Here is a 72089-nt window from a genome sequence, read left to right as displayed (position 1 = left end):
GCCTCGATTCTGACCAAAAGTACACCAGACGCTAAAAGCCGGCAACACGCTGCCAGAGGGCCGAATGTAGTAAATGCCAGATTGAGTTTCTCCTTGCTCGAAATAGTCTTGACAATCTGATAGATAATAAAGGAAACAAGTATGACAAGATTTGAACTCTAACACATGTCACTTTAGCAACATTCATTGCTTCACTAACTCACCAATTTATTCCTTCACCAATTCGTTCACTCACCAAATAATTCACTTACAATTTGAGTCACTCACCAATTCACTCACTCGTTGAATCATTTACGCATCACTTCACTCACTCACCAACTTATAAACTCAACAATTAATTCACTTTCCAACTCATTCACGCATTGGTTCACTTACCAATTCCTTCACTTTCCAATCTGTTTAACGTTTCAGTGCAAAATCGTCTGCGCATTCATTAATCATGAAATGATTTATTCAGTAAATTTTCTGTTTTTTCACTCAAACATAAACATACATTAAAAAATTCATTTTGTTTTTCATCAAGTCACTCATTTATTCATTTATTCACTCCTCTAGCTGTTCCTTTATTCATTCATTCGTTCATCTATTTATTCATTCATTAGTTCATCTATTTATTCATTCATTCGTTCATCTATTTATTCATTTATTCGTTCATCTATTTATTCATTCATTCGTTCATCTATTTATTCATTCATTCGTTCATCTATTCATTCATCCATTCGTTCATCTATTCATTCATCCATTTGTTCATCTATTTATTCTTTAGTAGTATGTAGAGAGCAGATCTACACAAAAAAGTGACGGATCCAGCGGGGGGATAGAAAAAGGGGGTTGCGAATTAAATTGGCTAGGGGTGTAGATTGAATTGCGTGGAGTTGAATGAGATGTTGGGGTTTGGGGGGAAATTGTGGTGTAGAGTAGGGGGTTGAATTCGAGGGGGTATGGATCCGCTCCCGGCGTAATCGGCGGATTATCTGTGGATGAGTCATCCGATTAGTGGGGGATGAGTCATCCGATTAAACGTGGATTATCGCGGGATTAGTCGGGGGAATCGTTGCGGATTAGTCGGCCGAATCGTCGCGGATTATCGGTGGATTAGTGGGGGGTGAATATCTGGGACATCGAGGGCTGGTTGGTTTTCCGGAGTGGATCTCGCGGATTATCGAGGAGAGCGAGAGATTACCGGATGAGTGAGGGGGTTAATATCTGGGACACCGAGGGGTTGATTTTCCGGAGATTGTTATATATTTGAAACATTGAATATATATGAGAAAGTGTTTATGTACAAAGTTATTTTTTGAAGATTTGATGATTTTGTAATGTTGAAGCTCTTGAATGGTTAAGAATTTTAAGGAATTTATTTTCGGTTTTTTTTGTATTTTTTTGTATGTAAGATTGAAATTTGTTGGAGAAATTAATATGTTGAATGAAAGATCAGTTTTATTACAAAATTATTCACTTTAAAAGATATATTTATATGTATTATTCATTATTTCCATCATCATTTTGTTTCAATAAAAATAAAATAGTTTATGTTTAACTTGAAATATATGAAAATGTTCAAGTAGATAGGACACAATAAAGATAATATAGTATAAATGAAACATTGAATATATACATAAGAAAATGTTCATGTACAATCTTTATAACGAAGTTTGTATCGAGTTGTTTATCATTCACTCATCGTCATCGGAAATATCTATGATAGCAGATTCCTTTTTGCATTGTGAACTCTCGTAAAATCTGCTTGCTTCTTCATGTCCCATGACTACTACATCGTAGTATTCGCGAGTATTGTGAGATGTTACTAGTCCCTTGTATATAATGATACCCGGATAATTTTCTTTCAACGAAAGGGCATATCTCGAAGGCATCGTTAAAGTTCCTTGAACTTCCTCTCCATCAACTTTGGTTGAAAATGCTACAGTTGGTACCACATTCACCTTGCCTTCAGCATCTTTGTATTCACTTGTTCCAACATTGTGATAGTAGAAAATAGATGGTGCTTTGAACTCCTTGAGATGACGAGTCTCGAAAAGTTGTATAAGTTTTTCAAGTCTCTTCGTTCTCAGATTGGCTAGAGTGCGTTTCATGTCCAAGGGAGTTGAGGTTCCTTCTGTTACTCGTCTTAAGTCATGGTAACTTCCCTGTCCATTACTCTTAGGTTTTAATCCAAGATATACCATAATACTTGGATAAGACAGCGATTCATCTAGAAATCGTTTTGGAGCAAATACAACAGTAGATTTAGTAATCCCATTTTCCACATAGTTGAAGTGAATGATACAGCACGCTCCATGGATCGAATGAGCTTCTTCCGTTTTTGTCACCTCCATAATCAATCCTACTGAAAGGTCTGTCATTTTCTGCAGTGATTTTGCCTCCATTAAAGTATCCTTACTTAATGTTCTTAACTTGTCTGCCACATCTTTTGCCCTTTGCTCCAAATTCGTTTCGATTTGGTTGGATTTCTTCTTCTTCGTTGAAGGAGTCGTGTTAGAAAGAGTTACAGGTGAAATTCTCTTTTTCGTCATCTTCACTGAACTATTCGATCCAGGTTTTATCACTCCAGATTGAGTATTATCCTCCATAGTTGTGTAGTGTGTTAATTCTCTGAGTTTGAATGAAGAACTGATATCGTTTTAGTAAAATTCTGCTGGTTATATACAATTCTCCTCATCAAATGATTAATGAGTTTTGATAAATTTAGCTGCATCATCCATGATATCAGAAGACTTTTCGCGAAATTGAAAATCGCGAAATTCAATTTCGCGAAAGTTGACTATATAATATATATAATGTGTAATTTCGCGAAATCCAATTTCGCGAAATTCACTTTCGCGAAATTCAATTTCGCGAAAGTTGACTATATAATATATATGTGTAATTTCGCGAAATTGGATTTCGCGAAATTCACTTTTCGCGAAATTCAATTTCGCGAAAGTTGACTATATAATATATAATGTGTAATTTCGCGAAATCCAATTTCGTGAAATTCAATTTCGCGAAAGTTGACTATATAATATATATAATGTGTAATTTCGCGAAATCCAATTTCGCGAAATTCACTTTCGCGAAACTCAATTTCGCGAAAGTAGACTATATAATATATAATTTCGTGAAATCCAATTTCGCGAAATTCACTTTTCGCGAAATTCACTTTCACGAAATTCAATTTTCGCGAAAGTTGAGTGAGACAAGATGGATTAGAAGTGATTTATAGCTTTTGTCCGGGTTCCACCTCCTTGAACTTGACTAGTATAAATACAGCCAAGTTTGATGGGCTCACCATTATCGAGACTTTTTTTTTTCCTGGAGTTATTATACATGAAATTCTCAGAACTTCGAACTATTTCTATACCTAACTGGATTATATATCTCACAAAAGTTTGGATTAATTCTACAATTTGGATATCTACGTATAATCTTCTCTCAGAACTTTGGATTATCTCTGTTTCACCGGATTATATATCTCCGAAATTTGAATACAACAAGGAAATGTATCCGGCATCTTCCCATTCAGAAGGAGACTGGAGCAAATCTGATGAGGTAAGTGGATTTACAATAATTGGTGGAAAAAAATTTTTAATGAATGAATAAATGTAGAGAGAATAGTAAAATGAGATTTTTAATTCTTGGCAGCTGGAAATCTTCCTCAAAGATGTTCAAGCTTTCACGAGAGCATAATTTAATTTCATCGGAAAATTCTACTCCTTCCACTTCAATTGATAATAGAGAAAGAAGCAGAAGTAGGGAAAGAAGTGCATCATCCGTTTCAGCTAATAAATATATCTGCTTAGAATGTTCGACTTCATTTAACACCACTTCATGGAATAATTCTCAATATACTGATTACTCATGATGATCCCTCACACTACATGGAACTAGCAAGTCTACTAGTTTAATCTATTTAAAGGATCCATGGGTGCTTTACCACTTCATGGAATAATTCTCAATATACTGATTACTCATGATGATCCCTCACAGTGCATGGAACTAGCAAGTCTACTAGTTTAATCTATTTAAAGGATCCATGGGTGCTTTACCACTTCATGGAATAATTCTCAATATACTGATTACTCATGATGATCTCTCACAGTGCATGGAACTAGCAAGTCTACTAGTTTAATCTAATTAAAGGATCTATGGGTGCTTTACCACTTCATGGAATAATTCTCAATATACTGATTACTCATGATGATCTCTCACGGTGCATGGAACTAGCAAGTCTACTAGTTTAATCTAATTAAAGGATCCATGGGTGATTTACCACTTCATGGAAAAATTCTCAATATACTGATTACTCTTGATGATCTCTCACGGTGCATGGAACTAGCGAGTCTACTAGTTTAATCTAATTAAAGGATCCATGGGTGCTTTACCACTTCATGGAATAATTCTCAATATACTGATTACTCATGATGATCTCTCACGGTGCATGGAACTAGCAAGTCTACTAGTTTAATCTAATTAAAGGATCCATGGGTGCTTTACCACTTCATGGAATAATTCTCAATATACTGATTACTCTTGATGATCTCTCACGGTGCATGGAACTAGCAAGTCTACTAGTTTAATCCAATTAAAGGATCTATGGGTGCTTTACCACTTCATGGAATAATTCTCAATATACTGATTACTCATGATGATCTCTCACAGTGCATGGAACTAGCAAGTCTACTAGTTTAATCCAATTAAAGGATCTATGGTGTTTTACCACTTCATGGAATAATTCTCAATATAATGATTACTCATGATGATCCCTCACATGGCATGGAACTAGCAAGTCTATTAGTTTAATCCAATTAAAGGATCTATGGGTGCTTTACTACTTCATGGAATAACTCTCAATATACTGATTACTCATGATGATCTTTCACAGTGCTTGAAACTAGCAAGTCTACTAGTTTAATCTAATTAAAGGAACTATGGGTGCTTTACCACTTCATGGAATAATTTTCAATATACTGATTACTCATGATGATCTCTCACGGTGCATGGAACTAGCAAGTCTACTAGTTTAATCTAATTAAAGGATCCATGGGTGCATTACCACTCCATGGAATAATTCTCAATATACTGATTACTCATGATGATCTCTCACGGTGCATGGAACTAGCGAGTCTACTAGTTTAATCTAATTAAAAGATCCATGGGTGCTTTACCACTTCATGGAATAGTTCTCAATATACTGATTACTCATGATGATCTCTCACGGTGCATGGAACTAGCAAGTCTACTAGTTTAATCCAATTAAAGGATCCATGGGTGCTTTACCACTTCATGGAATAATTCTCAATATACTGATTACTCATGATGATCTCTCACAGTGCATGGAACTAGCGAGTCTACTAGTTTAATCTAATTAAAAGATCTATGGGTGCTTTACCACTTCATGGAATAATTCTCAATATACTGATTACTCATGATGATCTCTCAACTTCGAAAATCAAAAAAAAATTGTGTTGTATATAGACTTCGTAGTGAGAGTAACTGAATCTTTTGTAAATTTATTCCAATCAACATTTTAAAACATTGAGAATTGTACAATCAACCGAATCTTTCTTAGATTCATCTCATGCGAAATTGCAAAATATTGTAAGTTATACAAAACTTATATTCGGTAAATCATCCGTTAATAGTAAATTCAATCCTGTACGATATAACAACATATAATCACTATAAAATTCAATCATATTAACAATTCCTTCACCAAAATTATATCACCGAACAGTTTCCTCAAGTAATCAATGTCTTGATATACAGAGATTGTAATCCTTGCTTATTTTCTCTCTAAATTCCTTCAGATTGCAGGCTCCATCAATCTTAAATAGTTTCAATTCTGAAGAAGACCTAGACTCCTTATAAATCTCATTTCGATCCAAGATCATGAGAGCTGGTACGCTCCATTGAAACGATGAGGAAATGTTATACATTTGAGGATTGATGATTGAACATAATGTCACACGCTCCCCCTTGCACTCGATAACGAATTACAAAGCAATCTCATTATTGTTATTTTTGTCAGTCTTATTTGCTTGTATTACTTCTAAAGAGGCTGGAATATCCAACTCTTTTAGATCAACCCATTTCCATGGTTCTTGCACGTTCTCGGTTTTAAAAACTGTTGAAGTGGGTGACGATGTTTTCTTCACACCTTCCGTATAACTATCCTCGGTTTCAAATAACCGCTTTACTACCGAACTTTTCCTGAGTGAACTTCGTAATAACATAGGTTTATTTGATCTAGACTTGGTTGGTCTTCTACATCGTCTTTGTTTTATATTCAATTGGGATATTCTTTCAGAAATATTGTCGAATTTCATAGTACGTGAAGTTGAGTCCTCGGAAGCTCCAATAACATTCAGCACTGACTAGTAACGTATCGTGAATTTATATATTTTCTTTTTAAAAAGTGGTGGATCCATAACAGTGGTGGATAATTTTCAGAAATTTATGAAGTTTACAATCGAAGTGAATAATAAGAGGTTCTCACTTTAACCGAATTATCTAATCCGTCTGTAAACCCTATCGAGAATATCGAGCTCCAACCGCGAAATTCAATTTCGCGAAATTACACATTATATATATTATATAGTCAACTTTCGCGAAATTACACATTATATGTTATATAGTCAACTTTCGCGAAAGTGAATTTCACATTTGAATTTTTTTGTAACATTTATAGTTTATATTTTATAATAAAAACTTATCTCTCATTCAACCAAATATATAACATTCTCCGGAAAATCAACCCCTCGGTGTCCCAGATATTAACCCCCTCACTCATCCGGTAATCTCTCACTCTCCTCGATAATCCGCGAGATCCACTCCGGAAAACCAACCAGCCCTCGATGTCCCAGATATTCACCCCACTAATCCACCGATAATCCGCGACGATTCGGCCGACTAATCCGCAACGATTCCCCCGACTAATCCCGCGATAATCCACGTTTAATCGGATGACTCATCCCCCACTAATCGGAGGACTCATCCACAGATAATCCGCCGATTACGCCGGGAGCGGATCCATACCCCCTCGAATTCAACCCCCTACTCTACACCACAATTTCCCCCCAAACCCCAACATCTCATTCAACTCCACGCAATTCAATCTACACCCCTAGCCAATTTAATTCGCAACTCCCTTTTTCTATCCCCCTGCTGGATCCGTCACTTTTTTGTGTAGATCTGCTCTCTACATACTACTTTCATTCATTCGTTCATCTATTTATTCATTCATTCGTTCATCTATTTATTCATTCATTCGTTCATCTATTCATTCATCCATTCGTTCATCTATTTATTCATTCATTCGTTCATCTATTTATTCATTCATTCGTTCATCTATTTATTCATTCTAAATTCATGCTAGTATTTCAGTTTTTCTTTTAATAATCTATGCATTCAGTATATCATTTTACCATACTTTCAATCATTATTTCATTCATTCATTCATTTGGTATCAATGCTTTATGCATCTTTAAGGCTTATGAATTGTCTCAAACAACCATCATATGTGTATGCGCTAAGGTGAATACCGCAATCATATGGCAAACATTTTTGCCTATGTCTGATATTCAGGGTCAAAGAGACGTTTGTATTATGCATTACAAAAATCTTTTGCTCAGAAAAACTATTTTTCACTTTTTGATTAAAGCTAAAGGGTGGTACACACTATATGTTTGTTTTGTATATGTTTTGTTATACTATTGTGTGTTGGTGCTGATCACACAATACTTCCGTGATCGTCTGCAATAACAATGTTTACGCTATCACAGACTCATTAGCATTTACATAAGCGAATAGTCTGCAAATATTGTTCGTACAACACAATACAGTCATGGAAATGATGGAATACTAGTCTTGCAGCCACTGTCATGAAAGAAATATAGATCGAGCAATCCGCGACGGCCAATTGTCACTGTATTTTGCCCAGACTGTCACGGATGCTCGGCGAATTACCGGGAAATTTGACAGCTGCACACTTTCTCGGCGTATCTCTACGATGCCATCAGTTACGAAGCACATATTCTATGAAGAATCACCAAAAAGACACCGCTGACTTACGGCGATATTGTGTGAATCAGCCTTAAAACTAGATTTTGATTCAGCCTACTTTCTTCCTCATAAAGTTTGCGCAATAAAACATTGAATTGCCTTTGGCTGCAACATTTCACAGCTGAGTGAGTCATACTCCAGCTCATTTTCTGTCCGAGTTAAATGAGATCTCAATGACCCAGCTACCATGCTGCACCCTAAGCATCACAAATCCAGCTGTAGTTCTTCCAATATGAATACTCCACTATTGCTACATGAAAACTGGTAAAAGACATACCTTTACCGACTGGGTCTTTTGGTGTGGTGGTTTGCTCAACTGGCCTATCACATTCCACGAGCTTGGCAAAGAGTTGTCTGTAGGTCTGTGATAGGCTGACATTAACGTCTGGGCATTTTGAAGCAATTAAAAGCGATATAATGGAAGTCTTCTGCTGGTCTAAAAATTTATCGTCTTTACCATAGTCCAGCACCACATCTCCGAAGGTTGAGATGTAAGCAACAGAAAGTAGTGCCACGAGGAGTAGAGAACGCATGTTGAGACAATAATGCCCTTGTCTTTAGCTTCCTCACGTAGATATTACTGCTAGACTGAGATTATAAGTTAAACGAAGGAGGGTTAACCAGAGCCTACATATAGTTGACAGTCTCTAGCTACACAACATGTTAGTTCTCAGAGGCTTGTAAGCAGTACAACACAGTGATGAAGGATTCTTGGTAATGAAATCCCAAAAGATTACGAAACGATGCAATCATATGCTGTTATTTTTGAAATAGTGACATACGGCTGCATTCAGTTGGCTTGTTACAAAGCCAACTCGCAATTTGCTCAATTTTTTGTTTATTTCCTGTAGCGCAGAGAACTCCAACATTTCCATAAATCACCAGAAAATTCAATGTTGCGAATTTGCAATGGTGAATCGCAACTCATTGCGAATCGTCTATTTATAGATGACTAGATGAATCCCCGGCATTGCTCAAGTAATACAATAGTGTTTTGCACAGAAAATTTACTTTTATTTAACAACAGTTACCATTTTAACCTTCCAACTTTATATCATGAAACAAGCGCTTTGTGCAGTTCAAATAAATTACAAGAAAAAATAAAACAACTGTAAAGGTGTTTAAATGTTAATGTGAAATAATAAGCACATAAAGACTAAATAAAGTTGGTTTTGTTTACAATTACAATAAAAGATTACTTGGTATATAAGTATTTATTTTTTCGTTTCAGTGTTGGCATCGTAAGGCGAAAATTTTGTAGAGTGGTAAAGAAATCCATAGTAATTATTTAATGCAAACACGCTCTGGTAAAATTCATCAAAATATTAAATACGTATTAAAAATTAGTAACAAAACAATATATTAACCTTAATAACTATGATTACCCATAGTAACTCTGGTGTATTTAACGGTTATGATCTGCAAGGAAATGTAATATTACAATGTAATACATGCAGTACGTGCTGTAGGGAGTTCTTAAATCCGAGACAGACGTTTAACATAAACGCTGAATTTAACCTAAATGAATTTAGCTTACTAAACACGTACTGAAAGCTAAGTTTCAGTGTGTATTTAACTAAACTGAAGTTCAACCCTGTCAGAAGCTAAAGCTTTATCACTTATCTGTTTTCGGTGTCGTTTTTGGTAACACTTATGATGAATAACATTGAACTGAGATATCAAGCATCGTATCTCTATCAGACATTGTGGGAGAGATTTCTTGTGAAGAGTAAATCAGCATTTTCGCTATTCTGTTGTAATCAGTACACCCACTGCCAAATTTTAATTTCGAGAGAAATTTTTGTTGATATAAAACGGAATATAGTTGACAGAAATGCGTCCTCAAATTCCAAGGACGAAACAACCTTTTGTTGTATACAGTAAGGCAAAAAATGGTATAACAGGGCCATCATAACGCGACGTCATCACGTATTAATTAATATTAAAAAATGCACATTTATAGTGTGTGCAATCGCAAAAGGATATATATACGATATATGATAAGCGCTTTAAGCCTGGTTTCCATATACGTCGCAAAGCACCGGCGACAGCACCGCAAACTATTAACGGTGAAATGGGAACCTACGCGCCGGGTACCGTAGAGGACCGCCGGTAGTTGCCTGCAGCAACACAACAGTATCACGCTTTCAAATTTCGCAAAAGGCCGCAGGCACAACCTTCTCGAATGCACTGTACAGATGAAGGTCACCATTATAAAAACGGCATGGCGATAATTTATTTGATTACGCGATTATGTTTAGTGATGCAGCTTTATATGTGAACATATGCCGGCGAGCCTAGCGTCGCAAGCGTTTTGCTGTGCAAGGTAACGTCGGAGTTTCGCAATTGATATGGGAACCAGGTGTTAGGTGTGATAAGAATCGCCTAGCCTTGTGGTTACGCATGCTTGTTAGTGGACTTGCGATCAAGTCTCATGAGTTCAAATCCCGCACTAAAGAGATTTTCCATGGCTAATACGTTATTGTTATAGCTGGACATATGAACGATGAATGAATGACCGACAAAAACTGAGGTTCAAGCATATAAATTGGCAACGTTACGAAATATTATTATTACGTAAAAAATCAAGTAAATTTTTGTTTATGTTAATTTGTACATTTTAACTTAAAAAAACAGTTTTGAGTTGGCGATAGTTATAAACATTTCATGAATGCCCTTGTGTGTGGAAAGCCATGGAACAAGCTTATTGTCATACTAGAAAGCCCATGCATTTTAGTTTCAGTATCACTCCCTCTCACTGCGGGCAGAAAAGTTGTAAACACAACTGCTAGCTGGCAGTAATAAAGGTCAAAAGTAGACCTTTATATTATTAGATGTTCCATATATAGTGGCTGCCATAAATGGTTATGCAATGAACTTTCAACCTCTCCATTGAATTGGCTAAAAACGTGTGTAAATCACTATGTTTACAAGATGCGCAGTACTTCGGAGTTGCGCCCTCTCCGAATCATGGAAAAGGCGTCTTCGCACTGAAATCACTGCGCACTGATCAGTGCGTAGCCAGTGCAAATTCGCAGCAAGGAAACAGCATTGTGCAGTGACTGCGCATAGCTCTCTTGCTGTGGAGGCCGATTCATCGAGGGCCATGAACTAGGACAGAAGTTATCCCGCTAATCTTGTTTTTTAATTCTTCCGATCTTCTTTCACCTAAATTTAATTATGGTTTGCACCCACGAGGATGATGAGGTGATTACTTTCCTAGACTTTGTTATCGATGCCAACACTTTTCGAAAAATAAAGTAAATGTTTAAATAATATATTACTTAAAAAATACTTATTAAAAATATATTACTTTGTAAAAATTGTGTTAAGGTTTGTAAAACCTTGTGAATGTGTATTGTAAATAAAAGTATAATGACGACAGAAGCATAAAGACTGTTTCTGATGTTCGGTATTCATGATCGATTCTATTTCTCCACCAGGCGATTTGATTTATACAATTTCTCTTTTCGGGCTAAATTACTGAAAACCACTGCCCAGCATGTAAACGTACGATCCCCTCGACTTCGGAAGAGGCTGCATCGCAGTACTGCGCATCATGGAAACATAGTGAATGTAAACAAACCCAAAATTAATGTAAACATCGAGGCATTGAGATCCAAACACACCAGGCGATTTTATAGCCTGCGTCATGAGGAAGGCGGAGATATTGCTAGGCTGCCTAAACACACTTGCGTGATTCACCAGCAAATGATAGCGCCTCTGAATGATGGCACGCTCACAAACTACCAATAAAGTTCTGTATCATTAGTTTCTTCAGAGTTGCTAATAAATTTGAGTCAACATGCATGGGGCCTTCTAGGCAACGATGCAAACAACTTTTACTTTTATTATTAGGCCTATCTCACTTTAATAGATTGTTCACTACATTACCTAAGAAAAAAAGATTTTTGTATTTTTAACAGCAATATTTTACGATTGTTATATATAGTTTACTTTATAGTAGTTTTTTATTTTTAATCTAATAAATATTTACTATTCTCAAGATGGTCAACCTGCGCAGCGATTGACTCCCAAATGTTGGTTTTCAACTTGGTTTCTTTGTAATTTTAGTGTTGTATCGTGTACAGGACTGGGTGTTTCTTATTAAATTTATGAACAATTTAGTGTTTGTTTTGATGTTTCAATCGTAACAAAATAGCAAAATGTTGTTGCTGTATGTTGGTGAACATCGATATGAAACAATTATCAGCCATAGAATTGCATTCTGGAACAAACCAACCAATCAAAATGCATCTTACGCAATAAAGTTGTAATAGAGAATGTCTAGCGTTATCGCTCTGCATGAGTTCCCTGAACGAATTCTAGCGCATATAAACACCACGCAGGCCGATATCGCACTAAATATGGTCTAATATGTCACATTTACACGTTTGCAGCCATGTTAGGTGACTTCTATACAATGGGAATAATCAACTTTTTCAGACCGTCCCCCCAGCAAATCAACCACTATGAAGCTGACAGGGATGATATATGGATTAGACATAGTGCATCCCACTCATACCCTTTGGCAATGTAGCTGACACATCTTACCAGGGTGCTTGTGTGGTTGACAGCATACAACATTACATCTAAAGGTATTGATATCAAACATATTTATTATCTATTATCTCTATTATGGTATTTATTGCCCAAACTACTTGCTAGCATATATACTATCAAGTAGCTTGTAACATGAGTACATGTAAGAGTGATCGACTATATATAGAAGTACTCCAACTTCGAGAGATTCATTTGAGGTTTTGACATGTGAACTGCAGACATGTAAAGACATGTGACTGTTGACATGTGCTTGTTGTCAAAAGTCAGAGGAGCCAACAGATTTGAATAAAAATATTATAACCCCTTGAGATGAGTTGCACGCCATAGGAGAGTTGATATGAAACGTACGTCAGCGTGCATGCCAAATAAGAAATGGAATTTACCAGCAACTAGTTTCATTGTATTCTATACACATATCAAATATACAATGTATTTGATCTTAATTACCCTGAAAACGAGATCAAAGCAAAGCATTAAAATAAAGACAACTTGAATAGCTGATTTACTAGGAAGAAGCTAAACAGGTTACGTCTCCTATAAGACTGCACAAATGGAGAATAACTAACTACTTATATATAGACTAAAATCATATATATATATACATGTTGGTGTGAGTCAGCGGGTATGCGGCAGCATATCAAACGGAACAGAGAAGTTTGTTAATGTCAGACCACCGTTGTTTAGCCTTAGTAATACACAAGGCCAACTGCTGCGGGTTGAGCGAGGGTCCACCCTGCTTACTCAGATGACAGATATTATCTCCGCCTGTGGTTATTACAGTTACCTCCCCTTGACATACTTGCTCCTCCTCATGTGTCGGATCGACGAGCAAAATTCTGTCATCAAATATCTGAAATGAAAACCCAACATTCATGATTGACTCAATGAGCTACAAAAGAACATTATTATTACTAGTAATTGCATCACAGTCCAGTGCCCCATGAAAGATCATCACTGTAATAAGTATGTGCATATTTATTCCATACTGTGCCGGGTGGCGGTGGTACAGTAGTTTTCCTATGTACAGGAAAACCACAGTGGCTAACCATTCATATGTACAGTGGCTTACCACTGTACATTCCAGAATGTGCAGTGATTAGCCGGTATCTGCAAAACCGAGTATCTGAACTTAATCCCAGCATGGGGCAACACATTTCCTAGCCCTCTCCGTGTGGATACGGTGGACACAGCTTTACTATAGCAATGACTAGACCGGCATTGCTCGGGTAATAGAATAACTACCTAATGAGTTTGAGCCACGTATTTGGAAAGCGAAATCTTTACCAAAATCTATTAAAATAATACCTACTTTTTGGGCCAGCTAAACAATTGTTACGCATAATGGTTAATATTGCTAGTTATTAACCCCAAGCAAGCGCTTCAAGCGTGAGTATCTTAACCAATATAATGACTATTTGCACCATGAATCTATTGAATTCCATGTAGCTTAATGGTTAAGTTGGCCGCCTCCAAATCTGAAGATACTGAGATCGAATCAAGTACAGTGCGGATTTTTTATTGCTAGGTACCAATTGCTATAACTGGATTCAGGGCAAACACTAAGAATTATATAGACTAGAAATTCCACTGTCATACAGCCCACGACCAAAGTGATATTGGAAAAGAAAGAAAGGGTACTGATGGTTGAGAAATGTAATATTAGCAGTCAAATGGCACTGCAGTGCAATAGGATAACTGCAGTGGTAGCTGTAATGTACTGGGTGTGGGTGTTATGGCTCTTTCTGGGCTAAAAGTATAAATCAAAGAGATATGAGCTTTGAAGATTTTTAATGAAACCGAAAATCAGGTAAAACTAACATATGAAACGCAACTAAAATAATAACATAGTTGTTCTGTTGTTGTCAAACCCCGGATTTCTCCCGTCGTTGTTTATAACTGTAAGGCTAGGTCGATAACTGTAAGGCTAGGAAATTGAAGGACCATCAATGACAAAAACCTGGCAGACGATAGGTCGATAAATGACCAGTAAAAATATAGCGATAGGCCGACTTCAGTCCAGCAAAGATTGATAGAAATTGGACTGACAAGATTGGAAAGATGCTTTGATGTTAAAAATTGCTCATGAAAAAGTTTAACTCTGAAAAGTCCACCCAGTTGCTTGTGCCAAAACTAGGTACAGAGTAACAAACCGTTTATCGTATTAAAATTACATAAAATGACCTTGACATGACTCTGACATGGCCTCTACAGGAATTACTTGGATGTCCATCAACAAGCAGAATGAGATGACATGTATTTGATTAACAACAATCTATCTTGTAAACTTGAGCAACACACAAATACCAACACTTCACACTTAAAGAATAGAGAAAGCATAATATTTTTATGCTTTATTATTTATCTTGAGGTGTTGACTGATGTTCTAAAAAAAAATCAAGGAGATTGACCAACCAGAAGCTGAGATATAGCCAGCCAAACACAGGTCTACCAAAAAACATAAGTGTTTTGGTAGTCATCAATATATGACGTATGAAATCGACTTGTGTGCCATCGGTCAATTAAGCCAACTAATGCACTCTCCTATAGCAATCACGGCGTTTTAATTGGTTTAATCGCTGGAAGTATAGAACAATCAAATTGGGCCTAACAATCATTGCTCTGAGAATTCCGAACCAGTCCCTCTGACGTGTAGATTAGTTTTAGAATAAAATAATTACACGCATCTATTATTTCGCAACATTCTGCTATCACTTTCTACAAATTATATTAGTTACATCATTTATTCTATACGCAGTTATATTATTATTTTGTATAATATGCATTATGATTATAATATTAATCATAAAAAATAATCATAGATAAGATAATAGATCAATAGAAAAATCAAATCAAAAGTTATCGTTTTCTTTTTTTACAGCAAGAGCAGCACGGCAAGTTATTCTTTTTAAGATTATGGCTGTAGTGAACTTAGTCTGTTAATAGTGACGATAATCATGAAAATCAACTAAATGCTGCAGTAGATACACAATAGAAAAATGATGAATGAACAAAAATTCACATTCTCATTTCTTATTCTAAACGACTTGCAATCACGCCTGACTATACACGCGCCGTTCGTTGAACAGAGGATCTTCGGAGCATATCCGTGGAGATCGAGTTAAAATTTGAAGCACAATAGTCAAAATATTCTCTTCTGTTTTGACAAATCACGGCGAGGGGTTGTGGGCAATTGCCTTTACCACACAATGTTTGCTTGATTTTCCTGAGAAACCAGAGCTAGTCTGTAAATTATTTACTATCGCGAGAAGCTTTTCACATCTCGTAGCCAAAACAATCATACGTAACGGCGGTAAGGGTGCACAACTCTGGCACATGAACATTAAGTCGATTTTATACGTCAGTTTTCGGGATTTTCGAAGGGTTTTCCTCTGATTCTTAATTAGGTAGACCTATGTTTGGCTGGCTATATCTCAGCTTCTAATGGGTCAATCTCCTAGATTCTTTTTTTAGAACATCGGTCAACACCTCAAGATAACTAATAAAGCATAATAATATTATGCTTTCTCTATTCTTTAAACAAGATTTATCTGTTACGGACCAAATCTTGGCTAGTGATAGCGGCTGAGTGAATCTGTCGCTATGGAATGCCTTAGCACCTATACAAGCTTTTTAAAGACTGTTATCTACGTCCAAAGAAGTGAGTCATACAAAGGGCTACCTGCTTGATATACACTTCCTCTATAGCAAAATTGCTCAGACTACCTTTTAATAATAATAGCAGCAATAACATGTCATTGGATTTTCCGTTTTATATTGGTATGATGAAGCAACTTCCCTTCTTCGAACACTCACATCATAAACTATTTCTAGGTTTGAGCCGTCACACCAGCAACTTCTACCATGAAGGTTTAAGATTCACTTGGAGATAAAACAGCAATTTACTTGCTGGCCCTAATCTATTTTAATAAGAGGGTCAAAGTTCACCGAAGTAGGCCAACTATAACTTATGGCTATCTATCTAATTAATCTCCTTGACAAGGCCACAGCTGTCATAAATGACTGAGAAAACTGAGGTGATAATCTACGAAGTTGAGAGAAATGATGCTGAATTGGGCAGCAGTGAAGTACTAATACAAATTCAAGCGTGTAAATCTGCTTGCTTTATTAGGTGCTAGAAACATGAGCATTTGACAGGTAGCCTTTATAAGTTGGTGTCAGATAGCTTTGACATGCGTACAGATGGACTTCCACAAAATCTTAGTAAATTTTATCAAAACGTATCCATGGGTACTTTTCGAACACTGATTGTTTTTGATGTTTGAAGTGATCTGATTGCAAGGGTCGTCCAAGATTAAAATTCATAAAACTTGATGCGGTTAGAATGGTATGATGAGTTAAACATTTTATAATATGACAAGGAGATGCCACTCCAAAAAATTCAAACTGAAACACTCCATGCAGACCAACTTTTATTTTGATACAAATCACACACCTGTCCCGATTGTACCAGAATCACTGTAGGTTTAGCCTTTGATCAAGATGTAAGAAGGCATAAAACAACCGAGTCGGATAGGATCGACTGACAGCAGATATGAGCATTTGGCGTGATGAACTATCAACCCTTCCAGCCTCATGCCCAAAATATTCAGGAAGTTGTTATCCCTGGGCAGAATCCCGAATTCATCAGGATCAACTTTTAAAGCGATTGGTGCAAACGTCGTTTGCTATATCGTAATTCTGTTGCAATATTCTTAAATTACACATTCTAAGCTTTTAAATGAGTGCAGGTTCGCTATAGGTTGAAACTTGTAAAACAGACCAATAAAACTTTTTCTCTCAAGTTCTTGTAAGAGAAATCAAACATATCGGCAAAATTTGAGGATCGTTTTTTCAGTAGTATCATTATAATATCAATATCATATTCCGACTCTACAAATTTATTACTCTACCACTAGCTCTAGATAAGTCTCAAGAACATATATGATTATAAGATTTACTTACAGGTAAGTACTAGAAGTTTATGGACACATAGGCTAAGCGCATGCCTATCACCTAAATTTTTTAATGATGGTTATTTTTCCCCAATACAAATCTAGAGAAGTTTGCATATTGTTATTAGAATAGCTGAAAAGAGTTCAAGAGTTCAAGATTTAAGTTGCTGCAACGAGAAACATGCCCAACTATGTCCTGGCATCATAGACTAGGGCAGCTACATGTATTTATAAACCAACCAAATTGCCATTTCTTAAATCATAAATGGAACACTGGTATAGCCCTAGAAATTTATTCCGGATGAGAAATTGTCCAAACACAAAACATGGTCCTTTCATTGGTTTAATCACCCTTCACAAGGTCGTTGTTATTGGAAAGTCATTTTAACCATTTAAAAACTACGAGTTATCAAAGGATAGTAAGACTGTAACTGTCTCTCATAAATTCTAGCCAAAATACTAAAACTACCGTGAGACACTTGAAAAAAAACTTCTGCAAAACAGGTTATGACAGGCATCAAGTAACAGGTGAATATATCATCCAATCAAAGAAGACATTTAAAATTTAAAACTAACCGTGAAAGACAAAGGGATGGGAAAAGAGGAGAGATGAAGTTGTTTCATTGAATCTGTATCAATTGATATCTTCTCCAACTCGCTATTGTATGTTGCTGTAGGCAGCGAGAGATCCTTGAGAGCTCCAACAGCTGCCAGTATGACAGCATCTCTAATATTACCTTAAACGAATGTTATTTTGATATACATAGCAAGCTAGTATCACACATCAGAGAAGCAACTCTAAAAATTTAATAATATATATGTACCATGAATGTACACAAGAGGACACAACTCCAACCAAACAGGATTGTACAGTGAAACTCGGCTAACTCGACCTTTACGAGACCGAGAGAAAGTGTTCGAGTTATCAGAGCGTTCAAGTTATGAGAACACTGTCACAAGTGCATGCATTATTGTATTTATCAGTACATATACAAACTATATATAAATCAAAAGCATTGATTGCTTGTTGCAAGTTAAGGAACCTCTCATGTAATGTTTTAACAATTTTTATCAGAAAGTATAAACGTTTTCCTATTACTTGAGATTTGTTTGTTTGTTTTAGGTGATGTGACTGCCAGGACAAAAGCATAGGCAAAACCTGATCGCGGTTGAAACTCTCAGAAAAAAGACATTTTTCTTTTGAGGGTTTTAACAAAAACCAGTTTTGCCGATTTTTCTTAAAGTTTATCTGAAGGTTACCTCACTTCTCCTTGCTTGCGGAGGGCTATCCCCAAGCGGATGTATGGTAAAATTTGATTTTTTGCAAACCTATAGAAAGGTCGTTAACGAAAACATTTTGCCGGTAGTGGTAATAATGACGCCTACGAACTACTAAAAGTTATTGTTTATCTCTATGGCTTGGAATAAAGTGATATTCTAAAGCGATAACAACCGTCTCGGTAGCCGTTGGGCAAAAAAACTGTTCGAGTTAACCAAGTTACGGTCGAGTTATCTAAAGCAATTTATCATTGCGTGGGAACGGACCGAACAAATCCGTTCGAGTTAACCATGTGTTCGAGATATCCGAGGGCGAGTTATCCGAGTTTCACTGTATTTGGAACAGGAATATATAACAGGAAAAAAAAGCAACCTAATATATATTATCTTAATCTATATATAAATACTCTAGTTGAATATCCGGAGTTGCCAAGGTAATAAAAAGTCTTTGGACAGAAAATTTATGTTTATTTAACGAGTACATTTACCATTTTTACTTTTAAACTTCATATCATGATAAAAGTGTTTTTTTGTGAAGTTCAAATGAATTAAGAGAAAAAATAAAATCACTGTAAGGTTTTCAAATAACTGTAACATTTAAATCACATATCATGAAATAAGCGTTTTGTGGAAATAAATTAGGAGGAAAAATAAAACTGTAAAAGTATTTAAATGTAAAATCATTAGCAAGTAATGGTTAAGTATAGTCTGCTTTGCTACGATTACAAAGAAAAATTATTTGGTATACAGTGATATGAGTTTATTTCGTTTCAGTGTTGGCATCAAAGAGCGAAAATATCGTATATATTAGTGATATAGAAACCCATAGTACCTATCTAATGCAAACACTTCATGGTAAAAATCATCATCATCATAAATATTGATTAACAAAACATTATGTAAACCTTAGTAACTATAGTTACCTACAATAACTTTGGTGTATTTAGTGGTTATGATCTGCAAAAAGATGTAACATTACAATGTACTACAAACAGTATGTACCATGGGAAGTGCTTACCCTCGAGACAGACAGACAGACATGTAACATGAATGCTGAATCTAACTTAAATGAATTTAGCTTACTGAACAAATACTTGAAGCTAAGTTTTAGTTTGTATTTTACTAAACTTCAAACTTTGAACTAAATTTTATTATTTGTCTGTTTGCGAGTCTGTTTTTAAGAAACAGAATCACGCTGAGCTGAGATAGCAATCAACGCATATCTCTTTCCGTGTGGGAGGTGATTCGGCGAATAGCATGTGGACATTTTTGCCATTTCGTCGTAATCAGTGCGAAAAGCGTCAAATTTTGAGAGAAATTTTTGTTGATATCGTATGGTGGAAAACAAATTCGCCTTAGTATGGCGAGGAAGAAAAATTATCGCATTTCATTGAGTTAGGCGAGAAACATTTTATAACAGGGGCATGATAACCTGTGGGCGCAATAGATCAATTAATAGGTAATTTAGTGTGTGCAATCGGGAAAAGGGTATACAGCAAAAAGTAAGAGTGTTGCAACCGTAAGAACTTCGTAGACTTGTGATTAGATGATTGGCTTACAAACTTGCGGTTGCCATCTTCGTGAGTTCAAATCCAGCAAGAAGCAATGTTTTCACTCTGAGATTTTAATAGAGCTCTATAACTGGACAGACAGATAATGACAGATGATGACAAACTTCGAGGTTTATATATATGAAAGTGTTTGTTGTTTGTCGTATGTCCAGTTATAGCGATAGTGTTAGACACGAAAAATAAATGCTTCACACTGAACTGAACTCAGCAACTGGAAACAGGCATGTTATCCACTATGTTACCTTCGGCCTACTTGCTATGCTAGGGAATATTTGTGCACATGTGTATTACACCTGCCAATGTTTAATAGCAATTGGTTAAAATATGCACGCTTCGTGCTTCATCGAGCATACTCAAACTACTAGAAGGAAAATATGTGCCACAACTCCCCCAAACACTATAAATATGGGTATATATGGTTTATTTACGGTTTATAGCATAAACTCAATTGAACTTATAACACACACAGAACTAAACTAACACCTGCACTGAAAAGTTTGATGGTAAATATTGTAAATGTTGAATGAAAATAAATTTTTTGTGCAAAAAGTTTTATTACCCGGGCAACTTTGGGTACTCGGCTAAAAAAAACTAAAACAGCCCGACATGCCTCAGAGAAAGACATGACTAAGGTGTAGAACATTATATGACAAGAAAAAACAACTCCAAGATCATGGTGTTACAAGAGGAACTGCAGATTGCACATTGGGAAGTTTTACGTTGAGAAGTGCAACTCTGGTTGTTATACAAGTTAAAGAACATCTTAATAAATGTGCGGCATTATGTGAAGGTAACATAACTTTAATCTATATATATAAATATCAAAGTTTATCATCTGTCATTCGGTCTGTCCAACTACAGCGATTGGTATCTAGCAATGAAAATCCGTAGAGCAAATGATTTGATCTCAGAACCTCCCACTCAGCAGGCAACAACATAACCCATTAAGCGTGGACGATATGAGTTGTTATCTGGGTTCAAAACGCTGTGTTACGTTACGCGCAACGTCACTAAAGCTTACTCGCATGGCTCTCACAAAGTTTAGCAATACGGATAATAGCTTACCCAAACTAACCATTGACAATGTACCAGGCAAATGGTAAGTGGTAGTCAACTACATTGCTGCACCTGCCATTGTTTTATAGGCTGCTTTTTATTATCCGTGCAACGCCGAGCATTTGGATAGTAGTTTATATAAAAAGCAGTTCTTATAGAATGATTTTAAATGAGGGAATACAACTCTAACAGCATGGCACTACATGAACGGGTATCACTTGAATGTTAAAACATTCCCTAACATGAGGGAAATATAAAATACTCTGCGATCAACAGAAAAGAAGATAACAAAAGACATATTTGTTAACATCAGGCTACTGAGCCTAAATATGATGCAACTAACAAGGGCGACAACTCGATTATTGGAACTAAAATAACAGTCACATACACTATAGCGGACAGCTAGTAATAGTTGAATAGTTCTATAATTAACTTTTCATGCTTATCTTGGCTTCAGAAGAAACACGAAGTGCTAGACAACAAACGATGAGATAAGCGTTGTAATAGAAATCATTTCAATTCTAAACTTGAATTAAATATTTTAATTAAGGGATTTCCTGTTTGTTAAAGATTTATTCTTTAAAACATTGGAGTTTGGCAAGAGGCATTGTGTTGATGGTTTAAGGTGCTTTTGTATTTCCCAGATGTGTATGTGTAACAGAATATCAACAAATATCCATCATACAGTCCCAAAATGATTACAACCAGTAGCCTGACAATCCGGCGGGCCATGAGAGATTGTGATGTGTAATAACTATGTGCACAATTATTCTGAATTGCAGCAAGATGGTTGGGCGGTGTGGGTGATAGCGTATTTGACTGGTAAGTCAAATGTCTGAGTTCGAACCCCAGGTGATGCTATCTTTTTGCCCAAAATTCAACAGCGGCTTCGGACAGACGTACACAACTCATAATATAGTAAAGACTGATTAATGGCTAAACGGGGCTTGTGGTCCCGTGCACCGTGAGAGATTGCCAGATGTAACAACTATGCACACAATTATTCTTCATTTTGCCATGGCGGTGTAGTTGGTAGCGTGCCTGGTAGCGTACCGTATTCCTGCGCGAAGTAATATTTTGCCTCGGACAGGCTTTGAAGCCTTAAAGCTGAACTTGTACAAAATTTTAATAAATCTTTTCCAAAAGTATTGATATTTTTCTATCATTTGCGAATTTTCTGATGTTTGAGGTGATCTGACTGCCAGGATGTCTCAGGATTAAAATCGACAGAACTTGATCGTGATTAAAACACCCAGATCAAGCGAAGGTGCAGTTATGACACTTATAGTTGCAAAGAGACAGACAGAACAGAGACGCAGTAATGCTCCAACTTGAACACAATAACCGATATCAATAACAAGAGAGACAGGCAGCCTCGCAACTAGTGATATCATTTTAGTACACATTTTTCTTCTGAGCATTTAAACGGAGATCAAGTTTTATCGATTTTAATCCTGAAACATCCGTAAAACATCCTGGTAGTCAGATCTCATCAAACATAAAAAACAATTGCAAATCATAGACAAATACTAATACTTTCTGATATAATTTATCAAAATTTTGTTGCAACTGTGTGTATCGAATGCTGACAGCCGCAGATCCCTGCCGCTTCTCAGTTAGTTTTGACACACCAACTACAGAAAATTTTTGCTAAAAAAATACACTTTGATATCTCAAAGTTTCCAAGCTGTAACAACCTATTGAATGTCACATCGAAATACACAAACTGCTAGCAAAATTATCATGAACTTCGCTTTGGAAAATTTAAGGAGTTTGACTTTTGTCTTATGTATTTTTTAGCTGGGATACAATTAATTATTTGAAACCTTGCTACTCCGGACATGGGTCGACATTTTTCTCCATGATTTGAAAAGTATTGATCCACATGCAAATGAGAGTGATCAGTACATTTTCACTACAAAAGGTATGTTTTACCAGGTCTAAATAGTAGTAAGAATATTAGCACTTTCTAAATAATCTTTTTGAAATAATAATGCCCCATTATTATTTCAACACCATGGTTAAAGTAATAATAGAGAATATTATTTTTTATTGCTGCTAAAATCATTAATTTTAATAATAATAAAAAATAATACACCTGTTTCTTACTCATTTCTTTGGATGGGTTAAATTTTGGCACGCAAATGAGGAGAATAAGGTCATTTTAAGGTCATAAAGTCATTTCCAAATAGAAGACAGCTCGGCTTAGACTGTGACTACGATAGAGGGGGACTAACTACTCTATCTATAGTTGGTAGGAGAAGAACATATTAAATATGAATGTGAATAACAGAGAACGTTGAGAACATGTAGTAGACACTGCAGGTTGCTGCCTGTGAACCCTGAGAAGTAGATTAAGAATTATCAACCGCAAAAACAATTAACAACTACTCCGCACAATTAATTATCGTTTGCAATTTGCATTTATGCTTAATATTTTCTCCTTTTTCAGTCTGCGAATGAAGTAGTAAGTCCCCTTTATTATCGTCCCAAACTTACATGATAACTAAAACAGAAATACCTAATTAATTCTTGTGCGGCCTGGTACTGATTGTTCCACGGTCTGGTATCAGTCCGTGACCCAGAGTTGGGAACCGCTGCCATACAGAATAAACAATGGTGGAACTCACTAAAGTGGCAACTGGAAAGAATTCAGAAGCCAAATTAGATCCTACAAATATGAAAAGAAAAAACAACTACCTACCATCATAGTTGCAGCAGAATATATCACAGTATAGTATCCAACAGTGTAAACCTGACTCAATGCACAACTGGCTCATATCCACCATTTGTGACTCCGTAACCACCTGTTGCGCATAGTCACTCAGTACTTGAGCCAACTCACTGGGTGGTCCTGCGAAATGACATCCACAATTAATGACACCATTGTAATGACATCCGCATTAAAAGGGGTGTGAATAAAGCAAATCTTTTACAATGGGAAACAGTGATTCATACTTTCCAAGGGCATGAGTATGAATGTTTTTAAATTTTCAGTCGGCAAAAGTTAATTGCCTTCTCAGCAAATAATGACCGATATTTCCAAATTACTTTTGATCAACAGCTGCAATTTCTAATGTACAGTGGATCACCACCATTCGCCAATTCGTTCAGGTGTAAGCATTGTAAGGCAAAAATTTCAGATAGAGGGTAATAGCAACCGGTAGTAACTATTTTATGCAAACACAGGTAAGTGATAAAATTTCAGATAGAGGGTAATAGCAACCGGTAGTAACTATTTTATGCAAACACAGGTAAGTGATAAAATTTCAGATAGAGGGTAATAGCAACCGGTAGTAACTATTTTATGCAAACACAGGTAAGTGATAAAATTTCAGACGATGACAAAGTTAAAGTTTAGTTTTGAGAAATACATACGTCACACTATAACTTAGCTTTAGGCATGTGTTTTGGAAGCTAAATTAATTTTAGTTTAGTCCAACTTTTACGTTATGCTTCTGTCTCCAATTTAAGAACTCCCTACGGCGCGTACTGCATGTAGTACATTGTAATTTTACGTTTTATAGCAAATCATAACCACTAAATACACTAAGTTACTGTAGGTAACTATAGTTACTAAGGTTAACATACTATTTTGTAACAAATTTTCAATATATACAGCAGGTATATAAAATTTTGACATTTTTTACAAGTGGGTGTTTGCATTAGATTACTATGGGTTTCTATACCCCTCCATACGACATTTTCCCCTTGACATGCCAACACTGTAATAAATACAAACCGTATAGCGAGGGTCTACTGTACATATGGGGGTTGACTGTACCTTGCTTGAAGAAATCCAATAAGATTTACAAATTTGGCAATAATCACATTGTGAATAGTCATATTTACAATATCTTTTCCACAAAGTATTACAGCAAGTCAGAAAGTAAACTAAAAAAAAGTGTAAAGATTAAAAAATTAATTAGTCTAATATAATAATAATACTAACTAATAATGGTGGAATTGAAAGCATAAAACATGTAAAAAGCAAGCTTGAGGATTGATATGAGTGTTTAAACAAAAGTGGACAAATATCAGCTCTGTGAAAATAGTTATGCATATTTATCACAACAGATTTCTATATGCTTCCTAGACCTTCCAGGGAAAAATTTGATTCAAGTTAACATTGAAGGTGTGCACTCCCATCAAGTGATGAGGTGACAGGGCTATCAATATATATAACAACAACAGTAACGTTGGCCTGCAATATTTTTAAAGTATTCAAATTCTCTCATAGTAGAACTAATATTGATTAAACGCAAGCTGTCATTAAAGTATCATTTTCTTCAAAATTCAGTAACCTTGCCATTGTTACATAATCAATTAAATATGACCTCAGGTCCTGTCTACTACTGGAACAAAATCAATCAACAAAGGGGTCAGCCTACAGATGATAAATAGATACAAAATTCGGCACTGTTAACCAAATGCAAAAAAACATTAGTTTGAAAAAGCTCAGCCCTTTCAACTCTGACCGCCGATATATCGGCTTTTAGATGGCTCTTTTGACAAATGCAGTTTCTAAGTAACAGCGTGAACAAATCAAATGAATTATTGCATAAAGTGGTAGACCGGAAAATTTACTTCTATTTTTCACCGTTGTCAAAGATCTTTATCTGCTTCCTTTGTTATTATAAGAATTTTACTGGGACAATATCGCAAACAAGTTTGATGCGACTCAATTGTTGGTATGTACGGATGATTGTGACGTAGATGATGAATTATGTGATACTAACTATAACTTTACTGATTATTTCGAGTCATAAAGTGATGATGAACATGCATTCGATGGATATGATGCTACTGCAAACATTTTCAGAATTAGTGACAATCATACAAGTCTTTATGGTTACAGCTTGAAGAACTTTGAAAAACATTTTTTTATTATATTTGATTATGTATGCTGTTGTTGGACATTTTCCCAATATTTCACCAAATATCATTAGATTATTAACATACTTAGATATATTAAATATAAGTTCTAAAACATTTCACTGTATAACAAATTGCTTAGGGATACTGACACACGATGACAAAGACAACAAGGGTTTAAAGTGTTAACATTTCAAAAACTTATGAAAAATGAATTAAGAGTTGTTTGCCCAATTTTTTTTAGCTAAGATGTAGGAGGAGACAACTCTTACATTTTAACCTACAAATGATTTTTGTTATGGTATACTTAAGACCTGTTAATTTAACAACCTCCCATATATGATCAACAAGTGTCTAGTGAACTGACCATAAACTGCTAATAACCCAATAAAGAAGAGCATCTGAGTATGGCCACTCTTCCTCGAGCGTAGGCACTGCTGACATAGTGAAGGGAAAAGCAAAAGATAAACACATCTCTCAGTTACCTGGCTTAAAATCGGGACTGCACATGGGAGGAAGTTGTACATTGATAACGAGTACTCCGGCAGCAGGCGTGTTGGCCATGGGGCGAGTTATCTCTGCCTTGATGCCGCATACGACTACGGTGTTTCCTAACTTAACCATTGCACTGCCATCAGCCGTTGAAATGTCTCCTAGGGTCAGCCTCTGCAGTAAATGAACCAGTAAACCAGTTGGTAATGACAGCCAGTTGCAAGTTCTAAAATGGACCTATACGAGTAAGCTAATCTTGACCTTGCTATAGTTTTTTTTATAGAAAAATCGGCATAAGCGTAAGCAACGTGGAACCTAATTACAACACATGTAAACTTGACTAAATATCAATACCTGCCAATCATGTTTTACTATGGCATAGCCTAGCTACGACATTTCCTTCAAGGACACTGGGCACAGCAAAAGAAGGTACACAGATGCGCAAACAAAAGATTAATAAGACAACTTCACCAGCTTAAAAACAATTTGAGAGTGGGTAATTGATAGAGATAAAATAGCACAAGGAATACAATGCAAACTTATGTGTGATCAAGTCAAATCCACATTTGCTTTGAATATGTTATACCTCGAGCATGAGAGAATTTATATATGGTAGTTTAATTTGCACGCACACAACAATAGCCAGATTGCAGGCATCAAAAAACATCACAGCTAATTTGTGGACACAAGTTAACATAACGTATATCTCTCAATACTTATTAAAGTGATTAATATAGCAAGCAAGTTTAATAATTGAGGATATGAACGTTTGTGAATCAATGTACATAGACGAGAATGTTTTTATTTAGCAGCCCCGACAACTATTTTAAACTTGTTAAAAAGCATCAAATTAAGAATAAACTCCCCTTTCTTCATAACTAATAGACCTCGAATATAAGCAGGAAGAAATCAGATATCAATCCTATACACTAATCTTCACTCGGGGCTACCTTATTAAAATGCATCAAATTAGGAATAGTCTTCTCTTTCTTCATTACTAGTGGTATTTCGAGTGGAAGCAGAAGGAAACCAGATATCAACCCGATACACTAATCTTCACTAGAGGCTATCCCGATCCAGACACTAATCTACATCGCTTTCGTTCTAGGGTTGAATGTTTATTTTTAACAACAAAAAGTATACATGAAATATGTGTTGATTGGTTTGCATTTAACACCTAGGAGGCCTAGTATTGTACATACATCAGGACCCCTGATCCTAGATCATATTAACAGCTTTCCTTCAGACGTGAAAACACTCAAAGTAGCCCAATTCTTTTGAACAAAATATCATTAAGAAGCTCTGGGATTGTAGGAGACAACGAAAGAAACAGAAATCAAATAGAGTGAACAGTTCTCATTTTACGCACTCTCAAAAAGATATGTTTTAGAGAGAATTTAGAAAACAAGTATTGCGGTACACCAAAACTAACAAATGGTGTATTGTTTTCACGAGCCGACAATCAACTAGTTGAAGCGTCTTTAGTTGTTTAGTGCCTTGGTGTTTTAGCTGTTGTTGCTTGTTTCTGAGTATTTACTACCAAGAACTTCAATCAATGTGTCATAAAAAACTGCCTTGTCAGCAGCCATTTTTTATTTCTAAGTCAGGACAAAATGCTCTCAATATTTTGGCTATATCTCGAGAATTGACAGTTCAATCGACTTGAAACTTATTGTAAAAATTATAATTGGAAACTTATAATTGTACTGAAAATTTACCGCTACATAATCCTACTTAAACTAGAAGTGAGACGGGGGGCATATGATCTAATGAGAAAACAACTTCACATTCCTTGTGCCACAAAGGCCCTATACTTGACCTATGATTCTCAACTCACCACTTCTCTCGTGCAACAAAGGACCCTGGAGTCTGTCATATGACCATCAACTCACCACTTCTCTCGTGCAACAAAGGACCCTGGAGTCGGTCATATGACCATCAACTCACTACTTCTCTCATGCCACATAGGACCCTGGAGTCGGTCATATGACCATCAACTCACCACTTCTCTCGTGCAACAAAGGACCCTGGAGTCTGTCATATGACCATCAACTCACCACTTCTCTCGTGCAACAAAGGACCCTGGAGTCTGTCATATGACCATCAACTCACCACTTCTCTCGTGCAACAAAGGACCCTAAAGTCTGACATATGACCATCAACTCACCACTTCTCTCGTGCCACAAAGGACCCTGGAGTCTGACATACGACCATCATCTCACCACTTCTCTCGTGCCACAAAGGACCCTGGAGTCTGACATATGACCATCAACTCACTACTTTTCTCATGCCACAAAAGACCCTGGAGTTTGACATATGACCATAAACTCACTACTTCTCTCGTGCCATAAAGGCCACCAAAGTCTGACATATGACCATCAATTCACCACTTCTCTTGTGCCACAAAGGTCACTAAAGTCTGACATATGATTGTCAACTGACTGCTTCCCTCATATCACAAAGGCACCTGAAGTATGGCATATGAACAATCCTCACCTCTCCACTGACATATAAGCATCAACTCACCGCTTCCCTTGTGTCACCAAGGCCTCTGTTATCTGGCCTCACGTCTTGCTCAATGAACTTAGAAAGATATTCTTTCCTATGGTAAGCTTGTATTTCTCTAGCAGCACTCATCGCGCAGTGGTAGCAGGAACTAACGCCAATAACTGTCAGCTAACCTGTGATACATACAGAGGGTAGCGTACAACATAGAAAGATGTGAACTCTGGGTGAATAGTAATAAAAGTTAACTGGTGGTACAAAAGCTATTAGACCGAGTCATGTTACAGGTTAGCGGTAAGAAAATTTGTGATAAGCCATTCACTTTTTGTCAGAACACATTGAATATAGCTTGTGATTCTACGAAAATACGGTACTCATAGTACGAGATGTGATTTTCCCATACTAAGGTATACTACAAGAAAAGCGTTTAATGTCACTTTTGCAAACGAATAGAGAGCTATGGCAAAGGTGGTAACAATACTGATGTGAAAAAATCTTGTTGAAATAAATAAATTATATGAGTGACATATTTGATTAATATCCTTTCAATGTTTTTTATTTAGAATTTGTTAGCACAAGAAATAAATGTTTTGCCATTAAGGAAACAAAAAGTAGCTATGGGAATTTTACGAAGAATGTTTATCATAAAATGACTTATTAATATTCTGATAAAAATATCACTTAGTCAATAATATTAACATACATGAGAAACAGTTACTGACATCCAGTTTATAATAGAACTAACCTTATTTACGTTAACCCACAACGGTAAAGTGACCAAACATAAAGCTGATCTGTAAGAGTTGCTACTACTTGACTGTTTTGTTCAAAAGCTTGGCATAGCCATACCTTGATCTTTTCAACATACAATCAAATGAGGAGATATTTGTCTCAACATCCAAAATATATGTAAAATTTGACATGTTAAGAGTTACTCGACAGACTGTAGTCTGTAAAGGAGTAAATCTACACATAGCACCTCTTTTTGGTTTAATAGTGCTCATATAATATTAAGCAGTACTTCATATCTTCCTTTGGTGCTTATAGAAACATGAGTTTTAAACAGACCAGACAAAGAGGCAGTAGTGGAAAAAAGGAAAAATGGCAACGCTCTCCACATGAAGCAATGAATAAAACTTTAGAGAAACATGAGCAGAAAAATTTGAACTTCTATGAAAATTTTCTAGAGCATATAAGAAAATAAAAGTGATACGTAGTGGAGACAAATCTGATCAAGATACTCTATTCAGTAGATGCTTCTATAACGAATACCTCCTATAACATAAATTCCAGATAACGTAGAGAACTCGTGTGAAGTTTTGGCTTCAATTGAAATAAAAAAATTTCATATAACGTCAAGTGCCAAATCGGGCGAATTCTCAAATTCATTTTGTATGTTAATCCATCTTGCCGCACTTGCGAGAGATAAAGACGACGTGCGTATAGCATTATGTCTACTATATATATATACCTAACTTCCATAACATTCTAGTTTGTCGCAATAGATCATCAGATGTGTCGACAAAACAGAGAATAAGTAGCTGCGCAATTGTTTATAAATACTTTTAGGCACTTCACCGAACGGTCCACCGATCTGATTGTCGCGAGGTGGAGTGGTGTCAAAAGTTATCTTTTATCCTAACCTTGACCTAGACAACAAACAGGTAGTACCCCTTATTATATCAAAAATATTTTGTTGCTTTGCTTTATTATAAACATATAAAACATTTGTTATTAGTTTTACTGTGCAGAATCCTTTGATGTTTAGAAAAGATAGCAAATCTTTGTAAGTGATTGTCAAAGATGTGCACTCTCCATCAATTTTTGGTAGAATTACCACAATCATGGTCTATAAAACCAGTGAAATGGATCAGAAAAAAGAGAAAAGTTGTCGATGTAAACCAACAATACTGCAGTCACGGCACAGCCGACAAACCCAAATGTTTAAGTCAGGTTTGAACTATGCATGACCAAAGGATTGAGTTTGGAAGGATTTTGCAACGGATTAGGCAATTTACATGTATTTCACTGTTATTATACCGTAAAATCCCTATACATTGTAATGTAAACGCTGTTGAAACGGATTATTTACACTGTAGAAGCGCTTATTATTGTATTACAAATATAATGCAATTCTACATTTTATTGTTCAAACTTCACAAGTGTATGCTTTGTGCCTTCCGTCAGGTTGCCAAAATATTTGGTTTAATACTCTGTCCGGTTCCTGAAAACCAGCTTGTTAAACAACCACCTGCAGGCTATCTGATTGAAAATGAAAGCTTGCATTAATGCTATTTAATGTTAGTATGATTACTATTTAGTATATAAATATGCTGTTGCATCTTGGAAAGCAGTACTGCTAATTAAAGATGAATTACAAAAAATCACGTAAACAAAACGACAGACAAGCTAAGCTAAAGTTAAGCTCAATTGTTCACACAGCGTGAATTAGATTAGCGCCGCAACTCGGTCAATTCACATGTATAGTTTAGGCTGTACCTACATTTGTCAATTTTTTACAAAAAGCGACAATAATAACCTTTTTTTCGACACAACTTTACATGTTCATTATACATTTGGCTCTTTGCAGTTTCACATTATGTATGAAGTTTTATGCAATTTTTTGATTTTGTACACCTTTACTTATTTACTTTGTGGACTGTGAAACAAAATTAAAGATTTTAGTGAATTCTCACAATAATGCTAGCTCTAACGTGTTAAGTCCCCTGAATCCTGCAGGACTCAACGGCGAGATTAGACCTACTGTCCCTTCAGTTCCCTGATTTAGCAGAGCTTTTTGCTCAGAAGAGCCTTCTGAAATTTGAATTTATCCTTGAATATAATATCTAGTTAACTTTGTATGTCGTTTGATTGTAGTTTGAACATGGTATTTTGATGGAATGTCTCTTGGCCTTTGGGCAAAGAAATTGGTGCCATCCACTGGAAAAAAACTAACTTGTACAATTAAGCAACACTAGTTAGATATAGTTTTATAATATGATTACATTGATGCAGGTGATAATAATAATTGCTGTCAGGTATGCCTTGGTGTCAGATCCTGACAATGATTGAACTTCCACTAATTAATTGCGTTCTTTTAGGAGCAGGCATGAAGAAAGCTAAATATTTCAGATAGTTAAATTTCAGCTGGGTAAAGGTATTCATCTTCCTACAGATAAAAGTCCAGCATACTGCACTTGATGTGAGCCTTTCTTAGTGTTACATGCAACAAAACGGTAAAATAAAACCTTATTTGATCTCAGGATCGTTCGTGATCTTTTGTATGATCAGTATGAAAATAATTCAGACGATGGAAATGATGTAAACTACTAAGAATTTCTGAATATACAGAGAAAAGTGATCATTATGGTAGCTCGCATGACTACATTGTAGCTTTTGATTCTACCGAAAGGAATGCTTTCAAGCATTTCATAAACGGACAATTGTACATAGTCATAGCTTTTTTGTAGTAGTACATATGTAAAGGGATGTTTATGTACAAAAGATTTTGTTAATACAAATAAATTTAAGTTTGAGCTATGCATGTTCATAGATTACTGATTTTATTGAGTTTAAAAAATGAATTACACGATTTTCGGGTGTTTTTGCGGGGCTTTAACCAAGCCAAAGCATTAAATTCCACTTTGCCAGAATATGCATCTGCTAGTCCGCTTGCCTATATGCATGCCTTGCAGTTTTAATTTTCATACTTGATTTGATCTAAACTTCACACGAAAAGAGTGATGAAAAAGCTACACCAGATTGCTTGCAGTGTGTGCACCATCATCTATTGCCTGAGTGAGCTTTTATACTCTTGGTGTTATCAATTGCGATCACCTGAGTGTGTATTATTGGCACTGGTATGAATTGCCGTCGTATGAATGATTGCAATAACCAAAGCCTGTAGTATTTGCTAATAAGCACGTGACCTACTATTAGCTGTGTTCGCACGAGCGTAAAATCAAGTTTTGGATAGGTTGGGCCAGTGTACTAGAGTAGATTATCATAACCCTTTGTAAATTGATTATACGTTTGCACAAAACACTCACATATTTAAATCGATATAATAAATAAAAATAGCTCCAAGTAAGTGCCCAGTTTATTGTAGAGATGTGTTGCCTTGCAAACATTGTCCTAGCCTACCCTCAGCAGATGAATTATTTGAACACAGCAGTTTCAAGCATATTAAACCAAAGCAGTTTGCTAATGTTTGAAAGCCGTCTCTGGGTAACCGTGTCTAACTTTAAAAAAAATACAGGACCATAACAAAACGAAAGATTTCATCGAAAGAAAAGAAAAAATGTAGTAGGCTGATTGTATCTATTTTTGCGTGAGTTATTTTACGCTTTAAATGAATGGCGTTAAATATATGTCCGCTAACAACTCTTAATAGTGGGTTTCAAGTGACTTAAAGTATACGCATCCTATTTTTGCAAAATATACGGCCAACTAAATCAAAACCAAAATCGCCTCCCGAATCGAAGCTTCTTTTACAAAATTAAGCGCACGCTTAAGATTAGAATTACGTGAATGCGGATCGCTATAGACAAGTCAGACTCACACTTACGCAAAATGGGTCGGCTTCTCGTCAAGTCCCCCCTAGAAGTCCAATGTAAATCGGGAATGCAAGCTACACATAAAAAACTTGCGTTTCAGAATCCCTACTGAGTTTGCCATGAGTAGTCACACGCGGTTATTAATTAACAACATAATTTGTGTTTGAAGAATAATAATTTATTAAAGCGTTTTATTCTGTCAATAACAGGAAGTATTTAAATTATATAAAATAGGCATAAATTCACAGATTGTCCACTGGGTTAAGAACTTTCTCACAAATCGCCTGCAAGTAGTCGGGATCGATCGAGAAGAGTCTTATAATACTCTTATTGGTGTGCTCTTTTATCTAGTGTGCCCAAAGTTCAGTTTTGGGCAAATTTCCTCCAAATGTCGATTGTTCGCGGATGAGGCTTTGTTGTACAATACTAGAGCAAATTCGTTAGTTTTACAAAATGACCTCTATAAACTTCAATCTTGGGCTTAATATTGGCAGTTGTTTTTCAATTCCTCAAAATTTTCAGTGCTTTCTGTGGAAGAAACAAATTCTCAACAGGAAATTTACTTACATAGTGTAAGGCTTGAAAATGTAAATTCACATCCATATCTATAGGCATTGAACTTAGCTGCAACCTTAAATGGGATAGACACATATACAACATAGTGGCTAAAGCCTCTAGACTATTAGGCATGTTGCGCAGTGTTGAAAACTGCAGGCACAAAAACAAGAAAGGGTGCCTATGAGATTTTTATAAGACCTGGACTAGAATACGGATGCTAAGTTTGGGATCCATACCTAAAGGGAGATATAAATAAATTTGTGAAAATGCAAAATAAAGCCCTGCGCCTCATTTAGATTGAGAGGTCAGGTTAGTTTTTTAAAGCACAGACATTGTTTCATTAGCAGGGAGGAGGAGGGAAAAAGAGTGTCTTTGTTTTTAGAGTAAATAAATAATGTACGAAAACACTGATACGCATATGTATGATACGCATCAGCATTTGAGTCTTTTTGTACCAACAATTAAAACAAACGCGCCTTTTTAATTATTTTTGGCATCGTGCTACGAGGGATATCTGAGGGGAGGTCGTGGGTTGCACTGAATAAATGTATATACTTGTGGCTTTTGTATTTTTGTTATAGAACAATAGGTAAATATGCTTGAATATGCATACAAATAAAAGAAAGTTATGACATATTAATAAATGAGTTCTCACACTTTTTGCCTCATACTGAGGATTTTAGTGAGAAAACTCCATTCTGATTCAATCTTGGTTTAGCCGTGACCGTTTGCTTTACACTTAATATCATAGCAACTACATGCTGGATCTTTTCGTAAGATGTCTTGCAAAATGTACATCTGAAAGGATGAAATCTGAAAGGAAATTAAATCAGCTAGTTAGAAGTTTCTAGAGTACACGAGTATAGTTGACTATGTGAAGCATGAATGGAGTAATTTACGGTCGTTGTCATTTATTTCACAAAGACGAGAATGAATGGTAGGACCATAAAAAGTGATTACCATGATTAGAGGCATAAAGCATCTGTTTCGGTACCCATTAGTAGCTAGACAACAAAATGAGATGTTTCGACCGGTCACTTTATTACGATTGTTTTTGCTTGGTCTGTTTACAATTGCATTCGCAAAATGAGTGCAACTTGCTAGTTCTGCGGAATGCTGTAACAGTTATTATTATTATAAACAAGTTATTGTAAATTCTCCACAATATTTATAAATGTTTTGTAGTAATTCACTAACTATAAGTCATGTTTTGGAATAGACCAGAGCTGTTTTTTTTTGTATTTGTAACTGATATTTAGTTGTATCGTGCAATCTCATGGTTATTTAGTTAGATGCATCTGCTTTAATAATGCAGAGCTCTAAAATGTGTTCTAACTACAACTTCCAGACTCGGCGGTCTAAGTGAACTAAAAATTAGCCCATATCTAAAAGTAAATAATCAGGATTTAGTAGTACAGTATGATATAATATATATCGTATAATATAATTATATAAAAACAAGTTATAGGACTAAAAAATTTTGCACTACAATATTGTTTCGTATAGTTTACAGTAAAATCAAAAGCACAGCTTCAAATCTGAGCAAACCATACTCATCAGGTGCTAAAATCGTACTAAATTAATGCAGTTGTACATATACCAAGAGTAAAGCCTACTGTTTAAAGAATAGAAAAAGCATATTATTATTGTGCTTTATTATTTATCTTGAGGTGTTGACTGATGTTCTAAAAAAAGAATCAAGGAGATTGACTAACCAGAAGCTGAGATATAGCCAGCCAAACACAGGTCTACCAAAAAACATAAGTGTTTTGGTAATCATCATATTAGCATCAATATATGACGTATGAAATCGACTTGTGTGCCATTGGTCAATTAAGCCAACTAATGCGCTCTCCTATAACAATCACGGCGTTTTAATTGGTTTAATCCCTGGAAGTATAGAACAATCAAATTGGGCCTAACAATCATTGCTCTGAGAATTCCGAACCAGTCCCTCTGACGTGTAGATTAGTTTTAGCATGAAATAGTTACACGCATCTATTATTTCGCAACATTTCGCTGTCTTGCTAGTTCAGCTCAGTTTTGTTGTTCTCCCACTTAGCTTCTCTATTCAGACTCATTTTTAGCGCTGTTCAGATTTTTTTAACTATAGCTAATAAATAGAATCAATTAAATCAATCATCAATCTCGGTTATCATTTGGAGTTTTCTACAAATTATATTAGTTATATCATTTATTCTATACGCAGTTATATTATTATTTTGTATAATATACATTATGATTATTATATTAATCATAAAAAATAATCATAGATAAGATAATAGATAAATAGAAAAATCAAATCAAAAGTTATCGTTTTCTTTTCTTACAGCAAGAGCAGAACGGTCAAGTTATTCTTTTCAAAAACATGGCTGCAGTGAATTTACAGTTTAATTAACAGTGACAATAATCCTAAAAATCAACTGAATGTTGCAGTAGGTATAAAGATGATGAAGGAACAATTTACATCCTTGTTTTTTATTCGACTGGTAAACAAACTGCAAATAGCGGATATTGTACATTATAGACCGGCTTAGACTATATGCGTGCCGTTCGTTCAACAGACATTCCCCGGAGCATATCGGTGCATATAGAGTTAAAGTTTGAGACACAATAGTCAAAATCTCTTTTGTTTTGATAAATCATGGCAAGAGGTTTGTCGGCAATTGTCTTTACCACACAATGTTCGCTTGATTTTTTTTGAGAAACCAAAGCTAGTCTGTAAATTCTTTACTACCGCGAGAAGCGTTTCACATTTCGCAGCCTAAAAACAATCAGTATACACAATGGAGGTAAGGATGCGCAACTCCAGAACATGTCCAATAAGTCGATTTCATACGTCACAATTTTCGGGGTTTTCGAATGTTTTTTTCCCCCGATTGATTTTTAGGTAGACCTATGTTTGGCTGGCTATATCTCAGCTTCTGGTGGGTCAATTTCCTTGATTTTTTTTATAACATCAGTAAACGCCTCAAGATACATAATAAAGCATAATAATATTATACTTTCTCTATTCTTTAAACAACTTATGTGATATTACACAATAAGTGTTTTATTTTGTGTCAGCAAGCACTGATCAGCAAATGTCTGGTGTTAAGAGTGCCAAGACAGTTGTTGCAAAATATATTATGCTTCTCAGCCAGGCAAAGATTGCATTGCTTGTTAGTTGTAAAGTATGGCCGTGCCTTTTTTATCACTTTCCAGGTTACATCGTATCTCTCTCCCGCATCTATCAGGCTCCATATAAATTGGGTTAACGATGTAACAATCCTTTGATTCTCATTTCTAAAAGAGCTCATATGATTGGTGTATCTATTTTTGACTTTACCAGCTGTTATACCAACATATGCTTCTTTTGTGTTACGCTCTGTTTTTACGGTGGCCTGGTATATAACTGATTTGACCAGACATTCTCCTTCAAGGGGACACTGGTTTTTACCTGCTCCTGCTCCACAGTTGCATCTTCTTTCATTCTCATCTTCATTCGCAGTGCTCTGTTGTAATAGCAACCTGTTGTGTGCGGATATCTGCTGTTTAACGTTTGGCATGCAGCTGTAGCTCAGTTTTTACGTTTTTTCTGTTGAGCAGCTTGTGTAATTGGTGACCATTAGGGAAGCTGGCTTCTAACAAATAAACGAAACTTAACAATTTTTATACTAATGCCTGAGTTGTACTGCGAGTTGTACCAAGTAATTCTTCTGCCACATGTTTGCCTGTTTTTTTTTTCTCTCTTGTATTTTATTTCTATATTCTAGTAAACAGTTGTATCCGCTTTGTTTAAGTTCTTCTTGGTATATTCATGGTGACTTCATGTATAAAGTGCCCTTTATACATGAAGTCACCACAATCAGACTAACTTTAATATAATGATATATATTATGATATATATCATAATGTAATAATAGTACGAATACGATATGCATAGAGGCTGAAACCTGACAAGCTGAAACAGTTTACAATACACTTGATTGTAAATGCAGTTGTATACAAACATTCATATCTTACTCTTTTATCAAATTGTGAGTTTAATTATGTTTTGCAAACCTTCAAACTAATTCTACATTTAGCCATTATAAAACTTTTAGACTTTCATCTGTTTTCCTTTGGTTGTAGAGATTGAGACACTATGACCAAGTGTGTGCTTTTCGTCTGTCTAGGTATGATATTCAACCTGTCACATTGAGAAATTTATATATGTGTGTGCGCGTGTTTGTATACACGCCATTTTATTGCAGTCATATCTAGTCATACGAACCTAATGCATTCTGAGACTGAGCTTGTAGGTTGACAGTCTCGTATCTCAATGCAACATTTCTTGTATTAAATAAATAGACAATATTTCTTTTATCATTATTATACATATTATATATTATTATGCTATATTAAATAAGTAGACAAATGCCCGGCGTTGCAAGGGTAATAAAAAAATTGTGTTGCATGGAAAATTGATTTTTAATCCCATAAGTTTCTTTATCCAATGAATTTGAGTAACTTGAGCTTTTTTAAGCTCTTAAATAAGACCCATAATTATAGCTCAAGCCAGTGTTTGGGAAAAACCTTGTGTCATGGCGAGAGTATAGCAAAAAAAACTGTTTTGGCTCAAAAAGGACATAGAGAGCTAAAGTTTTGCACACTGTTTGAAGAAGGCACTTCCCCTCCATAAAAGAAATCATTGTGTTTGATGCACCAGTTTTTGAGATATGGCCATTTGTAACAAAAACTTTCTGAGTTTCACAAATTTCAATTTTGTGAATCATCTGCTACACCATAATGCTGTTTCTTGATGTCAAATTGAAGCTAGGAATGTGCTTTAGAAAATAATGCAAGCAGAATTTCGATCCTAATTAAAAAAAACAAGTTGTGAGTGCCTAAATTTCTACCAATCGTCATGACAAGACTGACCTATGATTTAAAGAATAACAAAACAGGCAGCAGTTTTATCCTAAATCTGTTTTTTATCTGGTTCTACACAAAATTCTCAATATACAAATAAAATCTTATGACAATATATCGCATCAATTCTTCTGTATTCTTTGCCAGCCCCTTGAATGACAAAAAGCTAGTTTAGAATATAAAAATTTTGCAGTAGAACTGTTTTTGTAGAGATTGCACTGGTTTCTGTCAGAAAAGACATACTTTCTGAAAGAGCACATTCTACTGCATACAGTGGCTTATAAATCTGGAATTGCTGAAATTTAACAAAAATTCATAAATTTTGGCTATATTCTCGTCTGCCATATTTTTTGAGTTCTAGTCAATGCATGAATGGTTTAACCAATCGGCATTAGAGATTGGCAGGTGTAATAAATATGTTGCACTATTCCATTGTATAGCATTGTGACCGCATGTCCTACTGGTTCAGTATGTCTGTCTGCAGACCTGGAGGTTTAAATCTTCTGCGAAGCAGATTTTCATATCTACCGTACTTTTCAGACTATTAGCCACTACTTTTTTCTGATGGTTTGAGCCATGCGGCTTATATAAGGGTGTGGCTATTCTGTGGCTTTTTCTTTCATCGCTAGGGCGCATTAACCAGAATCTCCGGTTAGTGCGCCTTTAGCGGTGAAAGAAAATACGAAACAATGCCTAACGGTACTGTTCCGTTAGGCACTAGGTTAAAAAGCGTCGATTACTACGAAACTGTGTCGTTAGGCACTGTTCCGTTTTAAACAGGAAAGTTGCGGCCGCGTTAAAAAGCACCGTCCTGAGTTCTGCGGCCTATACAAAGGTGCGGCCTATGTATTGTTTTATTATCTTTTTTTTTAAATAAAGCAGATGCGGCTTATAAAGGGGTGTGGCGTATAGTCCGAAAAGTACGGTAATGTTATATTGCTATAATTGGACGGACGACAGATAAATGGCAAACACTGAGATTTATATATAGATGTATATAGACTAAATGCAAATTGATTTTTTCCCTACTATGGGAAAAGCCACCTAAAACGGGACAGTACTTGTATCTGTAGTAATTCAGTACCTATGCTCACAAAGTAACAAATACCTATTTAGTGGTTCTGATCTGCAATAAAATGTAACATTACTATCTAGTCTACGCTACGGTATGGAGTTCTTACTTTCGAGACAGACCTAGTGATTAATGTGAGAAAGACCTGACAGCTACAAATTTGGTACACAAGTCTTTTCTGTTGCTACGTAACATAAACTTTAATCCCACGAGCAAACGAGCGAAGTGTGGGAGTTTTTATGATAAATGCATGTGCACACAACTTACGAAAATTATTCATCAACAATGAGACGAACCCTTGGCTAGAAATTTCATCAACAAATTTAAGCATCGTTTTGTAAAGTCGTTAAAGTATAATAACGATACGAAACACATTTAAACCTATTTGAATATGTTACCAAGTCTTTGTAAACCGTCGGTATTATCTTTAAACTTACCCATCTGATCGGATTATACCCAAATAGACAGATTAATTTGGACGAAAATTACTACAAAACGCTTGAAAAGCTCGGTTTAATAAAAGTTAAGACCGAAAATTGAAACGCCAATAAAGCCGTGCGACAGATAGTAGAACTATTTAGCAGTGCGCATTTCACGAGAAAACCGTGCTCATTTCATCAGTCTATGGCATTTTTTACTTGTAATCGAATTTACTCGAAGGTTTCTGTAATAAACGTAGACCGTTTGAGGCGTAGACCGATTTACAGGTACGAAATTGTGGTACACAGTTTATCAGCCTGTGTTTTTTGTCCAATCACCGAAGGTTTCATTATTTAAAACGTTAGCCAAAATTCTTTACAACTTATGTACAAGCTAGGGCCGAACTACAACGCCCCTTCATGACGAGAACATTTTATATTTTGCTAGTTTTAGACGCGTGAATGCTCCTACTCGCTTTCTGTTAAAGATCGCTTATCAAAACCATTCTACATTCAACGCAACCAACCGTCAAACTGTGTATAGTACACTGTGGCTTGCCATTTTACTTCTAATTTTGCATTTCAGAGTTATAATAAACATATTTCTTTATTGTTGTTGAATTACATACATTACAGTAAATTAGGCCTACAGCTTTATAACACTTTTATAACAGCTTTTATTTTGCTGCAGTTTGCAGAAATCTTCCAGACGCGTGAACGCTCATAGGTTTTCTATTATTGCTGTATTACTATATTAACAATATTGATTATTTTAATAATATCAGTGCATTTTACTTATAATATTGGCCAACATTGCATTTCTCCTATTGCAAGGGAGAAATATAAACGTGTAATATTTTCCTTTCATTGTTGTTGTTTGTCATGACCAAACACTTTTTAAATAAATTTTTTAAAAATCTATATAAATACCACAACTTCTCGATATTGCTACCTAAGACGTTTTGAAATGTAAACAAAATTGTGTATTGGTTTTCTATTATTACTATATTAATAACGTTGATTATTCTAAGAATATCAGTGCATTTTATTTCTAATATTGGCCAATATTGCATTTCTCCTATTGCAGGGGGAAAATATAAACATCTTTTTTATTCATTATTGCTGTTTGTTGTATATAATAACACCCACACCCAGTACATTACAGCTACCATTGCAGTTATCCTATTGCACTGCAGGGCCATTTGACTGCTAATATTGCATTTCTCAACCATCAGTACCCTTTCTTTTTTTGCCAATGTCTCTGGCCATCTCTTTGGTCGTGGGCTGTATGACAGTGGAATTTCTAGTTTTAAATATAAGGATTTTAGCTTATTATACGCACTTGAAGATAAGTTTCAATCTTTTACTAAACATAGCTAAATAAACTAAATTTAATTTTGGTTTTGGCTTAACTTTTTATTATCCGTTTCTGGCTTGGCGTTATTTGCCTCACTTTCACTATAACTTATAGCGAGTCTTTTAAAAACTTTTCAAAAATTTTAGCCTATTTTCAATTGTAAAGCGAAAGGGATGCCACATTGAAAAACATCCTGGAAAACTTTGTGCTTGATCATTTGTTGCCCTAATTTATATATATAACTCTCTGCCTTTGTTGTACTATGTCTTTTTTAAAATGAGCTATGTTAAGATTTGATTGGCGAATTTAGATCTAATTGGCGAAATTCTAAGCTCTATAATTATATGCTAGTAAGTCAAGCTACAGCATTCATGTTCATTTATGTTCTATGTGAACCTATGTGAAAATATTCGCCTCTACTCCTGAAGTAATTTCTAGTTCCTCAGCACAATGCATTTCATGAAAATCAGTAGATATGTATATAGTTTTGTTTTATGGTGTTCGAATAGTATTAGACAGTGCTTTATACCTTCCTTTGTAGTTTTAAATTCATGGATTCCGAGAAGAATGGTATCATTCATATTGGTGGTGAAAAAAGGAAGAAGGCAATGCTTGCCTTTGAATTAAACAAGAAATTATATACACACAGGAGAAAACATTTTCAGATCAATTGTTTAAAACTTTACTAAGCTGCGAAACAGTTATTTACTGCGTTTCCGAGCTTCTAATAAGTTCAGAAGTGCCAGCTGCCGATGAATTTGCACCCTACAATTTTAACAATTCGTCATTGCACTATTGATCTTTCCAAGTTTCGCGATGTATCTTTCGCATCAAAACTTGCTAAAATCGACTCTCATTCCGGCATGGTCACGTTTCAATCCATGCATAGTCGATTAGTTGTACTAACAAACTCATTATTTTATTATTGTCATACGAGCAACCCATCCTTAGCATGCAAATGTTGATGTAAGGGCAAAGGTCAAGCAGAAATGGTAGTGAGTAGCAGTGAAACATTTTTGTAGCAGAGAGCCACGTGGTTGGGAGACAAATTTTTTTTCCCTTTTACCGGGATAGCTTAGCCGAGTGTTATAGATTCGGATCCATCAGCAATGAGAGTTTCTTTGTTGAAGTACTCTCACAGCAAATGCCTTTGGGCAAATTTAGTGAAATGAAATGGCATTGAATGGATTGTACCGTTTTCATAATTCGGAGCCACAGCAACTCCAAAACCCATTCGAATCATGTGATGGTTAAGAAAAAAACTGAGGGAAGAAGGCCAAGACGAATGGAAAAGGGGAGGTTGTGTATAATAGTTCAAATTAAAAATATAAATATAAAGACAAGAAAGCCAGCTTTGTTAATTTTCCCTTCAATTAGTGTATATATATATGCTAGGGTTGCTAGAGTTGCTTGGTGCCTCCATCAAGACCTTCACCTTTTTAGTCCTTATATTTCTACGGTAGCATTTTAATGGGTCTGCTTTTAACAAACATATAAGCTGACTATAAAAACCTTTTTTGATTAAAATTTTTTTGAGAATTTCAGTCGAGTCAGTTTACGTACATGCAACCAACTGCAGGAATTTTTGGCAAAATAGCAATTCAGCCATAATATAGCCTCTAAAATTAAATGCCATGTTTCAGCAGTTCTATGCTACATATGTATGTATGCATACACGCACATGTGTGCATATACCTGGTCTTTCTTTTTGCTGATTGATATCAGCAGTTTTGTCAAAGTAAAAGGTTGCTATGTAATACCGCAGACGCCCCTACAACGAAAATAATCCATTCTGAGAGCATTTATGTTATAGAGATTTTATGTTATATGAACATGTAAATAGCCTAATCCATCCCAAGGTTTTCCCATACTCATCTACCTGGCCCTTCAAAATAACAAAACATAAATATGACTTTTCACTTTAACGACTGTACGGTAACTTTGGCATTATCGGTTTTGTATTAACAACTTTTTCTTGTTTCTTCTCACATACACCTGGTCTAGGGTCCATAATGATGGAAATTGTGCATTAGGTTGAGACGAGTGCACACCTTCAAGGTCAATTTAAATAAAAATTTTCCTGTGTTTTCATAACAAGGTCTATGCTGCCAAAGAAAAAATATTGTATAATTTGTCTAACATAAAGTTGAAAAATATAACACATACCTCTAGTTATACATCATTTTTCCCAAGTTTAGCTATTGAGAAAACAATATTTAAAGGCTAATTATAGGCGTCTTGGTGTTCAACTCAAATTTGAGAACTCGCAGTGACTTGACGCTTTACATTATATGGCATTCCATACATAATACGATGCGAAAAGTTTCTATAAATTCTCTACATTAAGTGGAATTTAGGTATACATTACAGCGGTGTCTACCGAATGTTAGTTTTTTTGAAGATGATCAATTACTAAGACCTTTTTAGCCGTTGTTTATACTAGCAGCAGTCTAGTACTTCAACACGCAAGTCAATATACATGTAGCTGTCAATGTTTTGTAGGAAACATTTGTCGCTCGCCGACAGCTGAGGCTGTGATGAGACACATCATAAGTCAAGCAGGCACAACCTCTCAGGTTAGCTATTTTCTTTCTCAGTACATTAATTTTGCTGTCTATTTGGTCATAATTAATCTAACACTTGTCCTGATGCCACCTGAAGCATTAATTGTGCAGGAATGAAAGTTTGAAATATCCGTCGAGTTTCAATATTACCTGGGTGACAGTACAGACTGAATGTAAATCTCAGTTGAATCTCAGTCGACCGTGCTTGTCGTGTCAATCAAGTGGACATTTGCTGTTAACTGAGAGCAGTGTCACTCCGATAGACACTGTCTGCCAGCTGACAAGTAGTGTCGGTTGGTTGACAGATTTCGCTCGGTGTCACCATTATGTAAGTGTCAGTTGTTTGATTGACAGTGCCAATCTGCTGGCCATTGATCGTCAGCTTGCTGGCAGTGTCATAGGTTGGTTAAATGAAGCTTTGTAAAAATAGGTTATTCAGGATGAATTCCTTGCATTTTTTTGTTGCACTAAGTTTCTTGAAAAAGTTGTTAGTGATTTTTATGTAATCACTCCAAATAACTTTTACTGAGATTCTAGCTGTGCATGGAGTGGGATTGTTTGATGTCTAAATTTTTTATAGATCTTTTTTTAGTGGCTAGTGGATAGCTGTGGAACTGCGGGTTATCATCTTGGGGGCGCACCAGATGAAAGAGCTCAGGCAGAGCTTGCTAAACATGGAATTACGACAATGCATCGTGGGCGGCAGGTGAGCTGTGGGCTTGTTAGGTTTGGTGAGAGTCGGTCATTTTAGGGTTTTGGCTCTCTTCATGAGCTAGTGCGAAAGTTGTGAATTCAAGTTCGAGGGCATGTTTGTGAATCTCGTAAGATTCTTGGGAAAGCATGTATCAAATGCTGGCTGTCCTATGATTTTACCATCAAACCATTGCCTCACCACCTGCTAAGATATTTGTGTTCAAAATACTTCCACAGTCTACGACACTGTGAAAAGTGTTAATTCTATCTCCATGGAAACTGGTAGTACCATGATAACAAAATGGCTTTAGTGTGGTTCATTCAAAGTTGTCATACCCCTCATCTTAGCAACGCTTTCATATACGCGTCAAACATTTCAAGTCACGCAATCTTTTCTGTATTGAGAGCCCCATTCATCTGTCGGAGACCATGGTTGGAGGTTCGGAGAAAAGAGATTTTATTTTAGACTGAGAACGGTAGACCAACATTCTAACGACTGCACCCATCGACCACTTAATGGCGTTTCGGAATAATTGTATGTATAGTTATTACACCTAATGATCTCTCACGACGCACTAACCAGCATACTAATAGTATATAACATCGGGTCAACTCTAATAGACCGTAACAATGTAGTAACAGTGTAGTACATACATTGTGTTGGTGCCTTGTGTACGATAGTGCAAGTAGCATTAACCTTTCTCTGGTTAAAACACTAATTTTTAATTTATTGAATGTACTATTTCTCTCTCCCGGACAGCATAATGTTATCTGTGCAAATAGCGATGAAACGAAGGTTAAAGCGTTAGTAATACATTGGTGATGTCATCAATCCAAATGGTTGGTATTCGGTATTGAAACATCTATCTAATAAGAATTGCCACACGATTTTGATGTACAGGTTTTTTATGAACGTGACCAATCCAAAGTTGGTTAACAATTTGAAAATTTACATCGACCATCTTTGGATTAATTGTATGACTTCAGCTCACAACTTTTGAGCAGATAGCTCTCGGAAAATAATTTATGGTAAAGGTTAAAGTCCATTGGGTGTTTCTTATTAGCTGTTTCAGTAATAGATACACATACATGGGTCTGTGTTAGATACTCATACATGCGTCTGTGTTAGATACACATACATGGGTCTGTGTTAGATATACATTCATGGGTCTGTGTTAGATACTCATACATGTGTCTGTGTTAGATACTCATACATGGGTCTGTGTTAGATACACATACATGTGTCTGTGTTAGATACACATACATGTGTATATGTTAGATACACATACATGTGTCTGTGTGAGATACACATACATGTGTCTGTGTTAGATACACATACATGTGTATATGTTAGATACACATACATGGGTCTGTGTTAGATGCACATACATGGGTCTGTGTTAGATACTCATACATGGGTCTGTGTTAGATACACATACATGGGTCTGTGTTAGATATACATACATGGGTCTGTGTTAGATATACATACATGGGTCTGTGTTAGATACTCATACATGTGTCTGTGTTAGATACTCATACATGTGTCTGTGTTAGACACACATACACGGGTCAGTGTTAGATACACATACATGTGTCTGTGTTAGATACACATACATGTGTATATGTTAGATACACACACATGGGTCTGTGTTAGATACACATACATGTGTCTGTGTTAGATACACATACATGTGTATATGTTAGATACACATACATGGGTCTGTGTTAGATACACATACATGTGTCTGTGTTAGATACTCATTAATGGGTCTGTGTTAGATACACATACATGGGTCTGTGTTAGATATACATACATGGGTCTGTGTTAGATATACATACATGGGTCTGTGTTAGATACTCATACATGTGTCTGTGTTAGATACTCATACATGTGTCTGTGTTAGATACACATACACGGGTCAGTGTTAGATACACATACATGTGTCTGTGTTAGATACACATACATGTGTATATGTTAGATACACATACATGGGTCTGTGTTAGATACACATACATGTGTCTGTGTTAGATACACATACATGGGTCTGTGTTAGATACACATACATGTGTCTGTGTTAGATACACATACACGGGTCAGTGTTAGATACACATACATGTGTCTGTGTTAGATACACATACATGTGTATATGTTAGATACACATACATGGGTCTGTGTTAGATACACATACATGTGTCTGTGTTAGATACACATACACGGGACAGTGTTAGATACACATACATGTGTCTGTGTTAGATACACATACATGTGTATATGTTAGATACACATACATGGGTCTGTGTTAGATACACATACATGTGTCTGTGTTAGATACACATACATGGGTCTGTGTTAGATACACATACATGTGTCTGTGTTAGATACACATACATGTGTCTGTGTTAGATACACATACATGTGTATATGTTAGATACACATACATGTGTCAGTGTTGGATACACATACATGGGTCTGTGTTAGATACACGTACATGTGTCTGTATTAGATACTCATACATGGGTCTGTGTTAGATACACATACATGTGTCTGTGTTAGATACACATACATGGGTCTATGTTAGATATACGTACATGGGTTTGTGTTAGATACACATACATGTGTCAGTGTTGGATACACATACATGGGTCTGTGTTAGATACACGTACATGTGTCTGTATTAGATACACATACATGGGTCTGTGTTAGATACACATACATGGGTCTGTGTTAGATACTCATACATGGGTCTGTGTTAGATAAACATACATGTGTCTGTGTTAGATACACATACATGGGTCTATGTTAGATACACGTACATGGGTTTGTGTTAGATACTCATACATGGGTCTATGTTAGATACACGTACATGGGTTTGTGTTAGATACACATACATGTGTCAGTGTTGGATACACATACATGGGTCTGTGTTAGATACACATACATGGGTCTGTGTTAGATACGCATACATGGGTCTGTGTTAGATACATATACATGTGTCTGTGTTAGATACATATACATGTGTCTGTGTTAGATACACATACATGGGTCTGTGTTAGATACACATACATGCGTCTGTGTTAGATACTCATACATGGGTCTGTGTTAGATACTCATACATGTGTCTGTATTAGATACATATACATGGGTCTGTGTTAGATACTCATACCTGGGTCTGTGTTAGATATTCATACATGGGTCTGTGTTAGATACACATGCATGGGTCTGTGTTAGATGCTCATACATGGGTCTGTGTTAGATACTCATACATGTGTCTGTGTTAGATACACATACATGGGTCTATGTTAGATACACGTACATGGGTTTGTGTTAGATACACATACATGTGTCAGTGTTGGATACACATACATGGGTCTGTGTTAGATACACAGACATGGGTCTGTGTTAGATACACATTCATGGGTCAGTGTTACATCACATGCGTGGGTCAGTGTTAGATACACATACATGTGTCAGTGTTGGATACACATACATGGGTCTGTGTTAGATACACATACATGTGTATGTGTTAGATACACATACATGTGTCTATGTTAGATACACATATATGCGTCTGTGTTAGATACACATGCATGGGTCTGTGGTAGATACACGTACATGTTTTTGTATTGGATACATATCTTTTTGAGCAATTTTGCCAAGTAAAAAGATTAAGGAATACATTCATTCGCCTCGATAGTCAGTCAGTTAGTGACCTATTTGTTTGACTTTAAATTCCAAAATGAGTCCGCAGTTAGTTTGTTTGTCAGTAGCTATCTTCAGGCATTTTTAATTGCTTTGAATGTTTCATAGTGTTTAGGTAAGTGACTCCTCTCATGGTTGGCTTACGATTCCCAAACCAACATATATTAGGCTTCGCTTACACTTTTGGAAGAATTATTTCCTGAAACAACAAAATATAGCTTAATGCCAAGACTCACTTTTGCGGATAAACTTACAGGGCTTCTGATATCAAGCCTCCAACTCGACAGGTTGAGCTGTTATAGAATTGAAAGTAGGTCAGATGTTTCCAATGTTCTCTTGACTAATCTATACCCAAACTCAATTGGGCTTGCTTTAGTGATAGCTCCGTTTGGACAATTGATTGTAATTAAACAGTTTTAATAGAGTGACAATTATTAACAAGTGAGCTGTCATACTAAAATCTGCTTAAAACGAGTGCTTCAACCAGTTACTAGTGTGACTGCAGATCGCTTAAATCAGGACCGGCTGTCCTATTGGCCCTGCGATCGACTCCACAACTGGAGCGAATCTCATTATCACAGCAGGAGAGTTGGTCGTATATGAGCCAGTTTTGTAGAGGAAAAAAGGGGAATATGGACATTAAATTTTCAAGGGTCCTTAATTTCATTTGCATTGGAGCTACAATTTCAGATTTGTCATATTAGAACAGAGTCATAATTTACCTTATGCCCATGGAATACAAACATGATGCATCAATGCACAAATTAGTTATTGCCCATTATTTACACTGTGCGATATGTCCATAACACCCACCCAAGTAGGGTAATATGAACGATATGTCCATAACACCCACCCAAGTAGGGTAATATGAACGCAATGTTGTTGCGCAATATGTTCGTATTATATGCTACTAATACGCTTTTTTGTGTGATGTTTGTTTGCACTATATTAAATAAAGCATTTCCTCATTGGAATAGCAATATATACAAATACTTTGAAATAGTAATTACATATAAGAAAACATACAAGTGAAAGGAACCAAATTTGGACTAAATTATTGTAACAATATAATATGTTGTTGACAATACAGAAGCTAATATATATAGCATTAAGTTTATATAACAATGTGTAATAGGTAATCAGAAAAGTTAAATGAGGTAAAACTATTATTTGAAATACTATCAATTCAACAAACTACAACAGGGTCTTAATGAATCTAAGCATCAGGTCATGTTGTTGATGATGTAGTAGCTTAAACAGTACTACCATTGTAATACTGTTTTTGATATGGTAGACATCAAACTCATCTTAGATTGTATGATCCCAAGTTGATAGCAATTGTCAAGACTCCCAGTTGCCTTATAGTGCTTCCATTTGATATTGGTGGTGGTAGCACCAGTACTATTTGACTCAAATTGACTGTTCTCAACAAATTTGCAATCTGACTAATCTGGTTTAGTAAATCGTTCATTTGAAAACCGGTAGAAATCTATCTTAACCTTATCTTCATTTACTTCTAGTGCCTCACCTACATAGTAGCTTACATTTTTCTTTTATTCAAATTTAACAACTGAAAATCGCCTTGGTATCAGCTGGTCATCAATCTCTTCATCAGCCTGCTCTGAATCAGTTGATACTGGATTGTCTTCCTCACATTCATCACTCTCTTCCATGATCACACGCTTTGTTGGAGGTCCTTCTATTCACTTGTAAACGTGAAGTAGAAAGCTCGGTAACTTCCATCAATTTCTCAGGAATTGCATTGAGAATTGAAGTCTACGCGTTTTCTTTTAGTTGCATTTTGCTTCCTTGGTGGTGCTTTAGGAAGTGGTGGAAGAGGTGATGAACTGTCTGGCTGGCAAGAATCATCCGAATCCAAAGGCTTATTCTCAAATATATCTCGATTAACCCTTATGCAGGCATAGCGACATTATTGTCATTGCGCGATACTAACGCCAATGAGCAGAGCGACTATTAATGTATGTCACCACGTCAGCGTTTTTTATAAATTGATTTCTGGTTAGCTTATTGCCTTTTTTATTTAATTATTTTACTAATAGTAAACTAAAATATATTGGTCTCTGTTAGCAATCAAAAAATTAGCCATTTTGAAAAAAAAAGTGATCGTTTTTGCAATATGCCTACTAAACAAACGGAAAATCTGAAATAAAAACGTATTTGAATAAAATGGAGAATTTTGTTTCTAGCTTATTTATGTATCTGTTACTGCTTTGTGAATATTCTCCCAGAGTGCAACAACTTTCGTTTACTGTCATGGCGTCTTCCAAAGCCTATAGGCAAGGGCAAAGCTATAGAGGAACAATAATATGCACATGATGTCAAGATTGTGGTGTAGGCCTCTGCAAGGTCAAATCCTTCCAAAATTACTATAGCTAGAGAAACATTTATATAGGAATTTGACTTACAAATGTTTATTTGTATTTACCTGTATAATAAAAACATAATACGCATATACAATATCATAAATAAAAGTGTATCAATGATTTTTTTTAAATCAATTTGTGAAAAATTAATCTTCCCAGGGGTCTCAAATAGCCCAAAAAACTTGCCTGCAAAAGGGTTAAAGAGGTAAAGTCCACTAGCTGTGAAGCCTTTCGCAATATTGGATGGAGTCATTGCTTTCATGTAGGCTTTCCCACTACATTCACAAACATTGTATAAAGAACATGCGCTCCCTGGGTTGATCAGCATCCAAGAATCTAAATATGTGTTGTAATACTGCTTGAAAGGGCCAAATACACTAACATCATGAGGTTGCAGTTTATGGCCGCAGTGGGATGGAAAGGTCAGCAGACAGATGCCGTATTGTTTAGCCATCTGCACAGTCTCAAAAGATATGTAGCTTCGCATGATTGTCAAGAAGCAAAAGTTTCGGCTTATCGTAAAACTGTTCATGTGGCAGATACAATGTTTTAGTATTTCTGAAAACAATTCATTACTCATCCATCCACTAGGATTTGCATAGCTTCTTGAACCTGGAGGTGCGCCTTTCAACATGTGTTGCTTGAAATGAACTCTTGGAAATATGAAAGAAGGGGGAAGACTTTGCCTTGTAGCGCTGACACAAGAAACCATTGTGATCGCAATTCCTCGCTCTACACTTACTACCTGCCCTAGCTGCTTTTAATTCATTGTTTGGTAATCACCTTCTGGGCTTTATGTGCCTTAGAATTGCCTGTCTCATCAAGATTGTGAATGCAATCAGGCGTGAAGTTGTATTTCTGTTGGACACATTCCAGGTAATCAAAAATTTTCTAAACGGTAGCCCTATTAAAAACAGTTGCGTGTCCAAGGTTGCTGGCCTCAGGCGATCTCAATGTTAAACTGCTATTCCACTTGCAGAAACCTTCTAGCCAATTTTGATCAGTCATCTTCTCACTCTGCCATTTTGTTGGTATGTCTGAGCTAAGCTCTCGTGTTTGTGTAAGACTGAGCCCATAGCACATCTTTGAATAAGAAAGGATGTATATTCAGTCAGATTATGTTCTTCTTTTGCTGTAAAGACAGTTTTGCATCCCAGAGCAGTCTTATTGCTGCCGCTGTTCAAATAGCGTATCATAGTTGGCTGATGCCAAAAGCTTTAGCGACCTCGCTTTTACTCTTGCCATTTTGCTGAACTTCCTGTATGGCTTGCAGGAGTTCATCTGCGCTGTAACTCCCTCTACGAGTTTTTCTTTCATTAGTCCTAGACATCATTGACCTAGAAATAACAGTTGTATTCTAAAGTTGCACCCAATGTATTCATAATAGCTACTTCAAATTGGTAATTTGAGAATTTCTTAGCTTTATTTGTTAAAGTTAGTTTGTCAATGTATTTAAACAAGGATGGGGTAATATGTACAGTTGTCCAATTTCCCCCATTTCCTGCTGTCTATATTACCCTACAATACTGTTCAAGTTAATTTAGTAAATCTTTCAAAATATTAAAATTTGTCCTCCCAGCTTGCTGTTAGTAATGGTGCATATGCAATATTATATGAATAAAAAGTTTTGCATCATCAGCGTGTCTTATATCAAAAGGATCGACAGTTTCGTTTCATGTAAAATATTTACTTTAGAATGGTCAAATGCTGTTTTACTTACCATTTAGCTTAAAAATGTATAGATGTTGCCTACAACACAATGTGCTTGTTAAAACAGGAAATGAACCAATTTAACAAAGAAATTAAGTGGACTCATGCAGTGTACAGTCAAATCCTTAAGGTTTCCATCATATCCCACTGTTCATATTCCCCCATTCTCCCCTATACCAAGCCAATTAAAAAAGAACCGGCCAGCCAAGACTGCAGAAAAAGGCAGTGCGTACTCCGCCAGCTGGCAGTCTAAGGATCCTGATGAAAAGGACAAGGAGAGTGAGCGGCAGCCTCTCGGCATGTTGTTATTTGTATGCACACACATGAACATAATGTATCTGTATATATTGCACTAATATATACTTCCATTGGTGATACACTCGGCATATTTATTCTTGTGATGAGTAAAGGGAACCGGCAGTTTCCTTTACACCATAATAAATAACTATAATTTAGTAATTATATTTTTATTTGACAGCAAATATTGGCAAACAAAATATATATTAACAAACATGTGCTTTCACAATTTTATTATCACTGTTATTATTGCGTTTTTTGCCATCGAAGTATCGGAAGCATCAACCCATTGTTAATTGAAAACATCAGCCATTGCTTGATTGGGTGATTAGAAACTTCAGCCATTGGCTGATTGATTGGAAAATTGGGAGACTTAAGCCTGGTTCCCATATACAGTCAAACATGGATAACTCGAACTTCACGGGACCGAGCAAAAGTGTTCGAATTATCAGAGCGTTCAAGTTATCAGAGCACTGTCACAAGTCCATGTATTTACTTATTTATTAGTAGATACATGTACATATGCAAACTATAATATAAATCAAAAGCACAAATGGCTTGTTTCAAATTAAATGCTTCTAATGTAAAGTTTAAAACGTTTTTATCAAAAAGTATAGAGATTTTTCTATCACTTGAGATTGGTTTGTTGTTTGAGGTGATGTTATTGCCAGGACGTTTTTTTAGATTGACATTGGCAAAACTTGATCGTTGTTGAAATGCTCAAAAGAAAATACATCTTTTTCTTTTGAGCGTTTTACCCACGATCAATTTTGCCGATTTTTCTTGAAGTTTATGCAACTTCAAGAAAAAGTTACCAAAGAAAAATCCCTTACTTTACCTGGGATTCGTTAGGAGCAACACTCCGAGGCAGTTCAATTAAAGGTTTTACGAGGTTTAACGGTACATTGTATATCACTCACGCTTTTTGAATGGATACTTATTGAATGTACACACGTATTCTGTGTTTAGGTCAAACGATGAATAGTTTTTTAGCTAAGACAACGTATACGTTTAATAAAAACAATTTTTAAGACGTTTTAAACATTCAACATTCCGACGTTGATTCAACACGGAATCAACGTCGGAAAACTATTCGTCACGGGCTAGCCGGGTCACGCACTCAAGGATTTTCGCCACGCACATACAAAACAAAAACAACATGCGATTTTTGTTTTGTATGTGCGTGGCGAAAATCCTTGCGCGCGTGACCCGGCAAGCCCGTGCTATTAATCGTATAGCAGTATAAATCAAATTTGACCAAACCTTTAGAAAAGTCGTTGACAAAATTATTTTGCCGATGGTGGTAATAACAACGCTTATGAATTACGAAAAGATGAGGTTTACCTCTATGGCTTTGAATAAAGTGATTTTCTAAAGCGATAACAACCGTTTCGGTAGCCGTTGGGCAAAAAAACAGTTCGAATTAACAGTGTTGAGTTCGAGTTATCTATAGCAATTTATCATTACGTGGGAACGGACCAAAGAAACCGTTCGAATTAACCATGTGTTCGAGCTATCCGTGGACGAGTTATCCATGTTTGACTGTACGTCGCAAAGCACCGGCGGTAATAGGCAGTAATATCGCGCAGCAAAACACTTGCGGTGCTCGGCGCAGTTTAATGTTCACATAAAAGCCACATCGTTAATAATATTGTAAACATAATTGCGTAATCAAATAAAATGTTCGCTCGCCATGCCGTTCTTATAATGGTGACCTTTACCCGTACAGTGCATTTCGGGAAGGTTTTGCCTGCGGCCGTTTGCGAAATTTGAACAGTGCTAAACTATTGCGATGCCGCCGGCAACTACCGGTGGTCCTCGGCGCATACGTTCCCATTTCATCGCTAATAGCCTGCGGTGTGTCGCGGTGCTTTGCGACGTATATGGTAACCCGGCTTTAGCCTATAATTTGCTGATTGGTTGATTAAAGGCATGAGCCTGTGGTTGAGCCCCTACTTCAGATTTCTCGTTTTCCATGCTTATACTTGAAAATTGATAGGTGGTTTGATTATCCTTTAAAAGCCCTTTTTTCTGTTCCAGCACTCAGTGATAAGTGTCTCACACCAAAACTTGAATTGTATCCTCTTCCTGTTTGTAGCTCTGCAAGGACGACTTTAAAAAGTTTGACTACATTTTTGGAATGGACGAAGAAAATTTTCGGTGAGTTAAGTATTCAGTGTTCATTGCCTCATGCATGTCAGTGGTGGAAAGGGAGTCCGTCTTTGTCTTCTATCAAAACTAGTACACTCGGCAGTTAAGTGTGTCATGAGAGATTGTCATGTGAAAATCAATACATCCATAATTCTTGACATGGCGACTCAACAATGCAGTGGTTAGATCGCTAGACTGTAAATCGGAGTACTTGAGTTCGATTGTTGGGCGAGGAAGATTTTTTCCCAACGCTGTTAGCGATGCTACGTGCGAAAACTGCTGTTATGATAGTAATGATTACTGACCCATCCTTGCTCAAGTATACATTTGGCCCTATCAACTATACATATCTGATTGATACAAACCACCTATCAACTATACATATCTGATTGATACAAACCACCTATCAACTATACATATCTGATTGATACAAACCACCTATCAACTATACATATCTGATTGATACAAACCACCTATCAACTATACATATCTGATTGATACAAACCACCTATCAACTATACATATCTGATTGATACAAACCACCTAGCAGCTTTACATATCTGATTGATACAAACCACCTATCAACTATACATATCTGATTGATACAAACCACCTATCAACTATACATATCTGATTGATACAAACCACCTATCAACTATACATATCTGATTGATACAAACCACCTAGCAGCTTTACATATCTGATTGATACAAACCACCTATCAACTATACATATCTGATTGATACAAACCACCTATCAACTATACATATCTGATTGATACAAACCACCTATCAACTATACATATCTGATTGATACAAACCACCTATCAACTATACATATCTGATTGATACAAACCACCTATCAACTATACATATCTGATTGATACAAACCACCTAGCAGCTTTACACATTTGATACAACATTAAAGCCAATAAAGGCATAGAGAAGATGGCCAGTTTCAAGAGAGAACTCAGGTTGTATCTTTTAACATGTGAATACAACCGATGACGACAAGTCCAACGTCACGACTAGCTATGCTATTGCGTATTATGGGCTTCATCACTCCTCTAGCTTTTTGCGTTTGCTCAACTAATTTTGTTGATGAAAATAAATCACAAATCAACAAATTGTATGGTATATATGTGTCAGCCGATATATACGATAGGTTTATATATATTATGTATATATACTGTGTACACATATTATGTATTTTTATTATGTACATTATGTATACAGTAGATCCTCCTGTTATGTAAACCTCATTTTACATAAATTCCACTTAACATAAGCAAATATGTGAAGTTTTTACTTCGTATTATCTACGATGTAAAGAATTCTAATGAAATAGAGTGTCACGGCAGTGCAAGTTCTCAAATTCAATTTGACTAACGAAAAATTGGTTGTTGTTCTTAAAATATCACTTTTTCCTTGCTGTACTTAAGAGAGAAAATAATTTATAGTGTTATTTCTATACATGTACTTTATACTTGTACCCTGGCAGTCTAGTTCACCTTGAGATAGCGTCAGGTGTATTTATAATGCACCGAGAGAACAAGTAGCTGCCAAATATTCACAAATACTTGAAGGCGAACGATTGGTGCAGATGTTAGAGTGTCGACGTGTCATGCAGAATGTCACAAGTTTGATGTCCGTCGTAAGGTATCTTTTATCTGAACAGATAAAGGAACAGAAAGATATGCACAGATCTTATTATAGTACGGTTTTATTTTAGTTGTGCTTCATTTTAGACCTGAAAAATATTGTTCCACTGCGGAATAGGCCTCGCTGTATAGAAACGAATGCAACAATTGATTTAAATTGACTTTGAACATGTGCGTTCCCCATAACTTAAGCAACGTAAAATTACTGCAATCATCGACTGTAAACCGAGTGAAAGTGGTAAGAAAAAAGAGAAAAGTTGTTGATAAAAACCTATAATTTCACAGTTGCGATACAGCCATTAAATTGAAAAGTTATGTCTAGTTTTTTATAGCCAAAGGGGTGAGTTGGGAGAGATCTTGGAATAGATTAGGAAATTTACATGTATATTACTGTTTGTATAACGTAAAATCCCCGTAACAAACATTCCGGGAGATGATTATTTACGTTGTAGGAGCTTCTACTGCAATATTTATATATATATTTTGTACGTATTTAATTCATTTATATTGCGTATATATATTATGTACAGTCAAACATGGATAACTCGAACTTCACGGGACCGAGCAAAAGTGTTCGAATTATCAGAGCGTTCAAGTTATTAGAGCACTGTCACAAGTCCATTTATTTACTTATTTATTAGTAGATACATGTACATATACAAACTATAATATAAATCAAAAGCACAAATGGCTTGTTTCGAATTAAATGCTTCTAATGTAAAGTTTAAAACGTTTTTATCAAAAAGTATAGAGATTTTTCTATCACTTGAGATTGGTTCATTGTTTGAGGTGATATTATTGCCAGGACGTTTTTTAGATTGACATTGGCAAAACTTGATCGTTGTTGAAATGCTCAAAAGAAAAGACATTTTTTTCTTTTGGGGGTTTACTCACGATCAATTTTGCCGTTTTTTCTTGAAGTTTATGCAAAGATTACCTTTATTTTACCTGGGATTCGTTAAGAGCAACACTCCGAGGCAGTTCAATTAGAAGTTTTACGAGGTTTTACGTACATTTTATATCACTCACGCTTTTTTAATAGATACTTATTGAATGTACACACGTATTCTGTGTTCAGGTCAAACGATGAATAGTGTTTTGTAGCTAAGACAACGTATTCGTTTAATTACAACAATTTTTAAGACGTTTTAAACATTCAATATTCCAACGTTGATTCAACATGGAATCAACGTCGGAAAACTATTCATCACGGGCTAGCTGGGTTACGCCACGCACTCAAGGATTTTCGCCACGCACATACAAAACAAAAACAACATGCGATTTTTGTTTTGTATGTGCGTGGCGAAAATCCTTGCATGCCCTTCTTCCTTACCCGCTAGCCCGTGCTATTCATCGTATAGCAGTATAAATCAAATTTCACCAAACCTTTAGAAAAGTCGTTGACAAAAATATTTTGCCGATGGTGGTAATAACGACGATTATGAATTACGAAAAGATGAGGTTTAGCTCTATGGCTTTGAATAAAGTGATTTTCTAAAGCGATAACAACCGTTTCGGTAGCCGTTGGGCAAAAAAACAGTTCGAATTAACAGTGTTGAGTTCGAGTTATCTATAGCAATTTATCATTACGTGGGAACGGACCAAAGAAACCGTTCGAATTAACCATGTGTTCGAGCTATCCGTGGACGAGTTATCCATGTTTGACTGTATTTGTATATATTATTTACAGTCTTGACTTGACATACGAGCGTAATACCTCCCGAGACTGATCGTATATCAATTCTCTCATATCTAAAATCAATCTTTCCTATATTGAGATAATAAATACAAAGTTATAAGTTCCCATCATCTAAAAACTACCTAATAACAGGATATTAAAATATAAAAATGTGTGTTTGATTGTTGTAATTCATCAGCCAAAGTAATTGGCGAACTAGTTGTTGTGAGCTGCAATAAAATGCGTCATTATTATGTAATATGTAATTATGTAATGTAAATACTGTATGGAGTTCTCACCTTCGAGACAGTTGGTAACGCTTCTCTCTGAGACAGAGTAGCGGCGGTGTGAGAGATACTTGATGGAAACACAGTTAGTACACTACACTTTTGTGACACTAACAAAACATGGACTCTAAATTTAATTTAATGAATTTAGTTTATGCCCACACTTGAACATGAGTTTTAATCTTACGCTAAACTTCCAATTCTTTCTTTTTATTCATCGGTTATCACCATATTCCGGCCTGGCTCTTTTTGTCTCACATTTAGACTTGCTTTTATCGTATCACTTTTAGCCGGCCTATTTAAATCCTTGTTGATCTGACAAAAAAGGTCGAGTGATGTTGCTCACGTTCATACTCTCCCACCTAGCGACCACATCTCGCATGCATTTATCTCAAATTTGTCTTGTATCTAAACGCAAAAGTTTGATCCGAATTTTCTTCATATCTCAAGTTTTTCGTATATTAAAACACTTGTAGAATGTCGAGGTATAACTACAGTGTACCTTTGAGTTACAATGACCATGTTATACAAACTTTTTTCTTTACAGTGTCAAACTCAATGTTTTTTTGATCTCGCCTTACGAAATCTTTTTGCTATTTGCTTTATCAACAAAAAATTCTCTCAAAATTTAAATTGGTCGGCTAGTGTGCTGAATGTGTCGGAATAACGAAGATACTCATAAAAGAGATGTGATGCTCGCTCCTTCACAGTTCATTGTCATCCAATATTAGTCATAATATTTATATTATTATGTAGTAGTAATATGCATAGTATATAATTATATATAAGTTATAATGAAAATTAAACTGACAACAGATAGGTGATAAAACTTTAGCCGATGGCAAAGTTGAAGTGTAGTTTAGTAACATACTTAAAACTTGGATTTAAGTATGTGTTTAGTAAACTACATCCATTAAAGTTATATTCAACGTCTATATTATACATCTGTCTAGAAGGCATAAACTTCCTATGGTAAGTACCGCACATAGTATATTTTAATTGTTACATTTTAATGCAGATCACAACCACTAAATTCACTCTGGCTAATAATACTTACTAAGGTTAACATTATTTTGTTACTAATTTTAATATACATGTACAAAAATATGTATATTTTTGTACATGTATAATTTTGATGATTTTTATCAGAGGGTGTTTACATTAGATAATTGTTATGGATTTCTATATTTCTCTATACGACATTTTCATCTTATGATGCCAACACTGGATCGAATTAAAATCGTATGGCGAGGGCTTCACCGTGCATATATTATATATAAGTTGTGTATACATAATAAATGTATCTATATGGGTATATATTTTGTATCTATGTATGTTATGTAGTGATACCACCTAAAGATGTTAATTATTTTTATTATGTATAAGTATTATATATTTAAATATATTACGTATTTGTACATATATTATGTATTCATACTATGTACATATCTTATGTATTTATATTATGCATGTATATTATGTATTTCTATATATTATGCCCATATGTTATGTATGTCTACACAATATATGTATATATACAACAGTCGTGCAAGCAGATCTACAGACAGGCATGTACAAGCACATACAGTAGGCTCTCCTATAATCTAAACCTCCTTTTATGTAGATTTTACCTAACTTAAAGAATTTAGATTAAAGATTAGACTTGAAGATCAAGTCGGTGAAAGTTCTCACATTCGGTTTAAATAATGAGAGTTCTAATAGTTAGTCTTAGAAATATTATTTTTCATACTTCCAGGAGAACAATGACATATTGGGTTATCTCTGTATATACTAATACCCTGCCGATAAAGCACAGATAATAAGTTTGCGTACAATTAATCATAAATACCTAAAAGAGATCGATTAGTACTTGTGTCAGAGTGTAGGTCTACCAAGCGGAATCTCAAGAGTTGGAGTATCACTGAAAGCAATCTTTTATTCTAGTTTTTTACCCTGGCTTCGTACAAATGGGCAGACATATATTATTATAGTAAAGATCTTTTTTCACTTTATTTTGGACATGGAAGTTATTTTTCGGTTGCAACATAGGCTTTCTGGTGCCGGAAAAAGTGTAAAAATTGATTTAAACTGACATGGAAAGCTTATGCTCCCCTTAAGGGGAGTGCACACTTTCAATGTTCATTTAAATTACATTTTCTTTCCCTTTTTTCCTGAGTAAGGTCTGGCTTGCAAATAAAAACGAGAATTTTGTAATTGTCAAATGACAAATTTGTAATTTGTCGAAAATACAGTAAAATTTATATTATAGATACTCCAGATATATTCATAGTTCTATTTGAAGTCGTTTTCTCTTTCAAGAGCAAGATATGAAAATGATACTTTTAAGACTTCTATGGGACTCCCGTTATTCAAATCAAATTTGGGAACTTCCACCATCTTGATGCTTTACGTTGCATCGACTGGAAGCTTTATTTTACATGGAATTATTTACGTAATATGATGCAAAAACTTTACATAATTTGTTTTGTTCGGCAGAATTTATATGAAAGGTTTACATTATAAGAACATCTACTGTACTATTTAGAGAAAGCCCTTCAGAAACCTTTTATTTTGTAGAAATATAAAGTCCTTGGCACCTGCCGACAATCGTGCCGTGCTTGGCTTACTGGGAGAGTACGATAAACAGGGTGGCAAGATTATCGATGATCCGTACTATGTATGTTTGTATGATTAGAGCTTATTTATTTGACTTTTTGAAGTTATTTCCTCAGGTGTTCATGTTTGTTGATTTTTTACATAATTTAAATCCGTTTTTATTATTTTACTAGCGAAATGCCCAGTGCAACGCACGGATATGAAAAATCAGCTTAGAAACAGTGTGAAGTAATGTAGTTGCCTGCCTTCAGCCGGGCGCATTGCCAATAACCAATTTGAGTTAGCTTACTAATAAGAGCCGTGAGAACAAGCATAAAATTACACTGTGGTATAACAAAGAGCTGTGGCGTATTTCCACCCACATAATGACATATATCGCCTAATGAATCCATCAATCTCGTGTAGTGTAATTGGTAGAAATTTGCCTGGTGAGCAGGAGGTTCCGAGATCAAATCTTATGCGATGCAGATTCTTCAGTACAATGTTTAATAGTTATTGCTGGACAAACTGAAGGACGCACACACAACTTTAACATTTATATATACCGTACAGGATGAAAATATCCGATGGATATAAAAATTCGCGATTTCGCGAGCAGTCAACTCCGCGAATTATTAAATTCCGTGAATAATTAGTTCTATTTTTTATCACAAGGGAGAATAACTACTGCATCAAATTGAAAACTAGTCGCTAGGCTAGTTTTTAATATAACTACTAAACGTAGGTGAGTTCCAAAACATTTTTAAAATCATTGCCTAGGCTTTGAGCTAACACCATTGCCAATGCATCACATTTATTTACAAAATTATTCAAGGTTGTCACAAGATAGGCAGAATGGCGTCATAGCGAAAATAGCCACTAGGCAGAAGTACTAAACGTAGCCGAGTTCCAAAACTTCTTTAAAATCCTCGCCGGGGTTCGAGTTTTATTGCCATTGCAGCAAACTTTACAAAATTATTCAAGGTTTTTACAAGTAGTTCGGCATGGCTTCATCGTCGCAAAAAAGCTCTCCTAGTCTTTATATTAGTATTATACATTGAAATCAACTCCATCAATCTCGAATACCGAAGTTGAGGACGATCATGATTCTGATCTGGACATTATGGTATGTATTTGATGTGCAGTGCAGATACGTTTTTCCATTATTAACTGCATTAGTTAATTCTTTTGTTTAAAAACTGATCGCTTTCATTAAATACTTCAGCTATTGTTTTTGTACTTCCTTGACACTTGTTAAGATTTTTTTCTTTTTTGTTTACTTCAGATTGAGAATAAAACGACCTACTCCGATTACGAAAACTAGAGACAAGTAGTAATATTCATCAAGGCAGGAATATTGGCAGAGAAGCAACCAGTCAACCTAGACCCCTTCATTGACAACAACTCCTTGATATCGCTGCATCAAACATGATTAAATTATATATTTTATTTCATGCATAGATATATTATAATTTATTACAAACTTGAGTGTACAAATAAAATTTTACAAACGATGAATGGAGTAAATATAAACAGTTTAGTCTATATTGTGGTTGTCTAGAGCAATAAAATTAAACTGATACTCTTGATAAGTGAATACTAGCGTGTAATGGCGCTCTCTGACTAGTTATTTTGGTAATAGCAGCTCTACATCGCTGTCACTGTCTTGGGTAGATGTTAAAGGCGATTCTCTTGCTCCTACATGGCTGGTAAGGAAGTTGTCATCAGAACTCTCCTCGTAGCTTACTATTGCAAAGTTCTGCCGGCTGGCCAAAGATTTGTGCTCGTAAAGGCGTTTTTGCTCTTTTTTAAAAATCAGATATATTCTCCTCGTAAGTAGCTGTGGTCACTTCTATCTGAATTTCCAGACTTCCCTGCATGATTCGTGATCTTCTAAAAAATGACATACACCACCCTTGCAATCATTGTTCTTCCGTGTATGATGAAAAATCTCTCTCTCATACTAAAACAAATAATGAAGCGGTAGGGACGGAAAAAAATAAATATTGCGTTTTACCGAAGAACCAAAGTAAGATTCAACTAATTTAGTAAATGTGAAAAACTCATTACTTACCACAAATTGTTGGTTCATCAAAGGCCTCCAAATCTGTGAATATTCGTGAAAACCTCTGAACGCAACAAAGCATTTATAGCTTCGTACGGTCCACCCGTAGTTGTAAGCTAAATAGAAAACGAAACGTGCAATGCGCGCAGCCGCGCATGCGTAAGGTTAACTCTATTGCTAGAGTAATAGAGTTAACTTTTCCTAGAGAGTGGCAGTTTTCAGCCGCAAATAAATTCATCCGCGAATATGCATGAAAAGTCAATTTTCGCGAAATATAACTCCGCGAATAAATTCATCCTGTACGGTAGATAAATCTTGTAAAATTCCTATTTCTGAGCTCTTTTAAAAGAGGTTCAAAGAGTGTAAAGTCTAGGGTTTTTAACAGGACGAACAACTTTATTTATCCAAAATAATTTTTCTACTGAATAATTTATTCAATATTCAAGATGTATATTGATAAATGGACTATTTTGATTATAATCTCTGTAGTACGCAGCCGAGTATCAACTTATTGTTAAATGAGTTTTTAAAGTTCTTTTTGAAGAATATTTATTTTAATGAAATTAAAATCGGTAACTTATAATAAACCAGCAAACATATATGTTAAACCATAACTGTCACGTACAACTTTTATCATATTTTCTAGGTAAATCAGACGCGCTGATTCCGATTTTGTACTCAAAATAAAGATTGGTCCATTAATCTTCAAATTCATTAAGGCTTTTGAAAGCGTTCCAATATCCGTCTCGAAAACAACACAATTGGCATTACAAGCTCCGCCCATAAATATGTGACGAAGCCTAGCTTTTTTAAGAACGGAAGTTAGGCATGTTTAGTCTGATTTAGAACACTAGAGATGGGTGTCTTAAAACCCATTATTATCTAAATCCAGCTTGTAAAATAATCTCAATCTTTTATGAAAGGTAGATATACTATTTAAAATTGCTCGTAGCTTATCACCTGATGTTTAAATAGGCTGAATGCCGAAAAAAATGAGCACAAAAAAGCTCGATTTTATCACAAGCTAGCATTGTTTTCGCGCTTTCTTGAGCTCATTTTTTAAATATGCAATGTTAAATAGCTTATCTACCTTTCAGAAAAGACTGAGATTATTTTTAAGGCTGAATTTAGATAATAATGGGTTTTAAGACATCCATCTCTATCACTCTAATCGGTCTAAACATCCCTAATTTCCGTACCTAAAAAGCTAAGTTATGTCACGTATTTATGGGCGGAGCTTGTTGTGCGGCGGCCGATATTAAAACACTGTAAAAAAGCCTTCATTACTCTGAAAGTTAGTGTACCAATCTTTATTTTGAGTACAAAATCGGAGTCAGTGTGTCTGATTTACCTAGTCAATACAATAAAAGTTGTACGTGACAGTTATGGTTTAAGGAATTATAATCATTTCCTGAATTTGGCTGATAAATTGTTAGGAGTTTTTTTCTCATATTCCTTGCATGCTTGGCCCTTCCGCTAGGTTTGAAGTCTTTCAAAAATGATCTGAATCTTGTAGTTTTTTGTTGGAAATTCAATAAAATTAATATTCTATGAACATATGTGGCTTGAACTAAAATTTATTGGCTTTCACTGTGATACTTTCTATCAAAGTAAGTTGCATTGTTTGAAGCTTTTCACAAACCTTTGTTTAGACCATAGGCCTATTCACTATACTATTAATTATAGTTAATAGGTCTATAGTTCAGAAACAGTCCAATAAGTGCCCCTAGTCGCTCCACTGAAGCGCTTTCCCATAAATGCTGTTTGGAACTTAATGTAGTTGCAGAACTCCCATCTGTGCATGTGTATATCGTAAGTCCTTATGCTCAAGTCGCGTGACTTGTCGTCGACCGCGGCTTCTGGTTCAAGGTAATAAGCCGCGGCTAAATCCAAATTTTTAAAACTTACGTGAGGCTTAGGGCGGCTTCTCGATAAATGCGGTCTTTGCTCAGTTCCGCGCTATAACCATAGAACCGCAGTCATGATACAACTTTATGTACGGGATTTTGGCGACCTACTCGTTTATTTTCAGGGTTATGTCTATGGAATACTTTAGACTAACGAAGAAATTATCGCTAATGTTTAACTCACCACAGTCGTAGGTCATTAAAACCGTTTCTTTCCTGACCACATATTTCCATAAACGTGATAGCCCTCTAACAGCACAATAAAAATTTAGCTGAGACATGGCAAAAAGTTGTTGATGCAAGGGTTTAGAAATTTTAATTCGAACTTGGAAGTAAAAGAACATTCTTTTCACATGTACTGATGTAGCCTGTTTTCTAATTCAAAAGTACTGGGTATAACGAAACTCTTCTCAACACTTTCGCTCCTGAAGGGGTCAAGGATGACAAAACCTCGGTCATTAGCCGCGGTCTGTGGGCATACGCGGCTTGTAGGAGAATTATTTTTTCTTTCGTGAATCATCTGGTTTTGAGCACAAGCCGCGCGGCTTGAGCATGAGGACTTACGGTACTCGAAATACTTGTTAGATTCTGCAACTATAAGTTCCCACAAAACACTTCCGTTTTGCTCAGTAGGAAGGAAGTAGTCAAAATAATCAGCAGGCGATGTGAAGTTGGGCCACGATTAAAAGGAAAAGTTGTGAAGTGATGAAGGCTTGTCAGCATTTACGTCAGTAACATTTTTCTAACCATTAAAAGCCTGTTTAGTTACATGTGCTCCATCTTCTGATTTCTCCACAGTAGCAACCTGTGTACTAGAGCTAGTAGCACTGTGTTGCTTGTACTGGAGTTGCTATTATGAGGCAGGGTTCTAGTATTCACAGCAGCAGTATAAGTGGATAAAACATTATCATCGTCCGAACTACCGTAACCATGACTTTCCTCTATATATTTGAAGATTTCAGAGTTTACATTCCTACAATCATCTGAATCATTGTCGTACGGATCAGTCTAAAGACCACTGACCACCGTTAAATCAAATACAGTTTCTTTTTTCATTTCTAAGGCCGAGTCAGATGCTGACTTTTGCGTCTTCCATTTTTTGATGGCATCGCGTTTTTGTATTTCTTTAGCTTGTAGCATAAAGCAATGACCTCAGATGATCGTTTCATATCATAATTGATAGACGGACATCTTGCTGTCAATATTTACGACTTTTGTATCATTTATTCATTATACTAGGCGACGGATTTATAAACTTATATACCGAAAATGGCGCAAACATTCTTTGCCCACGGAACTAATAAAAGACGTTTATGTCGTTTCCCCAGTGAAAGGGTTAAGCTCCTAGATGCATAACTTTCCTTATAATTTGACCTGGTTCACAAAGGTCAACCATATCTAGACTGAGTTTTAATGTTTTGTCAGTTGGTTCATAGATACAAAGATATTATGACAGCTTGCTATTGTTTTCATGAGTGGCAAGAGCTGCTGTCATGGTGATATTTCCTGTATTATCTAGAATGGCAGCTTTTATCCTATCATCTCTTGCACATGTGTAACCTTCTTTTCAGTGATTGTCAACACTTTTGATAAGTGAAGTCCTAGGTTTTTCATATCACGTTTAGCTACTTTGTAGGGAGGTGAGGCAGATTTTGAGGAGGTCTACCAGAAATGTTTACGATGCTGTCAGGAGTTCTACAGACAAGCTTCTCGGGATAATTAGCCAGTTCATAAGATTGACAGATCCTTTTAAAATTTGGCAACTGCAACCATGTTTTGTTGAGAAGTGTTGATGCTAGGGGAGACAACTATCTCAGGTGCTAGTGTTTCATTGGTACAAGTTTCATATTTGCTTTCTATAATTGATGTCTAGTTTCTTTGCAGTTGGCTTATATATGCGGAGAGCTTTGTTGTAATACTGCTCGACCTTGAGAAATCTAAAATGCTCTTCGGTCTTAATGATCAAATCTGTTGTATTTTTGTTTCATGCAAAATGTTCACTTTTCAATTATGCTTACATTTGTTGAAGATTGGCCAATAAAGTTGCAAGTTCAAGCTCGCTATCATTTAGTACATGTATATTAGCCGCACATAAATCTATTTACTATAATAATAGCCATGTCTGTCCAAAGCCACTTCTAAAGGTTACGAAAAAGATTACTTTCAGCGGGGTACGAACTCGCAAGTTTTGGCAGACCAATGTTTTTCCACTTGCACCATTTCACTGCCTTGCTGTATTCAGGAATACTTGTGCGGTTATTCATTACTCTTGAATCATAATGAGGAAATGGTTGATTTTTAACCTTTCATAGAAGCAGTTCGTGTGTACAGAAATCAAGCGATGAAATGTGCGCAAGGCAAGCGAGCTTTGATGAAACACTAAGGTCTATTGCATTGGAATTTAATCAGAACCCATTTATTTTGCTTAGCTCATATTCTATTGGTCAGTTATGCTATAACTCAGCAAACTATCACATTTTAGATGTAAAAAGTTAACTGCCCAATTGTGTGTACCGTTATAAGCACTTGCAAAACTATTCGGCGCTTACATTGGAAAGCAATACAGCACACCTTCCTAGCCAAGCTTTTATCATTTTCAAGGTTTGTATCATAATCTATAATCGCGATCTATATACCATAAAACCTCTAATCAAACGCCATCTTTATTTGACCGTCACTTCTATTTGACTGTTGCCTCGAATTGGAAAATAGACCGCCACCCTTCAAGTGCACGCCACTTGAACGTTCTTTGATCTTTACGAACCCATAATAGCAAGAGATCAGTAGAAAATTGTCCACAAAATCGTACTAATAAGGATTCAGTTGCATCAATAACAATTAATTATTTCATTGCTTCTGTTTGTATCGAAATCTTTTTTCCAACTCGTAAGCTTTTCGGTTTTTTTCATTGAAACTTTGAGAGCAACACCATAAAAATAATTTCTATCAGGCTAATAGTAGTTCAGGTAACTGCGGTCTAAAAGTTGGGCTTAGCGCCCATGCGGCTAAGTTTATTAATATGCGAAATGCAATGCGTAAAAGTTTGTCTCTGCTCTAAGCACTAATCGGACATGGCCTGCCATTTTAAACCTCATAGGCGATGCAGAAGATATATTGGGTCTGTTGCCTAGCCATCCAATGGCTGGCTACTTTTTCAAGGATTCTTATTTGGGTAGCCATATTGGTAAGTGATGACATAACTGGCACAGGCCTTGTATACTCTAGTTGGTTGCCTAGCAACCTCTTCAACCAGACATTTTTACCCATAAACATTTGGTCACTTCCTATAGACTCGGAACTCTGTAGCTGTAATGGTGTTAATTGTTCCTTTATGTTAATATGGCTGGTAAGAAGGAGAGTATTATTTTTAAGCATAGTTGTGCATCTGGAAGGAGAAATGTAAAGAAACAGTCTACTAAATCGACTGTCTTTGTTTTGTCTGCTGCGTGTTTTTCTTTATTGAACTTGTTCGTATATCGACCGTCTTTTTTTTGTCTGCTGCGTGTTTTTCTTCATTAAACTTGTTCGTAAACCAACATTTTCGATTTTGTCCGTTGCGTGTTTTTCTTTATTAAACTTGTTCGTAAAACGATTGTCTTCATTTTGTCTGCTGCGTGTTGTTCTTTATCAAACTTGTTCGTAAATCGACTGTCTTCATTTTGCCTGCTGCATGTTTTTCTTTATTAAACTTGTTCGTAAAACGATTGTTTTTCTTATGTCTGCTGTTTTGTCTTTAATAAAATGGTTCATAAATTAGCTGTTTTTATTTTCTCTGCTGCGTATTTTTTTCATTAAACTGGTCCGTGAATCGACAGTCTTCGTTTTGGCTGCTGCATATTTTTTTGCTGCAAATTTTGGGAAGTCTTGCGTATCCTTGATGTAGTCACCATTCAGTTATTATTAGCAACTTGTTTTTACTAATTGTCACCAAGGATGGAGTTGAAAATACCCAATTGTCTAGTCAGGCTAATAAATATGTGACAAGTGTAAACCATAGCCTGAGATATCCTTCCGAGCTGGTGTAGGATGAAATCAGCGAAGTCTATCACTATGTTTCCACGGCGACCATCACTATGTTTCCTTGACGACCTACACTATGTTTCCACGGTGCGCATCATGCAGATTTGGAGTTGTGAGCAAGTTGTGTTATCGTGAGAATTGAGTATTTCTATGGATATTCACATGATGTGGATTGACTCCAGCGCCTTGTTGAAAAAAGGTAAGGATTTGTACGCCATAAGTTAATGATAAACGACACACATGTTAGTACAACGGGAGCTATTGCAAATATTTAGAATTGAATAGCTGGCGCTGTATTTTAGTACGCAAGTAATATGCATCATTCGCAAGTGCTGTTTCCATTATTTGCAAACATGATGGATTCGATAAAGTTTTGTGAAACGCAAAACTCGTTTAGCTTGCGGATTTATGTCGTTTCCATGATGAGGTTAACTTGCAGATTTGCTCAAATTATGCATGTCATGGAAAAATAGTGTATCATCTTCCTTTTGTTTTTTTCGAAGCCTCTCTTTTTACAGCTACCAAAGTTGCTAGTTGGTTATTTAAAAAGCTTGTGGTAGCAACCGAAAGTAGTATGTAGAGAGCAGATCTACACAAAAAAGTGACGGATCCAGCGGGGGGATAGAAAAAGGGGGCTGCGAATTAAATTGGCTAGGGGTGTAGATTGAATTGCGTGGAGTTGAATGAGATGTTGGGGTTTGGGGGGAAATTGTGGTGTAGAGTAGGGGGTTGAATTCGAGGGGTATGGATCCGCTCCTGGCGTAATCGGCGGATTATCTGTGGATGAGTCATCCGATTAGTGGAGGATGAGTCATCCGATTAAACGTGGATTATCGCGGAATTAGTCGGGGGAATCGTTGCGGATTAGTCGGCCGAATCGTCGCGGATTATCGGTGGATTAGTGGGGGTGAATATCTGGGACATCGAGGGCTGGTTGGTTTTCCGGAATGGATCTCGCGGATTATCGAGGAGAGCGAGAGATTACCGGATGAGTGAGGGGGTTAATATCTGGGACACCGAGGGGTTGATTTTCCGGAGAATGTTATATATTTGGTTGAATGAGAGATAAGTTTTTATTATAAAATATAAACTATAAATGTTACAAAAAATTCAAAATCATTCTGTCATTCGTTTTAAAAAGGAAAGTTTTGGAATACATCTTTCATCAATTTCTGTGTCACATCGAAGAACTAAAATAAGAGTTGATTTTCCCAAAGAATTGAGAAACTGAACAGGAAGTAACAAATCTAATCCTTCATTATTTCCAATATTATCATATATGAAGGTATCTTTAGGTGTAGTAGAATTTGAAATAGGCTGAAGATTACAGATAAAGTCAATATCTTGAAAATTCGATCCTGGAGGACATTGCAACATTGAAAGAGTAGAGTTATATCCACATAATTCTCCTCTGTAGAATAATTTGAAATCAATTAGAATATCGATTGTGGAATTTTAAACTGAATATTCACATTCAGAATATGTTAGAACTTGCTCCGATGAAGCTGACACTATAGGATTAAGGTATAGGTCTTCTCCGCGAGAGCGTTGGCGTTCGTACGTCTTCTCTTTCTTTGCCGTTCCCGATTGAGAATGACGTGTCTGCAATGGAATTATACGTTATTTTTAGAACTCGAATATATATTGAGTGGTAGTATGATATAGGAGATGAGCTACGGAAGGGATGGTATATAAAGTCAGTTGGAGCTCGATAATCTCGATAGGGTTTACAGACGGATTAGATAATTCGGTTAAAGTAAGAACCTCTTATTATTCACTTCGATTGTAAACTTCATAAATTCTGAAATTATCCACCACTGTTATGGATCCACCACTTTTTAAAAGAAAATATTATGTTATTGGAGCTTCCGAGGACTCAACTTCACCTTTAGATAGCTGAATAGCTAGTTTCACTTAGATACTTTACATAGCTGAATAGCTAGTTTCACTTAGATGCTTTACATAGCTGAATAGCTAGTTTCACTTAGATGCTTTATATAGCTGAATAGCTAGTTTCACTTAGATGCTCTATATAGCTGAATAGCTAGTTTCACTTAGATGCTTTACATTGCTGAATAGTTAGTTTCACTTAGATACTTTACATAGCTGAATAGCTAGTTTCACTTAGATGCTTTACATAGCTGAATAGCTAGTTTCACTTAGATGCTTT

General features: G+C 35.9%; 2 protein-coding genes and 1 long non-coding RNA gene across 3 annotated transcripts in view; 1 reads left to right on the top strand and 2 right to left on the bottom strand.

Moving 5' to 3' along the window:
- LOC137402217 (uncharacterized) overlaps positions 1–23 on the bottom strand; it is a 6102-nt gene extending 6079 nt beyond the window's left edge. The window contains exon 1 of the long non-coding RNA XR_010979488.1: positions 1–23. This exon is cut by the window's left edge and continues 103 nt beyond it. This is a non-coding gene — a long non-coding RNA (uncharacterized lncRNA).
- A 13052-nt stretch (positions 24–13075) lies between these two features.
- On the bottom strand, positions 13076–29485 carry LOC137401941 (exosome complex component RRP43-like). The gene is made up of 5 exons (XM_068088413.1): positions 29375–29485; positions 26842–27022; positions 24186–24335; positions 18153–18313; positions 13076–13474 (listed from the first exon to the last, which is right to left on the bottom strand). Exons 1-5 carry the CDS (start codon positions 29483–29485, stop codon positions 13262–13264), a joined length of 816 nt encoding a protein of 271 aa, XP_067944514.1. The 3' UTR covers positions 13076–13261.
- Positions 29486–38567: 9082 nt separating this feature from the next.
- Positions 38568–67942, top strand: LOC137401994 (low molecular weight phosphotyrosine protein phosphatase-like). The gene is made up of 6 exons (XM_068088464.1): positions 38568–38624; positions 44711–44784; positions 45365–45478; positions 55655–55716; positions 61910–62009; positions 67536–67942. The coding sequence occupies exons 1-6, from the start codon at positions 38594–38596 to the stop codon at positions 67620–67622; spliced, it is 468 nt and encodes a 155-aa protein (XP_067944565.1). The 5' UTR covers positions 38568–38593; the 3' UTR covers positions 67623–67942.
- Positions 67943–72089: the final 4147 nt, after the last annotated feature.

This window comes from Watersipora subatra, chromosome 8, assembly GCF_963576615.1.
Source record: "Watersipora subatra chromosome 8, tzWatSuba1.1, whole genome shotgun sequence".
Lineage (NCBI taxonomy): Eukaryota > Metazoa > Bryozoa > Gymnolaemata > Cheilostomatida > Watersiporidae > Watersipora > Watersipora subatra.
Note: the sequence above shows the minus strand (reverse complement) of the source record. Positions and strands in the feature narration are given on the sequence as shown.

Coding starts and splice junctions, on each gene's coding strand:
- LOC137401994 (XM_068088464.1), top strand. CDS start 38,594: ATGACCAAGTGTGTGCTTTTCGTCTGTCTAG. Junction 45,479..55,654: donor CAATGCATCGTGGGCGGCAG/GTGAGCTGTGGG, acceptor TCCTGTTTGTAG/CTCTGCAAGGACGACTTTAA. Junction 62,010..67,535: donor TTATCGATGATCCGTACTAT/GTATGTTTGTAT, acceptor GCTACTTTGTAG/GGAGGTGAGGCAGATTTTGA.
- LOC137401941 (XM_068088413.1), bottom strand. CDS start 29,485: ATGAGTGCTGCTAGAGAAATACAAGCTTACCATAGGAAAGAATATCTT. Junction 27,023..29,374: donor TTGGTGACACAAGGGAAGCG/GTGAGTTGATGC, acceptor CATTTACTGCAG/AGGCTGACCCTAGGAGACAT. Junction 18,314..24,185: donor ATTCTGCTGCAACTATGATG/GTAGGTAGTTGT, acceptor CATTCGTTTAAG/GTAATATTAGAGATGCTGTC.